Source organism: Lipophrys pholis, assembly GCF_963383615.2.
Source record: "Lipophrys pholis genome assembly, chromosome: 11".
Lineage (NCBI taxonomy): Eukaryota > Metazoa > Chordata > Actinopteri > Blenniiformes > Blenniidae > Lipophrys > Lipophrys pholis.
In genome coordinates, this window is record NC_137631.1 from 21,993,237 (window position 1) to 22,044,078 (window position 50,842).

Genomic DNA, 50,842 nt, shown 5'->3' on the forward strand with positions numbered 1-50,842 from the left:
CTGTAGATCCTGGCGGTGGAGATCAGTGAGTGGACTTGTGACTCATTCTTGGTGTACAACTTGATGTCATCCACATAGAGGAGGTGGCTGACTGGAACGCCACTATAAGAAAGCCTGTATATTTTTACATATGAAAAGCAGAGCTAAGCACGTAGATACCTCCAAGAAAAAATGCCAAATATTCTCTGCCAAGCAAGATTTGTTTGCTGATAATTCTTGTTTTATGGATTAGATAATTAAACTTTGAGGGAACTCTAAACAGACATTGTAAATTTCACAACAATATACTTGAATGTCCTCTTCCTAAAAATGCATGTCTCAGGAATGTGACATGATTTAAAAGGCAAATATGAAGGCTTCATTATATCTATAATTTACTGCTGAGCTTTGTTATATTAAAACAGTCACTAGCAATTAATATCCTCATACTTCTTATCTTTTTCATCTTTTCATGCTGTCAGTCAAAGAAAACAAAGCCAAAAAGTGCATTTGAATGTGGTTTGTGTAAACTGAGGTGACGGCAGTCGGATGGGAAAAGTCTTCGTTGTGACAGTAATACAAACTGCTTGTTTCTTTACAGTCCACGATTGTTCATTAACATCTAAACTATGTGGAAACTAAAGCTCACTTGCAGCACATTTGTACTCAGAGTTGACCCAAGACTCTGCTCCATCTGAATGTTTCATGGCTCAGATGCAAGTGGGTATATGTGGAAGCTATACATTTGAGAGTGTGTGTTTGGGTCAGGGTGTACCTGCATGAACGTGAGTGAGGAGTCAGGTTGTAGAAGCAGGAAGCTGGAGCTCTGGTTTCTATACAAGCAGGAAGACGATACTTCAGACACACAACAACAACCGCAGCTCATGTTAGTGACCTGTAAAGAACAGTTATAACATAAACACCATGAATAACTCCACAAATACAATAACTATAATAATATGCTCAAATTAGAGGAAGATTTATTTATTATTTTTAACTTTCGAATATCATTTGTACTCAAAATACAGTGCAGTTAAATTTTGATCCAGATATTCCCTTAGTCATACAATATATTGGTAGATTGTATAAAAAGCCTATCTAACATGAATATATGATTGCTCATTCTCCAATAACTGCTTCAAAAATGAGTGTTTTTAAAGTTTCACAACTGATTTTTGATGTAAAAACATGCAGTTTTGCATCAGATATTAAAAAAAACAAGTTGATTGTTTAATCTGAGCAGTGCTGAACAACCAGTTTACTAGTTTTAAGCCACATTGGTAGATTTATAATCCATCTCAACCATCCAGGTTATAAGTTCAGTGAATATGAATTTGCAGGACTATTAAGTATGGAAAATTCATTTATAATTTTTGGGGTAATATTCTGTCAGTTGAGGAAATGTTATCAAATTAAAAAAGACATTGTGTATATTATTTTTGAAGTGAAATATCTAGAGTTCAACTCATTAAGCAGCCTCTCTGAAACTTATTTCAGATCAACGTATTCAAGTCTCGATCCAGAACTTTGCTTTGGCTTTACTGATCGTACCTCTTTGAATCACCTGTAAATCAGCTGTGGTATTACCCGAGGTGTCCAGTCAGACTCCAGAAGTCCACTCACACCAGTTCCCTCCCTCACATGTCCTCATTAGCCGATTGGTGTCCTCACAGAGGTATGGTTGTCATGGAAAAGGCTGTGCAAGCATACCCTTCTCACCATCACCTCCATGGCTGTGTCCACATCCTCTGAAACTGAACCCAATTACAGAAATGTTCCAAAGCGACCGTACCTCCAGGTCAGTGGAAAGTTTGAACTGTATTCATGTACAGACATTCACACGATGTGGTCAGAGGTCGGCAACTAATCGCCGGAGCGGCTGCAGGGGACTGTTCATGTCACCATTGCATGTCAGTAACTTGGAGTCGCTCTCCTGTAGTGACTCGTCAATTTTTTTCTGAGTCCTTTTCTCTTTTTACTGTCCACTAACTCAGCACAAAGCTGTCACGTCGCAGTTTGGATCTAGAGATGTTTTGCTATGTAGATAAAACTGAATCGAAAAAAACTAACTCGTGTATGGTTGAGGTACTCAGATTTTATGGAAAACCTTTGACTTCCACAATCGGCGGATGTAACCATTGAAGGCACAAGTGTCCGTGTCACATATGCAAAAAATACAATCCAGTTACTCCAGACATTTTTCTTTAACACTAATGGATGAGCTCTTTTATTGCACCCAATTAAATATTTGAATAGTATAAAATTCAAGACATACTTTCTTGTGCAACTTACAGACGTCTTGTTACTTGGTCAAACTGCTCCTTCATTGTCTATAACCATGGTTTCTTTGTTCGTTTGCACATAGAAAACCTTGATGAGGACGCCCTCCTGACCGACTGTTGAGAAAGCTTATTGTGTTTTGGTCCTATAGTGCGAGAGCTAAAGATTCTAAGATCTTGTTTTTCTATCGCAGTCTTCTTAGTTTTGCACCATCCATTCATTGCAGAGTAAACACATTGACACTGACCCTGCACCCACCACGAGGGGTTAAGATCAGCCGGTTGTGTCAGTGTGCAAAAGACCCCATGTTGTTTTCACTTTGGAAGGAAGAGATATCAAGTTTACCAAATATGGGCGTCTCAATCGTTTCATCCTTTAGTTCAAATGAATATGGATGAAAACACTTTGTTTCTGAATTAAAGAAAAAGGAGAGTGAAAACCTGAAACACAAGTTAAGGCATTATAAGAACTCAAAGATTGGTGGAATGAATTTACTCACAACCCAGGCAAGTTCATCTAAATAAAAATCATTTATTTTTTCATTAATATTATTATCATTCTATCTAGAGAGAGTCCACCATGCCACTTTCAGAGCTGGAGTAGTGCTAAGACACCTGTCTGTCTGTTGAAGTAGGGGACGGGGAGGAAAAGGAGGAGGAGGACAGACAGACGGATGGATGGACAGTCAGATCGGGGGTAGGGGGTTAGGAAGGGGGACTTGTACAGGATCACACTCCTGTTCATTCTCCATGCTGATGCAAACGAGGGAGGTATAAAGGAAGAAAGGAGGGGAGATTGAATTGTCTTTGATAGTACTTTGTTGGCCTACATGAGACTGAGCTGGGAGGGCAGAGACCGGGGACAGGGGGGACGAGGAGGGGGGTGGGGGGTGTAGCAGCTTCAAAGCTCATTGGTCAGGCTGCTGGACAGGGAACCAGGACAAGCCAATCACAGACTGATACAGAGGAGGAGGGTGTGTGTGTTTCCTGTGTGTGTTTGTGCTGTATGCAGCAATGTGCTTGACTTGATGTATGTGTGTGTGTCTGTATGCATGTGTCTGTGAGTGTGTAACTGGTTAGCGTTACTTTGATCCATTGTCACTGTACACTTGTCAAAGTTACTGTCACAACCGGGTACAAAGTTGAGGTAACAAACTTCCTTCATCTTCCATTTTCTGTGGAAAAAACAGAGAGAATCCAAAGTGTGAGGACGAGCGATTAAATCCATCACATGGAGTTACAGAATATCTACGTAATACTTAATACCATCATATATGACTAAAGTGATCTGAGCAGCTTGTTGCAGCACCAAAAAAAAAACCATCACAGCTTGAAAATTTTCTTTTTTTTTTTTCTTTAAAATTGGAAGAGATTTGTGTCACTTTAAAGATTTAAAAGCTGACTTTCTGCCAAAGAAGAAAATCAATATTTAACAAGGATTCTCATTCAACGGAGATCATTTCATTATAATAGGGAAAGATAGTTATTATCAGGAAAGTGTAAATATATGTTTAATAGTGGGATAGAAAATTCAAACAACTACGCGAGAGTTATTTTATCAGATTTGATTCAAATATTGGTGGAATATGTGACATGACTTCAACGAGAAGAATCCCACCCACAACTTTTTTATTTTTTTAATTTGAGCCCCACTGAGATTGCCCCAAAGAAAGGATGATCTGAATGAATGTTTCACAGACACATCCTGTGTCAAGAATCACATCAAACAGGAAATAAGCAGCACAACATTTGTTTTTTCTGTTGGATTACAGGTAAATTAAGAATATAGAGAAATTATCTCAGGGTCAGGGGGATGGCTTATTCCAGCATAATTGTTTTTATATGTATTACTTTTGATGACAAAATCATAATAGAAGCAAATAAATGGAAGGTAAAACTACATATTTTTCATTTTACAACACAGTCTTTTATGCAAGTGAAGTGTAAGAGAGAGGAGTTAAAATAAATCATATTCCTTAAAAAACAAGCTGGAAATTTCATGTTAAACATGTACAAGACAAACCGTCACGAGGCACTGACAACATGACAGGTAGGTGTGATTCGATTATGTTGAAGGGTTTATCCACGTGGCAAGTCATTTTCCCGAGGGCTCAACCAAAAAACTTGGATTACTGTGGAGGACTCGTTTCCGTTTAATCTCATTTCTTGAAAACAAATCTCTTGATAAAACAAAAGTGTGGCCCTATTTTGCAACAGTCAACCGATGGTATTCCTCTTTAATTTTTGAATGGAAATTGCTGATAAAATCCTTGAACAAATTTCATAAAATGCCGCACAGCTCACAAATGAATATAACAGAACTTCAAAGCAAATAATTGAAAGACAATCAAAAGAAAATAAAATTACAAATGCAGAACACACACACACAAACACACACACACACTTTTTGAAGCATCACCTGTGTTTCATCGTGCTGTAGTGTTGCCACTGGAAACCATGTTATTTTCAGAGTTTGACAGAGATTGTTCCTTTACTACTGGATCTGCAGGACGAACACACGATAGCCATTTTTTAGCTTGTTTAAACAAAAAAAAGCAGCCACTGATGCGCAGCTCTCCGTGCGAGTCAAAAGTTCTGTGGTACAGCTTGTACAGCTGCAAACGGACCAAACACAGAATATGACGACTTCAGAAGAGAAACATCCACACAGTTCATCACATAGCTGCTGTTTTGACTATTCCATACATTTCTTATGCTGCAGGTGAGTTCTTAACAGGGGAGAGAAAAAACAAACAAAAAAAAAACAGATTACATTTTTTTTTATAGTGCTGTGTGCTATAAATGGAGTTCTTGCATAATTCCAACTATTTCAGTCACTTTGTATTTTTCAGCTCTCAGGATTCATGCATTTTCTTTTCAGATAGTGAGGAGACACCGAAGCCGAGTAGCACCTCAGATTATACAATCTCGCAAACTGTGTTGCACACATGTTTCTTGAAACCCTTTTAGTATTTTAACAGAAGTCCTCACTTTCTGCAACACAATGTGTCTATAAAATATTTTGTGCTGCTGATAAAACGGCTTTGAAAAAGCACTGAGGCAGGCAGTACCACTGCCGCACTGCAGGGGGGCAGTACTGAGTGCACAGGTTTCACGTTTGTTTTGAATGTGTTTAAAATTATAGGTTCCCTGGGTTAATAAAAATATTGAAGTAATTAAGAATTTGACCTATGATGAAATTTTATTTAATCCCTTTTTTCAACACATGTCTTTAAAAAATAAAAAATCTGGGTGATGAAGAACTTTACTTTAAGCCAGAACTCAACAGCCAGTTGGACATCTATAGAAATCTTCAACGGATGAGTTAATGAACACATTGTGAATGGCCACAGTAGAATTGTGATAGCAAATAAATAATGCTCTCACAAATGTCATATTCTTGTTTCAAACAAATATACATATGCGTCTGTTTAAAGAATTCTAACATGAGATAGGTAATCAGCAGTCAGTGTGCGGGCTGGTAATTGTATTTTAGTTCTGCTGTTGGGTTAATGCAGTTGTAAAACCTTTACGTGTGTCTTACAGAAGTAGGGGTGCTCCATGGCCTCTGTGGCGGTCAGCCTCTGTTGATGGTCGTAGCGTAGCAGCTTGTCCAGCAGGTCCAGAGCTTCAGGACTCACCAGGTGCTGGTTCTCCGTCTGCACAAACTGTTCCCAGCGCTTCCTGCTCTGCCTGCAGAGACCAACAACAGCAGGGTGACTCCATCAGTGCTGCTCAGAGGGTCACACAAAAACACAGTGCCATCAGTTTCTGCTCCTCTGTGCTGTTTTATCACGTTATCATGCCACCACAGAATGAGAATTGTACGATTAGAACATGTTATAACCTCAGTATGAAGCTCATTAATCGAAACCCCAACTTCTCAACTGCTCTCCGACCAGACTCTGTAGGTGTGATGGAGTCTGTCAGTTTGCTTACTGTCCCAGCAGGTCTTTGAAGCGAGGGTCCAGTTCAATGTGGTATTTCCGCAGGTATCCGAACAGCTCATCTGTCCCCAGGACCTTGGCGATTCGCACCAGCTGGGAAACGCAACATACTGAGGATTAGTGGTGGACTGGACGTCACCAAGTTCCGCCAGTGCAGGAAAAACAGCGCCGTCTTTCTGCTGCTGCGGAAAACTAAAGGTCGACAACTCAAGTCCAGGTTATCTCAGTTACATGTTCAGGACACTGCTACCGGACCATTTTATCTACAGGCTGTTGATTACAAACGCAAAAAAACTAAAACTAAAAAACAGACTTTGCGATGTTTCTGTTTGTTCAACAAATATATAGAGTGTTTCAAAATGAACTTTCATCAAATGTTCTGAAGAGTAAATTGTGAAGGTACTCAATTATTTTACAATATTTGGTTCATTTTGTCGGTGCTTGTGCATAAAAAGTTAAAATAAAAACAAGAATGTGAAATATAAACCAAGTATACCACTGAAGGATGTATAACAAAAAAAAACTATGTTTTTATAACTTAAAAGATACAAGAGTTGATCTTTCTGCTACACTGAGAAAAATAATCTTCACACGCCGATCTGAGTGATGAGTGATATCTTCAAGAGTTCCTCAAGGATCACATTTCGGACAACTATTTTTATTTAATTCATTTTAATAAATGTTATTGTTGATATTAACATAACATTTTATTAGTACAGTTTTTGTCTATTTCTACTTTTTATAATTTGCCCATTTAATTAGATTTTTTTATTTGGATATGCAAGGATTTGGGGCAAGATGAGGAAAATGTATGTCATACAACATTATGCCATGACACAGGGAAATCCAGCTAATTACACACACGTTACTGTCGCCTTTACCTGGTCGTAGTTGTCTTGTCCGTGGAAGAAAGGCTCTTTCTGGAAGATCATACTGGCCAGCATACAGCCCAGGCTCCACATGTCTAGACTGTAGTCATACATCTGCAGCACAACGTCATCAAAACGTCAGAAACATCCACACATGACACCAGTGGTCACAGCGGCCTTACAGCGTTTACACATGTTACCTGGTAGTCCACGAGCAGCTCAGGACCTTTGAAGTATCGCGATGCGACCCTGACGTTGTACTCCTGGGACGGGTGGTAAAACTCTGCCAAACCCCAGTCTATAAGGCGTAGCTGAGAAAGGAAGAAAGAGTGAGTCGCAGCCTCGCTTCACCCCTGATCCACAACACATCCTGTGATGAAGTGCAGAGCTTTAAACTGTTGATCTGCTGCCCCCTGCTGTACGATCACAGCATTGCTTTTATTAAAATACACATTTCTTTCAGTTCTTTGGGCACCTTGAACTGAACGTTATTTTTTAATCTCTCTTTTCTGTCTTATTTTTTTTACCTGAATGCTGGTTTTCCATTTTATTCGACAAATTTTTGTTCGAACGCTGTGTGATTATCGAAGCCGTTTCACTGTAAATGGTTAAAATGAATAAGTAATGGCTATAAATCAAAGATCTTTGTGTCGAACTGAGATGGGTATCCAATTTTTATGTCTATATATTTTATTTTTCTTGATATAGTGAAAAAATACAAAGACATGTTTTTATTCCTTAATTAATGCTTCATGTTTCATTGTATTTTATAGAATTTTCCTTGCAGGAAAAAAACAGGCTATTAAAAAACTAAATTCCTTAAATACCAATTTACATCTGCAATTTTGATGTTTTTCTTGTTGAAATGAAAATGCAAAGAAATTTAACAAAAAGTTTTACAACCAACTGTTTGGGGAAGAAAAGTAGGTAGTAGTAATTGTTCAATCAAGCACAAACAAGCTGTGTAGAAAATCCAACTTTCATTGTTTCTCGAACTCTTTTCCATACTGAGCAAATTAAGCCACATAAAGAAACATTTTACATATTGTGTTTTGTGCCTGAATAATCAATTATAATTAGAATCTTATTTTTGTGAATAAATTAATTTAAGCCAGAAGAGCTGACTCCTTTTCATCATTATCTATTTTCAGTACCTGACTGTGCTTGTACTAAACCAGCAAACAGATTTTAATATGTGTGCATTTTATAACGTCATGTAATTAGAAATTATGGATGCAAATTCATTGTATGAGCATCAACAATGTTGCTGCCGATTCTTAACAACTTATAGGACACACTAAAATGTATAAAACTGAAGACTTTAACCCCAAATCTGTGATGGAAGGCTATTTTAATTCTATAGGGACAAAATGTGCCTTTATTTGCAAATTATACTATAATGTCTTGCAAAGTGTTGCAATAGTGGCAGAAATCTCACATATTTCAACATTTGTAGCTTAAAAAAAACAACAACTCTGAACGGGCTTCAGTCCTTTTTGAAATTTCCATACACATTTCTTTTATTTCTACTGTTGCATAATAAAACGTGTCATTTACAGAAAGTACATAAAATGTGACAAAACTTATTGGGTGAATATTCAAAAATACATTGTCATTGCAGTAATTTTCTGTGTAGTCTTGACGTTTAAGCATAGTTTTGATAGCCACTTAATATACATGCATTAATCAGCTGCTCAAACTTTGACCAGGGGATGCCTTGCTACAATAAAGGTGTTTTAATGTGTTCACTGGGAACAAATGAAAACCATTAACACTTCAAGGAACACTCAATTCAGTGATTTTGAGGATTATTCCAGACCTGCAGCAAATTCCCTCATTTTTAATAAGCTTGGTGAGGAATGGAAGTCGTCGTTATGTCAAACTGCACCAATAGAAAGCATCAAAATCACATGGGTTTAGATGGAAATTAAATCTGCTGTAATTTCAAGGGGCTTCTCTCTCCCAATGCAATCACACAGGGGTTGTGCGAGAGTATAAAAGCCCACGCTAATGCAACACGAACTGAGAACAGAGGGGGAGAAGATGGATAACAAAAGAATGGAGGGGGGGGGGGGGGGGGGGGGGGGACTGAAAGCCAGAGAGAAAATAAGCAGTGTGAGAGAGAGAGAACAGGAGAGCAGAAATAGCCCAGCGAGAGACAAGATTCAGAGTGTGAGCGTGGGCGTGTGAAGGGAGAAAAGAAATAAATAAGAGATTATTTAGGGCACCACCTACCTTTCTCAACTGGTGGTCGATCATCACATTGTGGGGTTTGACGTCACGATGCATGATTCCCATACTGTGACAGTAGTCCAGAGCCTGACACACACACACACACACACACACACACACACACACACACACACACACACACACACACACACACACACACACACACACACACACACACACACACACACACACACACACACACACACACACACACACACACACACACACACACACACACACACACACACACACACACACACACACACACACACACACACACACACACACACACACACACACACACACACGTCTGTTGGATTTCTGGGAACGTCTCCAAGAAGAGAGGCTGAGTGGGAGAACTTAGTGCAGCATTAATTAAGTGGTAATCAGCGATGGATGGCACAGACGCTGGCGTACAAAGAAAACCGTGTACAAACAATTCTCTCTAATTACTCACGTAAAAGCAGAAAGTGAGGGTAGTCCTATTTAAAAAAAAATGTGCTTAAATTAGCACAGGGACACTCTGAATCTGCGCCTCTTACTGGAATGCTTTTAAATTATATGATTTTAAATTGGGATCATTTGCAAGATTCTTGTGACGTACAAAATTCTAAAAGTTTCAAAATGAGTGTGAAAAGTGCTAGAAAATATAGAAAAGTGTAAAAAAAGAAAAGAAAAAATTATTGATGTTCATGTTAAGAATTGTGTGTGTGTGTGTGTGTGTGTGTGTGTGTGTGTGTGTGTGTGTGTGTGTGTGTGTGTGTGTGTGTGTGTGTGTGTGTGTGTGTGTGTGTGTGTGTGCGTGTGCGTGTGCGTGTGCGTGTGCGTGTGCGTGTGTGCTGACATTACCCATGTGAAAGTGGCCAGGCTCCTTTTGTAACTACAAGTGAGCAGATGCTGTCTTTTCGGGGGGAATGTGCTATTTGCATGACAGAATCTTAATATTTCGACAAAAAATAAATAAATGTTTCGCATAGATGGAACAAGTAGCTATAGTACAAAAAAGACATTTAATTTGCAGACACCTCAATTTGAACACGAAACTGCCGTTACTTAATGCTTTTATGTTATTTTAACTATGTAGACGCTTCACAAGGATTTTAATCGTTAGGCATCTTAAGTGTGTATGAAAAGTGCCCCATGAATAAAGATCAATAAGAAAACTAAACAATAATTCCACAGGTCATTTTTCAATTTATGTTCACCTGAGTGACTGTGTGTACATATATTGTTGATTTTGAGTAATATTTAGAAAGTGGAGAGTACAGTACATATATCTTGAATTTATGTGAAAGAGGTCCCTAAACAATCTATTTGAAAGCTTTCATTTTATGCTGACAATTTCGTAATTGTAAAATATTTGCAAATGCATGAAATACATTTTAAACAATCTCCCATTTCTTTGTGTGTTGCAGTCATTAATTTAGGCTGAAGGAGGAAGATGTTGTTGGAAGGAAACTTTAAGGAGTGAACAGGAAGAATTCGGTTGAAATATGAACAGAGAGTTTAAAATGCAGCTTCAGCACAGTAATTTGGTGTTGGTACAGCGGTAATAGTGATATATGGAGAAAAGAGGCCATGTGGTGGTGGGATACAAAAGAGACTCACCTTCAGTAGTTCATACATATAGAATCGGATATCGTAGTCTGTCAACTTCTGGTACAACTCCTAAAGGAACAAAAACAATTCAGGTTTCACTGCTCCATCACCAACAAGAGACGACATGAAAACACGAGGCTGAATGAGAGTTGATTACATCAAGTGGGGAGGAAAGAAGTGATGATTGTACCTTAAAATCTGTGTTATTGATGCATTCAAAGACGAGTGCTGGAGTTCTGGACTGTACAGCCACCGCAGAGAGAGAAAAGGAGAGCGAGTCAGAGGGGGGATCATCAGAAACTGTCAATAGTCAGAAATATACAGAGCGAGAAAGAAAGAACGGGACGCAGCCGATTACTGATTTGCCTCTTCAGTAAAAACATCACGTTTAATACAGAGACGAGCAGTCACCGCTGCTGCTCCACTTTAAACTGTCCGGGAAGCGTAAGGATCATTTTGGAAGAGACTCTGTAGTTTACAGGAACAAAACAAAGCAGAGAGGACGACGGCGGGGGCTCCCTGAAACACGTCCTGGCGGAGAGCAAAACTTCCAGGGCCTAAAAATACTCTTCCTTCCTGGTTTGTTGTCACTTTCCAAGCCAGACCGGGTGCCAGAAACTTTAGTTTTTGGTTTGAAGGGATACAGAGGCACAGGCGTCATCAGTTAAACAATGTGATCTCTTCAACTTCTGAGTTACGAATTTACGCAAATTACTGTGACAATACGTCTCGATTGAATCGTCCTCATGGATAGAGAAAAACATCCAGTCACACTGGAAGGACCAGAGCAGCCGATGGGAACTTCTATTTACAGTGAAACTGCAAAAGTGATGAATTTAACAGGAATCAATGGGAATTCATAAGGTTTTATATCAAGTCCAACCAGGTTATTTATTACTCGTTATTTAATTTACAAATTAATTAAGTTTCTGACTCAAAATTATGATCCAAGTTTAATAAACATCTGTGTTACTGCTAATGATTACAATAAAAGTATATGTATATATGACCCCAACAGCCCCAAAAGAAGGTTCAAGATTCCTTGAAAATACAAGAGTACATTAATTTTGTACTTTAATACATTTCAGAAGTTGTATTAATAACCTCAAGTATTTGTACATCTGCATAAAGATTATGAGTACCTCTACCACTTCTGCAGATGTAAAATCCTCATTTAAATAATCCTGTATGCACTTTCCCTTATTTGTGTTTTTATTCTCAATTGATCGCCTTGCAAAATGCACACAGAAACGTTTTGTGCTTTTAAATTGATCTCTTGGGTAAACAGAGATTAGGTACTTTCATGTAGCTGTAAATTACAGATCAGATCACACGTCAGTGTTTTTGCCACTGTGTTACCTTGATTGTTTATTTTAAATCACAAAGGGAAAACTTTGTGATCAAATAACACTTTTCATATTCTGCCTCACACAGCACAGGTGAAAGATACCGAGCAGCAAAAAGTTACTCTTTCAAAACTTCAGACTGCTGGAGAGTTTTCACAAGCGTGACCGTGGGCCTGTCACGACATTTTGGAGATGTAACAAATCCTTAAAATGCACAATTTACGTCTTACTTTCAATAGCTTATTGGGATTTACGAATTGTTTCATTCTGCTTTTTCTTTTCAAACTTTTTGGGAAACAGCGATACAGTATGAACAAACAAAAAACTATTTAATGTAGAAGGGTTGACTGGAAAATGCTCAAAGCAGATCCGAATAGAAACAGTCGGACTGGCAGAGTAACGCCATTAAAGTGAGCAATTAAAGCGAAAACCCAGAGCGATCAATTATTCAGAGTCATCTTGACTCGTGTCACTCCCTCGAGAGAATCTGGGCATCAAGCGTCTCGTTTAACGCCCCCTTCGCCTGATGCATGTCTGACTCTAAACTCCCTTCGCTTCGTAAACCACACTCATAAAAAAGTAGTGTAACTGAAGAGCCTACCACAGGGTCTTTCACTGTGTCCACCAGGCGGATGATATTGGTTCCTCCTCGCAGGTTTTCCAGGATCTTGATCTCTCGTTTGATCTTCTTCTTCTTCACCGGCTGATTTGAGCAAACAGAAAGAAAGCGATTTAGCAAGACACAAAATGCCAGCAGGGTTCCCCCCCCTCTCTTTTCCCATCCTGGTGTGAAAGCTGCTGAATCTGCTGCTGCGTGCTTCAGTCGTACCATCGGAGCTTTTATTTACCGCTCAGTAACTGACAGACGATTCCACTCTGTCAGTGCAAACACCTGGTTTCATGGTTTTTTTTGGGAGGTTATTATCTCAGCTGTCACACAGATGCTAATGCATGAAGTCAAGAGTGAGTACATCTGTGGTTGCAGGTCATTCCATTCAGCCAATTAACGTCTCCTTTGTTTTTGTTTTTAATAAGGTGTTTCGGTTGCTTTCCTCTCACTGACGATGTTAATCTGTGCAAAACTGGGTTTAGTAGAGATATGAATTCAATCGTATATGCCATATTGATTTAAAAAAAACAAAAAACCCTGTGAGGTTGTTTTAGAGTCAGAGCAACACAAGATTTATTTGCAAGAAATAAATTGGGAAAACGACACCTCATCACATGTCAGATGGCGCTCTGAGGAAGACTGCAGACGCAGTCAAAATCTGTCAGGCAAAATCCATCTTTCCCTACTAGTTTGTCGCTTAAAAAGAAACAATATCCTAAAGTAAGAGATGCCAAAATGAACATAATTCAGCTAACAAACTGGAAAGCCTATTTATTTCCCTTTAAATGGCAACATATATGCAAGGAAGGTGCATTTGTGTGCGAGTACGTGGGTTTCTCGCAGAGATAGAATCTTCTCTGCCAATGACAGCTTTCCTTGGCTGGTGCTCGTAGTCAAGCCTTGCAGCTCATCCTACAAATGCAGATTCCTCACATATGTGGCAGCACGTCAAAGGACATGATCAGGCTTTAAATTAGTACAAGATTTTGTGCCAAGAAGCACTTTTGCAACAAAAGAAACAGTGAATTAAACATGTTTCTCTACATTTTGTGCAGAGTCTACATTGAAGCAACAGGCTGAAGAGCCATAATCAGTTTTTATACTTGTATTTCTCGTTGTTCTTGTTTTTGCTGCTGGCTACAAAAAAAGAAAAAGGGCCTTTGTGGGGAATAATGATACATCCTTGAACTTTAAAACGTAGATATAGCAGTGTCCCTGGAGAAAAGAAAACGTCACCACCTGTTCATTAGGTAGAGCTGAAATCCATTAGATACACTCATTTACAACGCCGACCCAGAAGTTTACGTCACAGGGATCCAAGAAAGTGGTTCCAAATTTCGTTCAGCTCGGGGAAAACTCGGTTGTCTCCAACAAAAACTGTTGCATTCTTTTCACAATATGAACATATCACAAAAATAAAACGGAATGAAGTGCGATAAATTGTTTCCATGCACGGTGCATTCGTCGTCTGCACGACAACACGTTCAGCCAAACAGACGGAGGTTTTCATCAGCCAGTTTTAAAGGTATTCAAGTAAGCATAATTACTTTGTTCCAACGGATTCTGTCAGAGGATAATTACAACCCGTCTTCATCTCACTGCCACTGACTTTCTGTTCATATGCATAGATTTTGGGGGGATTTTCCTCTGGGATTTCCAAACAACAGGGGACGAGGGGAGGCAGCGATGCTTGTGGGGGTCCCTGGCGGTCTTAACAGCAGGAATGCAATTAGCACAAGTTCAGCATTTACATGCTGACCTCCAGTAGAGCTTCAACCAATTGTGCACTGATTGTTTCATCCCTCAAGAAGAAACACCATAATGAAAATGGTACGAGTTTCCTTCAGAACATTGTCTTCACATTTTCTGTTTTATAAACTGTTTACCGGCAATAACTGCCACGATGATGAAGCCCAATAATTCCAATGGTGCAATTAACAGATTCACAGAAATTGAGATTTAGAAAAAAAGAAGAAAAAAAAAAAAGCTTTGCATGATACAGAATTTGAAAGATGGGCAGAAATAAGGGCTTTTCTCTCCCGTTCGTCACAAAAATGCTGCGCTGAGAATCTCCACCACATTTATGTGTCAATCATTGTGTCCCGGTTCAGCAGAGCAGCCCTCAGAGCTCAATGCATGAACGTGGTTACAAAAACCAAAGAAAAACCTGCAGGACAGAAGCCAACAACACTGTGAAACCCACACAAACACAAACTGTAAATAAATTACTTCTCACACCATGTCACACACCTTAACCAACAATCCAGGATTACTGAACTACAGGCTGGTAAAAAACAAAAAAATCTTAGTTTAGAGGAGAACAACATTAAGGTTTCTACTCTGAAGCACAACTGTAATTCTAAAAATATAGTCCAAATATTCTTGCAGTTTCAATAAGCCCCCTAATAATCCGGTAATTCCAAGCATGCAACCAGAGACCAGAGACACTGGGATAGCAAAAAGTGTTGAAACTGTAAAGCAAAGAAGCCTGCAGATTAAAACACAAACATTAACTGTGGATAAAATGAATAAAACTGGGATCCGGACTCCGGGACCCCCTTAGGAAGGCGCCAGAATCCACAGTTGGGGCCGGAGTCCAAAACACACATATGACTGATCAATCACATCCATCTCACAATCAGATTGACACCTACAAGTAATTTAGAGTCAGCGATAAGCCTCAGCGTGCACGATTTCGGACTGTGAGAAGAAACTCACACACGCACCGGAAGAACATGCAAACTGCACACAAAGGCATCCATGTGAACTTGAATTGCTGCGAAAGCATGAAAAGGTACACGAGTATAGAGCTGCAGGAGAGCTGGAGGATGCCGGGGCTTCTCCACTCTCCATGTGGACTAAAGTGGGAAAGAAGATCGATGGATGGATCATTTGGCATTTTTACAAACCAAGATCAAATTCCCAGTTTAAGTGTGGAAGAAGCAACTAATTTGACATTTATATATGAAATACAACCTGCAAGAAAACGCGGCATCAGCTGCAGCGAGTGAGCAGGGATGTATACAAATACACATTGTAAATTCCAAGAAGCACAAGAAAGTCCTTTAATATGCAATTATAGTAAGATTATTTAGTTAGACTATTAACAATGACTTAATTATACAGCAGCTTCTTCTTTTTACTCACATGTAAACTTAATGCTCTCATTTAAATCCTTTCTGGGTGCTTGAACATTGAGTTTAATCCTGAATGTGAATTTTTCAACTTTTATAGAGTTTATGATCATGTAGTGCAGAAAAAAATCCATAATATCCCACAACTGCAGCTGGAATAAGGCAAGGCTTGATGTATTAACTGAAATTAGATGTTTCCAGAGAAAATTTCACAATCAGACTGGATCCGTTTTCTGAAGTGTCAAAAAAAGGGCAGACTGTTTAGGAGAAGCAGCTGCTCACCTTCAGGATTTTGACCACCACCTTCTCATTGTTGGTGATGTTGATAGCCTCAAACACTTCGCTGTACTTCCCTCTGCCCAGCTTTCGAACCAGCTGGTAGTCCTCCTGGTTGCTGCAAGGACAGAAATAAAAAAACAGCGTGACTGTGTGAGAAACAGAGGAAAAAAATGTTTCCAGCTCCAGTAATTAAGTCAGTGTATGAGCTGTTCCTAAGTGTTCTTGGTTTCAGAGATAAGCCCAAGCTCTGGGGTGGGAGATGAAGTGATTTCTGGCTCAAAATCTGCAGGCAAAATGTTATTTAAGTCGACCAACAGGGTTGAATGTGGGGACAGGGATGGAGGTAAGGGGGAGGAAAGTGTCAGACAGCACAGAAGAGCCAGCCTGGCAGACAGCACTACCATTGTGTCATCACAGCCTCACAGCTAGATGTATAATAATAGACACCCATCTGCCTCCCTCTGCTCTTCCACAGTGATCCATTATCTGCTGTGGTCATCACATGCATGCAATTAGAGCAAAATGCAGCAATCAGAAATGTCCTCACTTCCAGTTGGGTACGTGGGCCTCGTAGTCCCAGTATTCTCGAGTCTTCAGGGTGTTGACGTCTGCATACACACGGGACTTGCTACCGGCCACTGGACCCGGCATGGCGAGACCCGTGGCTCGGGGGGCGCCGTGGGGCGTGTGTGACGGATATCTGAGGACGAACCAGTTGGAGATAGGGTGGTGGTGGTGAAGGGGGAGGGGGGAGGAGTGGGGGTGATTTGCAGTGTGTGTGGGGGTGTGTGTGAAGTGGAACAGGCCAGCCAGCTAGTTTGCGGAGGAGAAGCAACCAATCCCGGGAGGGTTAAATTAAAAAAAGGGGGAAGAGATGTCCGCCGTGCGTTTGCTGCAGTCACTGCCCGCCGAGCAGCGCTCCTTGTCGGACCGGTAGCAGCAGCAGAGTCGGTGTCGGTGCAGGTCGGATGGGTCGGGGTGACAGTGCAGCTGAGATTACTCACAGGTAGAGGGAGGCATCGGGGTGTTGAGGTAGAGAGAGACGGCACCCTAAAAGGCCACAGAGGGGGCTAGAGGTGCGGGTCGGTGGTCGAGCTACCGCGGCTTTTAAAGTCCGAAACTGACGGTTCTCTCTGCGGGGCCCAGATCCAGGAGGGAAGCGGTGGGCTTCCAGCTTCCAACTCTCAGGCGGCGGACGGTCGGGGAGGAACGAGGGATGCCCTCGGCTCGGCTCAGCGGGTTCGGCGTTGGCTATCAATCAGCTGTTGATGTGACGGATCGGTGGCGGGGGTCGGGCCGGAGGGAGTCGGGGGGGAGGAGCGGCGGAAGGATCGATGTTGTTAGCTAGCGTTAGCCGGCGATGCTACCTCAGCGCGGAGATGTCGCACCGACGGGGAGCGCTCGGCGCCGTGCACCACTATCGGCGGAGCCCGCGTCATGTGCGGACCGGCGGCTGTGCGGTCGGGAGAGGGGCGGGTGACAGGGAGCGAGCTCCTCGGAGGTCCGGTACCAGAGGCCGAACGAAGGGGCCCGGGATTTCAAGGGGGAGGGAGGGGGGGTTCTTCTGCAGCCACGGACCTCCCCGATCGAGAGCGCAGGGGAAGGGGAGCGGATCGCGATTGAGGAGGCAGAGAGAGCCGCCCGGATGTGAAAGCCGCGGGCTGCCGGGGTGAAGATGAGGAGTGCGACCCTGCAGGCGGACGGCCGCTGCACAGCGCCCTCTGCTGGCGGAGCGGTCAAACACATCCTGAGGATCCCCAAAAACTCAATGGAGCCACACCAGGGCAATTTAACGTAATAGAATTATTAACTCCAAAACGATCTGCAATTTTAGTGCAAAGAAGCACAGGTGTGTTCTTATAATGTTCACATTGATTATGCTTTTTAACAAAACATTATGATGCAAAATGTTCCAACAATCCTGTTGATCTGAAAAAAACACCTTGAAGTGCTGATTGTGGGGTCTGTTGGCATCAACTCAATATCTTTCTATTAGTTTAAAACATTTTTTAATGTCTTTAGTTCACAGCTCTGCTACAGACTTCAAAAAAGATGCAATTTCGGACACAAAAATGGAATATCTATCTTTCGGGAATATTAACAGCAGACATGGGTCTGTCTGCAGATGAATTTCCAATCCATGAATTACTTTTTTACTGAAAACATTTCAAGGCGGAAAATGTCAAATCCCAGCATGCCAATGTGATTCAATGAATTTTAATACCTGTTTGTTTTTGTTTTTCATTAAATTGGTTGCCCTAATTTCCATTTGTCACAATTTGGTGCAGATAATGATGTGATTTCAAAATTCCTGTTCTACAGCAACTTTCTCAACAAAGTATAGCAGGTTTTTTGGCAAAATGACATCAAGACTCATCAAGGTTTATAAATGAAAAAAAGTTTTATTTGTTAGTGCTGTGTGTAATTGAATGCTACATACATACAGGTAATCTTAGAATGAATGTACACGAACTGTACGTCGCAACAACAGGTTTTTTTTTTTTCTTTTGTCTTCAACATCATTCACATAAACTACAGTACAATTTGAAAAAAAGCTATAGGAGGGAACAGTGCTGAGAGGAGGAGGAGCAGGAGGAGGGGGGCACGAGTTCCCAGGGACCGAAACACAGGAACTAACACAGCAAGCATGCAGAGAGCAAGAGACACCAGGGTCTGACGGGGTGATTTATAGGAGGAAACCAGAAGATGACGGGTGGGTTAACTGGTGCCTGAACTGACATTATTCCAATCAGTTACACTGCAGGAGAATGGATGTAATCATTTGTGCTTGTACAAGAGATCGCTCCTTGCTAATCAGAAATGGGATGGATTTTACTGTGACAGATGTGCAGCTCAGTCTGTTTAATTTTGCAGTGTTTTGCTTTACTGACCCAAGCAATCGTAAATGGAAGTTATTCTTTGGCTTTAAACATACTTATTACCATTATCATCATTATTACGTGTCGATGTGTTAATAGTACTCTTACAAAATTACTAAGCAGGATTGACTTTCATTTATAACCTGGCTGCTTTAAGCTAAAAGGCAGTTTTCACATTTAGTTGAGCTCCTTAAAGGTACAATGTGTAAGACTTTTTAGTTTAAAACAGAAAAATTACCGAAATGGGACAAAATAATATTTTTTCTTAAAAGTCTACAGATCTTTCTGCAAAGACTTAAACGTAAAGTTATTAATATGGTGATCAAGTCTTGTAATACCAATTTATACCATAAGGTGATGCAAATGAGTTACTCTAGGATAGTAAAGATAAATTAGACAAATTTCAGATTCAGGCTCACCACTGCCACTAAAGGGACAAAAATGGTATTATTTCAATTGCAAAGCCAATAAAACAAACTTAAAGATGTTTACATTTTTTAGTAACACAAGAAAATGGGAAATGCCGCCAAAAAAGTCTCGTAGAAAATGCCAATTTTCCTTGAGGATTTTGTCCCAAAGGGATAAATAGTATAGTTTTTATCTTAAAGACCTAATGTAATCGAAAACCCAATTTTCCTTGGGCTTAAAATCCTATGTTTTAGAAGGCAGCCAGTTTACTTTTACAGGGTTTATCTTGTTAGTTGGGCACAATTAAACTCAGTATTTCAAGTACACCCAGCTTTTCAGTTGAACTGATGTAGCAAAAATGAGTTGAGGTAGCTTAAAACCCCAAGTCCTTCTCTACAGTGCATAAGAGGTCCTTGCACTGCACCTGGAGCGTCTATTTTTGAAATCATTATGCACATCTGATGACGTGTAAGGACCAATTAACTTGAGAACTTGCAATTCTTGGCAAACAATATGAACCCACCCTCTTTTGTTCCTGATGCATTAACCACTTTTACACCACCAAACTTCAGTTTCATTGAAGTTGTGGGGGTTGTTGCTGGTTTGGCTTCAGAAACACTTTTACGTTTTGAACATTGAATATAATCCTTGTCGATTTCAACATAACCCCAAGCCCTGGTCTCTCCCTCCCGGAATACACATATTCATATCAATTTAAAGAATATTAATAAAAGAAATATAAACAAATGTGAAACCAGAAAACATAGTACTTTCCTTTTACTTTTTAAAGAAAAACACGTTTTTTATAATGCCAGATTCAAGAAATTAAAATAAAATACATGGTGGCTGAAAGGAGCAACTATGATGATGGAAAAGAGACAAAGCAGAAGAAAAGACGAGGCGAAGAGGCAGCGTGGCCTCATTTTAAGGCTAAACAAAAAGTATATTCAAAATAAGAACCATGTTATCTCTGTGTCCTTGTGTTGTATTAAATACTTTTCAATACTGCACTGAAACTGTGAGCCGACAGAGGAGAGAATAGCTAAATTAAAGAGTGATGGCATCCCACATGAAAACCAACTGGTGGTCAAGGCTTCGTAAGCACAACTAGAATCTCATGGCATTCAAAAAAAGGCATCATTCACTCTGATGTGATAATAATAATAAAACCCACACAGACACAGAGGATGTGTAACTGGAAATGACTGAATGAAAAGGTATTATAAAAAAACATGTAAACTATTAAACACAGGGTACCGGTATGGGGCAGCTGCAACAGTAAGAGAACCCAGGGAGAGTTGTGTATCTTGACAAGTGCAAGCTTATTGATATTGGTAGGTGTGTAATATCATTTGTGAGTGCAAACTATAACACTTGTACATGCGTAAAAGCATGTGCGTATACCGATACTTACAGTATGCACGCATCAGGCGCTTGCAAGAAATGTGGCTATGTGCACTGAGATTTACAGAACAGACATTTCCAGGTCTAACAAAGATCTACCAAGTGTGCGTACTGAGATTTAAAGTACATACAGTTACAGGTCTCAGACTGCACATATTCAGGTCCGACAGGGACCTGTAAGTGACTCCGTCTTCACCAGCTTCACAAGTAGATTTGCCATTTTCTTTGCCCTCAATGTTGACTAGCAGGCGTATTCTCTTTGGGCTGAGTCTTCTTAGCTGGCAGCCTTCGTAAGCATTGTAGTAATGCCCGGCGATTTCAAACAAAGCACAGGAACCTGGATAGGACCTAACTTGACAAGAGTGCGCTTGCAAGTCTAAACCGAGGGCAAATTCAAACAAACTGCAAATGTTTGTCATGGCAGAAGAACCAAATCCGTTTGTAAAATAACTGAACGGCCCAACTATGGTGGAGGCTAAAACAGAGACATTTGCAGGTTCCAATAGGGACTCTCAAGAGGATATTAGACATGAGTGTTGTATGATATGCTTACAAATTATAATAAGCACTCACAAATTTTGCTGTGCTCACACAAAGAGTCGCAAGCACAAATCTCAATATCATCAAGTACGAACATCAATACACACAACTCCTCCTCCTATGACAGCCCCCACATACAGGTGAATCCAGCAAAGACAGCTCGACACAGACCAGCAAGGTTAGACATTACTAATATTTTTAAAAGAACGGATAAAATGCCACAGATATGCTGACACAGCTCTACTATATTTCTCTTCAGTCTGAATTCCCCTGTTCATCAGAAAACCGCTATACATTCACACACTTGCACTGGGGCGTCTCTTTGAGGTCAGACCCGCGACATACTGGCTCAATCACTGACAAAACAAAAGAAAGACAGCTTTTGTCAAACATTTCACATGATAAAATGTAGCAATAATACAAAAAACAGATCCTCAATGTTTTTTTTGTCCTTTTGTGTTTTTTTAGAAAGACAAGTTGGACAGTTCATTACCTGGCTAAGTACACTCACACATCCATAATATGTACAGGCTGAGAGAGGAGGAGGTGTAACGTTCAAACCGGTGAGTCTAACAGCGCTGACCTCTGTGGGAAGATGAAATGTATGTGACTGTACTGAAGGGTTAGAATAAAGGGTCACTGTGGCTAGATGCTTAGAATCGGGGCACAGCATCATAGGGATTATTTCATTATAGGATAATAGCATCCCAAATAACACCAATTATGTTTCACTCCATTTAAACTGACAGAACTTATGGGCCATTATTTGATAAAAAGAGGTGTCAAATGCTGATGTGGGACCAAAAGAGTAAAATAAACTGCTGAGAAATTAAGGACTGAAGATCAATGAATCGAATCAAACCTTGTGAACTTTTAAACACTGAACAACCAGTCCCAGACTAAGAATAGAATTAGGAGGATAATGTTGAAATCTTTTGGTCTGACGTTAACCAGCATGAACACCAGGGATTTTTATCTTGCTGTGACCTGAAATCGAGATCTTTCCAGTAAGAGGTGGATTCAAAATTATTTTGAACCGTTTGTCAGAATGATAAAGGAACATTTTTGTTTTGTTCTCTTTGAGGGGAAGCCCTACTTATTTGTTATGCAACAATCCCACGCGACTGGAAGTGAGTGTGAATGACAGGAGTGAAGCAACAGTGGCCTCAGCACTGCTCCCAATGTCCAAGTGTGAGGCTGAGGTGAGAAGACAAATCTTTCTTTTTTTCCATGGAATTAAGAAGTTCGGATTCACGTTAACTTGTTGAGTAAGCAGAGGAATAAAACCCTGACGGTGGGAATGAGAGAAATAACAGCCCATGGTAATCCTAAATATACGTGTGTAAAACGAGCTGGTAAACAGCTTGTAGGGGGCAGACAAGAGGACACGGTGCCTACGGTTCTGTCCATTCAGAGCAAAAAACAAGAAAATAAAAAAGGTTTATAAGCACTGGGGCACAGGATAACCACCTCCATCTGCTGTGTGCTGCACCGTGTGATCCTGCAAAGAGCCCAAGTCACTGAACCGCTCGCCACACCACACACACTTGAACTGCCCCTCTCGGGAGTGCGTGCTCTGGTGTTTGGTCAAGTGCTCACGCTGCTTGAAGCCCTTGTTGCAGTGGCCACATTTGTACGGCTTCTCGCCCGTGTGAACACGCCGGTGTCGGTTCAGGTCTGACGAATACTTGAAACGTTTTTCGCACTCCGGGCACTTCAGTGGCTTTTCCCGCGATGGGTCGCAGCGGTGCTGGACAAACTCCGAGGAGGACAGGAAGCGGCGGTCACAGAGTGAACACTTGAGGGGCTTATCTTGGCAGTGCGAGTTTTGGTGACGCTGCAACGTGGAGCTCTTTTTGTAACCTTTGCCACAGACGTCGCACTTGTACGGCTTATCGGGCGAGGAGTTGGTCGACTCACCGCACTTGTGTCTGAGCAGCTCTCCTGACTGACTGAACTCCTTCTGGCAGGAGGCGCACTTGAACAGGTTGTCCATGCCGTGGACGTGCTGGTGGTAAAGGAGGTGAGAGGGCTGCATGAAGCCCTTGTCGCAGAGGTTGCATTTGAAGGGCCGGTCGGTGGGGTCTTTGTGCGTACGTCTGTGGCGCACCAGTGCATACTGCTGCCTGAAGCTCATCTGACACTCGTCACAGTGAAAGGGACGCTCCTCCGAGTGCGTACGCTCGTGCTGGCGGAGGTCCGACGGCCGCTTGAAGCCTTTCCCGCAGGTGGCGCAGCGAAAAGGGCGGGAGCCCTGCGGGTGGCAGGGGTGGTGCAGGAGCTCGGACGACTCTTTGAAGTGCAACTCACACAAATTGCACTTGAACAGGTGCTCGCCGGAGTGCACGTACATATGGCGCACGAGGTGGGAGCGGTGCTTGAAGCTCTTTTCACACACAGCGCACTTGAAGGGACGATCATTGCTGTGCGTCCGCTGGTGGTGCTGGAGGTGTGATGACTGGCTGAAGGCCTTGTCACACGTGTCACATTTGAAGGGCTTCTCCCCCGTGTGCACCCTCTCGTGTCGCGTAAGTTCTGAAAGATGTTTGAAACCTTTCTGACATATGGAGCATTTGTACGGCCTGTCCCGGGCCGACGGGAAGGGGAGGATGGATGAGCTGCTGCTGGCCGAAGCCCCATCACCGCCGGGCTGCTGGGAGTTGCTGGAGGAGTTGGGCGTGGCGTTGCCGGAAGAGCCGGGTCGGTAGGTCTTCTCGCAGATCGAACACTTCATCGGATTGGAGCTGTTGTGTGAGCTGTGGTGCTGGGCTAAAGAGGTGAGCAGGGAGAAGCCCATCTTGCACACTCCGCACACAAAGGGCTTCTGCTCTACCTGAACGCACTGATGCTCCAGCAGGTCCGTGGCCTGGTGGAAAATCTTCAAGCACTGGGTGCACTGGAACGACCTGTCCTGACTCACCATGCACTGATGTTCATGTGGGTTGGACAGATGGGAGATATCGTGACCACAAGCCCCACACTTGTGTCCCCCCTCTGTCCCAACCTGTAAAGAGGTCTGCTGGGTCTGGTGCTGCTGCTGCTGCTGACTGTGCTGGCCGCCTCCATGCTGCTGCTGTGGCTGACTGTGCTGGCCATGCTGGGTCTGCTGCTGCTGCTGTAGAGATGCAGCGTCCTGCTGCAGAACAATACCATACACGGCACAGCCCAGCGCGTTCTCCGCTCCTGGAGGGATGGTGTGGACAACTGGAGGCGGCGCATGCTGCTGCCACGCCTCGCTCATGCGGGCTCGGGAGTAGGGGTTGAGTTTAGCAGCAGGTGTGGCCCAACTACAAGAAAGAGACATCATGAGATATTCAGAGGACTGGGAGCAAAGCTTCTGAGTATGAGGGCATATCAAGGGAAAAATAACTCACTCCATGGCTGTAAGTGTTACCAAAACACTGGAAAGGGCTCTCACTGCCCAGAGGCTCTGATGACAGAAGGAGTGACGTGCACTGCACCGGACAGGAGCTGTGTAGGGTCCAGACGTGTGTGCAGAAGTGGAGGACTTTTACTGTATCCTCACCTTTCAAGTGCAATCTGTATGGAAAACAGGTTCAAGAAGAATCAGAATAGAAACATCACAAAGGGATTAGTCTACTTAATATTTCTAGATTATTTATTTAGTCAATGCAAAGACCAGAAAAACCAACAGTGTTCGGGTGATTACGAGAAGTGTAAAGCAAAAGTTTTCATACATTTGTTTCATAGATTCTTCAAAATTCTACGCAAGATTCACCGATCTCAATGTATAGGACAATACAGATATTAGTTTATTGTATCATGCATTCAGCAGCTGTTACGAGAGTTCAAAACAAATTTGAGAAAGAAGGAAGTTACCCAATATGGACTCTTACTACAGAAAGATCAACATCTACTTCAAGGCAAGTTGTCATAGCTGGCTCTATGTTCTAGTTTTATCAGGGTAACCTGCTACATGCATACCAACTGTCTTAATTTCACTGTATTGTATATAATTGTGGTTCACACGATAAAAACCCAAAATAGCAGCTTTGGCTTGAGACACAAAGGATTTAATCACTCGCTTCATGTCACAATTTCAGTCCTCACGCAGTAAGAATAATAATTTTAAAGGTGAGATGATGTACTCCTGTTAGCGCTGCTGTTAATTCGACTTTTAAAAGTACAACTTTTGATTGTCAAAGTGGTTTTAACTCAATGTCCAGTATAATTGAGCTCGATTGCACTGCATGTAAGCGGTTGCTCTCATCTATAGAATCAGGGTGGCCAATTTATTAGGAACACCTAATAAAGTGTTTGTTGCACCTGCTCCAGGAGTGTGGAAATCAGTACAGTTTTAGAGTATTAAAATGGTTTACTAATAATTAAATGCTGACCTTTTTAGATGTGTATTGTTGTTCCACGTTGAAAAAAATAAGCCAATTTATTTTCATTTACATAACAATGAGGAGGGTATTGTTGTATCGTCTCGAAATGTGAGAAAAGGATCGCGTTTCTTCACTTTTCGTGTTTCGGAGATCATTTTTTTTGCTTGATGTTGGCACGATTTTAACCTCTTTGGTTGTAAACAATGGGGCTGCTCCGATGATGTGCAACATCCGCTAAAGCGCAAAGAGAGCTCATTAACACACACGCTTTCCCCACAAACTCTTACTACCAAGCCGGGTGTGTAGCTCTGCAGTTCCACATCTATCCATGCAGAAATTCAAAACACTCAGCAATTCGCGGCTAAAAAGTGGAAGGCAGCGTCTGCGCATCATAGCGTCTCCGGACGAACCATAGCTTAGCTTAGCCTCGCCTAGCCTAGCTGAGCCACAGACGTGCAAAGTGAACGTGACGTTAGCACTGTTAGCTTCGTTAGCTTCGTAAAAAATTAGCCAGGTAGATATTCGAGGGCTGCGCGTAAACAACGATAAGAGACTCCCGCGGGTGCTGACCTGCGGCGTCCGGTCACTCCAACCAGGTAGCGCCGATATGCCGCCGGGTTAGCCGCTCCGCCTTAAGACAGCGTTAGGTTCCTTCTTCACATCTGCAAAAGGCGATCCGACACTCCGTTGTTAGAGCTGCCAAGGCTCCGGCGGCCGAAAGGTTCCGATCGGCGGGGTCATTAAAAAAAGGCGCAAATTCTCCCGCATCTTCCTCTATCGCCTCAAAAACGGCACCTTTTCACGCTGACATGCACTGGAATCGCAGGGCATCCTCCTCGGCGGCGGAATTGCGAGCATTTTGGAATAAATTGAAAGCTAGCTGTCGGATAGCTCCGGAGCCCCTGCCCGCGCACGGGAACATGAATAAAGCAAGAGTTAATTGGCATGCTCACACTACATTACACTCTACACACACACACGCACGCACACACACACCCACTCACACCCACACACACACACTGCCCAGTGTGTGATGGATTTCACGCAACAATCTGCTATATACATATATATATATATATATATATATATATATATATATATATATATATATATATATATATATATATATATATATAAGCATTTAATAATAAGGTCTAAATTGAGATTTTAGAATATGCGTTAAAATCAATTTTTTTTCATTGTGCATGTATTTATCAATTGTATTATTGCAGCGTACACAATGCATGTTAGACAATATTTTTCACTGCAAAAGGTGTACCCATTGTTTTTATTTTTATTAGATTTTTATTATGTCTAGCAGATATTTTGTATGTTTTATTATATGCATATGATATGATATTTACTTATACATAAATATATATAATATGCTTTATAATCGTTACGTTTATGTAGTTATTAGATTTTTTTACACGTGAGGGTTAGTATAATTAATATAATTTACAATTATATAATTGATATTATCTACATTAAACAACACAAATGTTTTTCACTGATCTTGTACCACAACCTTCAAAACGAAGACAACCATCAACCAAGCTTTCATGGTTTGGCTATTTTAAGCAGTTACTGTGAACAAATTGAATACCTCAGAAAAATGTAGATTTCATGAATGAGTGAAACCTTCTTTTATGAAAGATTAGGAAAGTGACTTTATTTATCTTAACCGGTTAAATATTAAGACGCGCTTTTATTCAATTTATACATGTTTTTTTGTTTGTTTAAAGCTCCACAGTGCAGGTTGAAGGCAAATGCGGAACAAAGTAACCAGTGGCGCTGTGTTGCACTGGGACCGTTAACACGGTTACAACAGGTTGTTTACACCGGACATGGCGGAGTCCCGCGCTGTTTGTGTACTTAAAATAAATTAAAATAACTTTTGACACGTTTAAACGACGCCGTTTCCAGCCGGGACATGAGTTTATACAATGTGATTTGAAGATGTTGGTCGGTTACAGCAGCAGCAGCTCGGAGGAGGACGCGGAGGCCGGAAGTGAAGCTGAGAGGAAGAAAAATTTGTCTCAGAAGAAGCAGGATGAGGAACATGATGATGATCATGGAGATAAAGATGATTTCCCTGCGAAGAAGAAACCCAGAACTGAGGTGTCTAGAAGCAGGTCTGTTTGAGTCGCTTTAATAGACTGTGTCCTGTGTGTAAATTATCCCTGAATGTGATGAGAAAAGAAAATGATTTAAACATGTTACTTGTGTTATTTGTTATCGCTGTCTGAGGACAGCAGCTAATGTTTAACGGTGTTTCTGTCACTGTGTTTCCTCCAGACTTCCTGTGCCCGGATGCCTGTTGGCCATGTTTCCAGATGAAGAGGAGCCACAGACTGCAGACAGCTCACTTCACGGTGGACGTATACGCTCCTTCAAGCACGAGAGAGGAAACTGGGCCACCTACGTGTATTTGCCATGTAAGTCCCAAACTGTGCAGACTGACTGATAATCGGGCCACTGCCAGTACAGCCACTGTTGCTGGATTTCTGAGGCAGTACAAACATCAGCGATGTCACTTTTCATGAACCATACTTTGTGAAGAAACCTCTATTCTTCCATCACCAGACCAGCCTGAGGAGGACTTTACGGAGCTGTTGGGGGAGCTGCTCCAGACAGCAGGGACTCTGGGTGTGGTTTTGACCCCACAGGAAGAGTTCCACCTCAGCCTGTCTCAGACGGTGGTGCTCAAACATCACTGGATCCAGCTCTTCACACAGAGCCTGAGGGCCAGCCTGGCACGCTGCAGACGGTGGGTTTGCAATTCAATCTGTTAGAAATATGGACAGATTCCTTGGTTTCTGTGATACACACTGCTTTGCACCAATGTTACGTTTTTACACTCCAAGACATATGCGGGTCATGTGTGTATTTTAGGAAATATTGCATTTAAATAAAAAAAAGTTGAATAAATTTGTAGAATGTTCAGTTTTGATGTGGAAGGTAGAACAGGTGTGTGTGTGTGGATACTGTCTCCACCTAGTTTTATTCATTTATTCACTTATTTGAGCTACATTGATTCTGATTATTCATTTCTTTTTGTTTTGCTCTATTCTGTTTAATGGAAAATTCCCTGCTACTACTTGAAACAGGACACTTTATGTAACATGTTTATGAAGTATTTGACTAACTTCTGAAAAGAAAAATCTGTTTCAAAAGAGAGAAAATGATGTCAGATTGTGCCGTTGTGTTTCTCGTTGCCAGGTTCCATTGCTCAGCGGGGAAGCTGAAGGTCTACTGTAACGCAGAGAGGACCAGGTACAGTCAAAACCTGACCGGACCAGTTTACAGGCTGCATGTTCAGGCGGCCCTGAGACCTCAGGGGGGGCAGTCGTCAGTTTGGAGGACTTTGATTTGTATTTGTAAAGAAAAGGCATCCCATGTGAAAACTAACTAACTCTAGGCTTGTGCTTGCTCCTGCAAGGTGCCATGATGGAGAGCCTTGGAAACAGGAAGCAGCAGAATAAAAGCTTCAATCCAATTAAAATGTGTGCATGTAGTACAACAGTTTGCACTCTCATCTCTACTGTGCTGAAATCTTTGTTTATCACATGCATGGATTTAACCGGCACAGTTGCTTATGGAGCTCTTGTCACATTGCTTATCTTAAAACAGATCTATTCATGTTGGCTCAGCCCAACAATCCAAGTTTTTTGTGTCCATCTGTGGTTTAAGAATGAATGTTCAAACGTTATTTGAATGTTTACTTTTCCAGTTTGATAGGTTAACTCAAACTATAGTGACACGCTTTCCTTTTCATCTGTGTGAGCCTTTTTTCAAATGGAAAGAAAATGTTAAAAAAAATATATTTTAAAGACCACAGTGAGACATGTTTTAATTCTATTTATTAATCTTTTACTCACATACTTTACTTTAATGTCTCTGTATATTTTACCGTCATGAATAATCTTTTTATCTTGGTTTCAGTCTTTCTTTATTTTATAATTTCCTCTAAATCTTTAGTGTTTTTCATTATTTCATCTTTGTTTTATTCTTCATTTTTTGTCCTCTCTGGCGCTACTGTTTTTTTTAATTTTTATTAATTGAATAAAGCCCCCTTAAGTTACGTTTCTTGTGAAAAATGTGCTATAGAAGTAAAGATCGACTGATTGTACTTAAAGTGGAGTCTGTCTGTGTTTGTGAGGGTCAGTCTGAGCTCACTGTGGACTGTGACGTCTGTCCCCTGCAGGACATTCCTGGGGATGGAGGTGTGGACTCCACATGCTCCGCTGTTGGAGCTGGTTCGGGTTGTGGACCAAACGATGACAGAGTTTCGCCTGGAGACTTTCTATCAGGTCAGTAGTCATCAAACATGAACACACACAAACTGTTTAACCTGTGAAACATGCAGGTTGGTTGCTGGTGTTTCAATAAGTATATTAATACCAATCTAACATGTAAATATGTTGAAGTTAAGGCATTCAGCCATTATCCATCCTAGTGGATTGCTGTCAAATTCATCAACTTGTGCAGCTTCACTGTGGATGAATGTTACCTAAGTTTAACTCTAAATTGCCCTCATAGAGGATAAAACAGAAATGGGAGCGTTTGGAGAATTATTGGAGGAAAAAGAATAGACACGTCCTTAAATGTAAAAAATCATAAGAAAAAAAACTTAAAAGTCAGTTAAAGCACAGTGGCAAAGTACAAATACCCAGTTACTTGCAGCTTTTGTTGATTAAATAACACAGCTGGAGATTTTATCATGGATTACTTGATTCACGGTTCATGAATCAGCAGCCTGATTCCCTTGCAGGAGCCGTCTTTCCACGTGAGTCTGGCCTGGTGTGTCGGTGACTCATCGGTGCAGATGAAGGAAGGTTTGCAGCAGCTGCAGGTACAATGATCATCTCGCCTGTGTACCTTAAATCTCCACACTGACACCACAAGGTTTTCGGTTTTACAATCATTCACAGTGGCTGGGGGATATCAAAGAGTAAAACCTAGACAGGACCAACACAGAGAGATAGTCAAAGGAGAGTTGTGCTTTTGGAAATGACTCGCACTCAGAGTGTAACTCTTGTAAAACATATATTTTTCTTAATTTACTTTAATACAATGAATTTTATAAAAATGCATGAAAATGATGTTTCTTTTTTTTTCAAAAGAGAAGTCGATAATCTTTGTCCAGCTTCTCCTTCCACTCATTCTCCTCAATCATCGTAGTTTTCCTTCCACATTTATCGCCACCCAAGTTCATTTCTGAAAATGATTGTAGAGCCTGGTGGATGAGCATGAAGACGGGCCTTTTCATTTGAAGTTGGAGTGCTCGGAGCTGCGCTGCAGGACGGGAAACAAGACTTTTCGCTTCCCTTTGCAGTCCACATGAGTGAAACTGAGACGAACTGCAGCAGAGAGCGACTAACCGTCACCTCTCACCTGTCTTCACTGCTTTAAAGAAATCCTTTGATAACTGCTGCTGTTACAACAAAGATAATCACATAAAAATAATTGAACTATTTTCTTATTTTTACATTGAACAGACTGTATAAATAAAGATTTTTTTATACTTTAAGATTTGTGATAGCTTCACGGTTCACATTTCAACATTTACGCACACAAAGGAAGCAGTTTGCCATCGCTTTAGACCCTTACAATGAAGGTTTCACTCACCTAATGAAGACAAAGGTAAACTTTTTGCTTTAGTTTTCAGCTTTGAATTAATTAGATGTGTTTTTAATGTGTGCAGCACTGTTTGATTCTAGTTCAATGCTTTCATTTCAAAATATCTGGCAAGTATATACAGCATGTAGCTACTGTAACTGTTACACCCATGATGTTTCTTTTTCACAATGAATTTTATTGTATAATTTAGGGGGTGGGGCTTTAGTAAAAGTAGAATGTCTTACAGTCCTCATATTTCCATGATTTTTCTCAAAAATAAAAAAAGGAGTCCTTCTGATGACCAGATACCTTTTCTGTTTAAGATTGCCAAAACATTAAGTTGTTTTTAGATGTTCGAATGCTTTCATCTACGACCAAAGAGCTTCACTCCAAATTTAAGAGGGAGGTTTTGATCATGCAGAATTAAAAGCCAATTCTGACTCCTCAAGACATTTCAAACACTACAGAGGTCACATTATTGAACTTTTTCTTAGTGCTTTCTGTCACACACAAAGAAAGTTTTAAGAGGTTTGCAGTGAAATGATGCGTCTGCAACAATATGATGAAACGCCACAGTCATCAAAGTGAGCTTGAGTTGATATTTTAAAAGTTTTACAAAAAAGACAAACAGTATTTTTTGTTTATTTTTAATTAAAAACAATATTAAATTTACCTACTTACTATTTTTTTTGGCATTTGTTTCATCTTGTTAGTGTTTTCAGGAACTTTAAACTCTGTCTCATAGCATCCAGTAATACAATAGATAATACATTTGACCTTCACGACATGAAATCCCAGGTGTGTTTTCAGTACTCCAACACATTGATGGCACAATTAAAAATATTAAATAAAATCATTGACTTGTGTGCATGCAGAAAAAGGAAGAATACAATCAAAACAACAAAATGGTCTCAGAGAAACACACCAATACCGTGTCATGTGAAAGATAATAAACAATGTGAGTTATCAAAGTGGCACATACAGGAAGTCCCTGGTTTTTGACCTATATAACTCCTTTATTATAGATAGAGTGGGTAAAATATTGGCTTCTTTGAAGGCTAACGAAAATAAATGGGGACTTGGTCAACATAAAACATTATGGTTTAAAAATCAACTAATTTCATGTAAGAGTCTGCAGTGACTTCATAAAATATCAATAGTTTTTCTCAGGTGAAGTGGCATGAGCAGAGAAATGTTTGGCAGTTATAGATTGGAGGGACAGTCAGCTCGTCTCCGAGTGTCAGAGTGGGTGTGAGACGTCACGGGGGGAACAGCACGGTCTTGATGTACGCCACTGTGGTAAAGTTGGTCAGCATGTCCACGTGTTCGTTGTCCTGCAGCTCCTTCAGCGTCACTGGCTCTTTCTGCCTGCCCACCCATCGCTTGCACTGCAGGGAGCTCTGCAGGTTTACCGTGCCGTCCCCATCGCCAGTCACCACCGTGGGCTCCACGTCTGGGAACTTGTCGCCGTACTGGAAGGACGACGGCGTGGGGACGCCAGTGCCATACAGGCAGTGCATGGCCACGCCGGGGGGCGTCAGCTCGGCCACCAGCGACTCAGTGTCCTGGCGCATGTGCCAGCCGTCCTCAAAATCCAAGTCTTTGTAGAGGCGCTGGTAGTCCTGCAAGGTGTAGTTAAAGTGGGACGTTTGGACCAAAACCTAGAGGACGGATTCGGGGGGGGGGGGGGAGAGAGAAAAGTGAGTTTCTCATCACTTGTTGGACTTTTTGCCAAAGGTGCCTTGAATGGCACATTATTGTTGTTAAGGTGTACAAATGTCCCTTTAGAATCTCCAACAAAATTGATTTTGAGTGTCATTTTTTCATTATTTTCTTTGCTAAATTGTGCAGAAAAAGATCAAAACTGCAAGCCAGGGAAAAGAATTAATGAGCATACAGCACCACCAAAAACTTTAAAAGGTTTTAGTTCTGTTTGTTTTATCTGTCATAAATCATTACAATTTATTTAGCAAATTATTGTTATTGTTTGTAAAACATATATACACATAGTATCTGCTCACAAAAACAGAAAGTGCATATTCCTTTAAATACAAATGTTTGCAAAACATAACTAAATAAAAATAAAATAAAGTACATCTTCATTCAAATAAAGAAGATTAGGGAAGCAGACCTTTGTTCTTTGTGATTGTTAGCTGTTGCTTTACTGCTGAGGACATTTTTTTAATTTAGCAGTGGAGAGGTGGCTTGTAATCCACAATAAAATATCTGGAAACTATGAATCCTGGTAACTACCTGCTGCTAAATTGCTGTACATTGCTGCTTATACTGTACATTCAGTATATTGTCTGATTTTACTGTTATTCATAAGTGTATTTGTATATTTAATCTGAACCATGTACTCTCTTTTAGCATCTCCCTCCTTACTTTAAAACAGTCTTGCCTTTTGCCACCTTGTCATTGTAAATTAGAATCTGTTCTTATGGACTTACCTTGCTAAATAAAATAAAATAAAATAGATGAAATGTGCTATTTAGGTGAATTCCATTCCAGGTCTGGTACAAACTGTATGAAAAGTTCTCATGTTTCCCCTCAATTATCCCATCCTGGTCTTCACATAGATAATCCATCCACAAACACTTCAAACTCCACAGCTTAATAAAAACTGCTTTGAATGCTGGTAGTGAGACTTGTTTTGATGATGTACTACAGGCTGATGCGGGGACAGACCTGATCTTGGGGCCAGGTGTTGGCGTAGGGCAGCAGCCAGTTGGTGGAGACAGCGGTACGCTGCTGGGAGCGGATCTTTAACGGGCTTATCACTGGGATGCGGTTATTATCACCTGAAGGTACACAGAGGAACAAAAGTAAAAGGATTAAAGTTTTACGGTGGGGTTTCTTTTGTGTGTCTGTGGAGTTATTGTCCCCCTTGTAGGGTCACACATGTTGGACCAGTCGAAGGATGGGGATCAGGTGAGGAGTCGGGATTATGATAGAGATTAATAACCTGCACTCATGAACACCAATTCGCTCAACTGTGAGGTGACGGGACAACACGGTGAACTACATTTACCATCAGGAATGAATGTGAAGAAGTTCTTTAAAAAGATATTGGTCTGTGTGGAGAAACAAATCTGAAACACAGGTGGGAAACTCGGTTATCTTACCAGCTCCTAGCTCTCTTTTTATATTCTTTCACACACAAAGAACCTGCACAACTTCGTCATAATGCAACATAACACCAGCAGCTAATACCGGCTGCACACGCATTCGCCTTTTCACTGGTTCATTTTGGGCGCCTTTTCTGATGGCTGCAGCATCATGAGTGTGGACGATGAAAAGTTTGGATTTGGAAAAGATGTGGAATTAAACAATATTGTCCAAAACTCCAAATAACATTAAAATTTTGCCAAATTTTCTAGGATTTATTTGCTTGGTTCCTTTTTTCATTGTCAAGTTTTTCAGCTTATTTCTCTTCAACAGCAGTTTGTGTCTCACCAGAAATAATGACTCGGAGAGTCTTGGCCACGCCGCCCCACGGCGCTCCCAGGGAGACAAAAGCTTTGATGTATTTGTCCTTCCAGGCCTGCGGCTGCTGGTTGAGGAAGTACAGGGTGTACATGTTGCCCATGCTGTGAGCAATGAGCACCACGGGCCCACCGGCCTTCTGCGCCATCTCCTCGATCATCTGCTGTAGCTTCACGAAATATTCCTTATTCTCATCTGGACGGAACAAGAACAACAAATATCCATGACAATACTTTATGGAATCTGTCCTTACTTTTTTCTTTGTCCATCGGTATGGATCCCTCACACTCAGAAATAAAAACAGACTAGAGAGTGTAGTAAAAAGCTACACAAATCAACATGGAGGCCCAACAGACACTAGAACTCTTTTGGTCTGCTTCATGGTTATAAAACAGTGTGTTAGTGGGTGTATTGTATGAATGCTGTTTTCTCTTGCATGTGTATGTGCGGAGCACAAATTGCCCGTCAGATATAATAAAGTTCACCTTAAACCTTGAAAAAGTTGCTAAATCACGTCATCACACAATTTGCATAATTGATTGTTTGCATGTTTTCTGAAAGAGAGAGGAATGACGTTGTGAGGGCGATCAAAAAGTGAGTGAAAACAACAACACTGTCCAGTTGGAGTAAAATTTGAGCTGCAGGACAAAGTGTGAAGGAGTAGGGTTTGGGTTAGGTGCGTGCGTTTACTTGGGGCTTTCCTCCAATCATACGGGGCGCCTCTGACATCATCGTCTCTGGTGTAGCCCCACTCTTCCATTGCTTGGACTATGCTGAAGAAATACATGCCTGCAACACACAAACGCATCATTTACAGCTGCTTTTCAGCTTATTTCTTCTGGACCCCCCCCTGCTCGCTGACTTGCCAGACACACTGGTGGACACATGTTCTCTACAACCTACAAAAGGGGGAGCTTTTCCTTTAAGTAATTTTAACAAATTGTGAGGAGGAAAGGTCTCTGGTGCCACTCCCATGGGGTAACGAGGTTGAAAACCACAGATACACATCATGTGGGCTGAAGAGTGAGTACTGACTAAAGCTTCTTCACGAAGACTCATTTTTACATTCACTGAGGCTCCTCGGGGGTCTTCCACTCACCCACGCTGCGTTTGCTGGGGTCCAAGAACTCGAGTGGGTATGTCTGTCCAAACCCCGGGATGCGGATTTCCACGCCGGGAGGAGACGAAGTGGAATGTGTGGTTCTGTTGTATATTAACCTGTGGACACACAGTTCATAGGGAGACTAAAAGATGTGGTGACACACACAGACACACCCTTGCTGTTTTCACGGTTTGATGTTGTGTGCGTGTGTGAAAACAGTGAAGTAACCCATGCAGGTGTGAGAAATCTTTGAGGTTTGCCAAGGAGAAGTGAGCATGTGACCAAAATAAACAGGTTGTAAGATGAAAACTGAAACTTTACTTCTGCAATCACTTTCTATAGAAAAGAGCAAATGGTTGGGGCACTTCTCAATCAACTTGACTTGAAGTCTTTAAACTCCATTTGGATTTCTTTTTAGATCTGCACTCGTTAATAGGCTTAATTCTGTACATAAAAGAAAAGCTACAGTCTTGGAGATGCTCTGACCAAGATATTGTCAAAACCACTCAAATCTTTATATTTGACTGTTTCAATGTTCATTTTACTACTTTACTCCATCTAAAAAAAAAAAAACTGTCTGCGATGAGTCAGGTCGGACAGAAGCGCCCACCTGATGTTGTCTATCCAGCAGTCGATGGCCACGGGGACCAGCAGCTCCAGGTTGAGCCACAGTGTGAAGAAGGTGTTGGTCTTCTTGTAACAGATGTAATGGACCACGCTGGGTTTATCCAGCCTGGCCTCCAGCTGGTTTCCGAGATCCCCCGGGACTGTGGAAGAAAAAAAAAAAAAAAGCAACAGGAGGTCACCACCGTCAGGAACAGTTTGAGTGAAAACAACACAAAGTTCAAATCAAAATTTTCTCCAGAATCTTTGGGGGGAATAACTCTTTGATTATCAACTTCTACTGGAGAATGAAGAAATTATGATGAATATCAACTTCTGCAACAAAGGAAAAATATGCAATTTTCAAAACTTTAAACTCATTTTACATCAGTTTTCTATATGAACCCTCTCTATACATAGTTGAAGAGGCACTTTTGTTGTTTACTTACAAGTGCAGCTGATTCTACGAGTTAATCCGAAAATTAAAGGTCACAGAAATGACCTTTAGTCAGAGAGGAAGACGATATGGAAAGAAATCAACAGACAGTCAATATTATCTGGCTTAACTGATACTCTGGGAAAGTGCTGCATGTATTTGACTGTTGTAACACAATCTCTTGCAGTGTTACTCAGCCTGTATTAACTTGCTTTGTAACAGAGGTAGCATTAAATTGTAACCTCTAGAAAACCAAAAGTACACAGACATTTTGTGTTCTTACCAAGGAAATCACCTAGAAATCAGCCAGAGATTCAGTTCATCATGTTTTGTGATAAACTAGCAAATAGATTTGAACACACAAAAAGTGTTTTCCAGACAACCAAACATTATACGTCCATCTTCCATTCAATTTCATCCACATGGAGGGTATATTTTATGGAGCAGGAAACAGGAGAATTTTCTTCTGAGAATAAAGCCCCAACACAATTTGAATAGAATAAAAGCGGTATTGAAGATGGACACAGTCTACTGCCACTCACATCCCATTCAGGCCCCACCAGAGTTGGACTGCAGTCATTCTTAGACCACAACTTTTGAAGCGGATGCTTTCATGTAGCTCCGAGTTTAGTTTTACTTTCATACTGGCACAGCCGTGCCACACAACCAGTAAACAGAGAACTTTGGTTTAGAGCGCAGACCCTTCCTCACAACAACAGCCTGACTCCAACTCGAGATCACTGGAGGTCAAACATTGCACAACGTTATCACAAACTTGTGGAGACAGACGGAGGCCGCAACCACAAACACAGATAAGACTCCTGTAAACTCAAAACATGGTTTCCAACCGTAGACTAAACAAAAGGGAAAACTTTACTATACTTTATTCTGAAGAGAAATGTTTTAACGAGCTTCATAGTCAGGAAATGTACAATTGTGCCTAGCGTATTTGAATCATGAAGTTACAGATGCAAGCAGCCACAATGGGATTTCTATAGAAGGTGGGGAACCTCACTTTTAATGAGGTTGAAATCAGGGACAGACTCAAAGTCGGGCTAAGACACCCAGATGAGATGGCTTGGTCATTGGGATGCTCCCTGGATGTCGTCTATTGAAAGTCTACCAAGGTCCCAAAATTACAGTATATCTCTCGGTTGGTCATTTGAGGCTTCACGTCCCCCCACTAAAGGAGCTGGGGGGACCAGTTCTTGGACACTTGGTATGTCTGCTCTACACAACACCTCAGTGATCACGTGAGGACCATGCAGAAAAGAAGATGGATGAACGATCGAGTTCATAGAAAAAAAAAGATGCATTTCCATGTTGCTGCTGGGACTTTCATGTGGGTCCCTCTTCTGTATCTCATGGAAATCAATGATTCACACCTTAAGCTCTATAATCTGGAGGTTGATTGGTGGTGCATTGCACACACTTATTTTCCGTCAGTTTGTGGTGACATGTCATTATTAAAGGTGAGTATTTTCAACTGCTCCACTGAGTGGATGCCATTTTCAGCAGTCATGCAGAACTTAGTGTAACACCTGTTCTTGAAATAAAAGAATCTATAAAACAGCAACATTCAGAATTATCAGCAAAAAGCAGCTGAAATGAACCAACATGCAGACAGCAGCAGACAGAAGGAAGCTAGGAATATGTCAGAGGTGCTGTGAATACAGTGATGGGTCACTATCGCGATAGTACCAAAAGTAGTGGCATTTACAGTAACACATTAATTTAGAGCATATATTGCCTGAAATGGCTCAAACTGAAACTGAATCAAATTGTGATCAATGCCTTCTCACCAATAGTGACACGCAACATAAATGAGTAACACTGGGGCGTCGGCCAAAAGGATTGCATGCTAAAACCTGCCTGCTCCTGCCCGTTGGATGGCCATGTACAGAGTACAGAAGAGATAAAACTCTATCCTTTCAATGAAAGTAAGATCTAAATAAAGCTGAAAGATATTAATCGATCATGTGATTTTTTTTGTCGTGCAGTGAAATAGCGATTTGATTCGCAGTGACTACAAGCACTTGGGTTTTTGAAGTTAATGTTTTTCCAAAAACAGTTATCTTTCTATTGTTCCAAATTTCCCCACAGCTGTGACTAAACCTTGTTTTTTCTTGTTCCGTCACATCATTTTTCACTGTGAAGAGAAACACAATGGTAATTAAGAAATTGCAAAGATTTTAGCCAGTTCACAATAGCCTGAACTAGAATGTGTGGTTGTCATTTTAGGTTATCAGTGTATGTTATCGTTTCAGATGTATTAGGATGAAACTGGGTTGTAAGTGGTGACTGTGCCCCAGTATGACAAATGTAGAAAAGGACTTCAGTGCTTTGGTCAATTGATTTTGGCTGTGAGACAATGCTACCTCATGGATCAAATGAAAATGAGTAAGATTTCATCAAAATCATGTAATAAACTACTTCATATTCAATATCAATTTTTAATGGAAAAAAAACTGAAGTTATGGCTCAGCTCTCTGTAGAAATCCTGTTTTTTCATGTGGTGCCTTGGAAAATGTCCAACATGTAGAGTAATTCATATAACAGTTAAATGCAATGACAAGCATTTTGCTTGAATTTATAACAAGTTTCATAAAGTATGTAATAATTCTACAATTAGGGGACGTTTTCATAGTCTGTTGGTCTGACTTTGAATGACCCTTCAGTCTAGAACAGTCTGAGGACAAACTCCCTTTTATACTGAGAACTTAATTGGTTGCTGAGTCAAATCGTGCTGCTCAGTCATATGATCAGGAGGCTGTAGGACTGTAAACAATCTCCCTTCATGCACCAAGATCTTACGTCAACACAACTAAGAGTACGTCTGCACACATGAGGCTTATAATCGATACTTAATCTGTTCAATTACGTCGACATTACTAGGATTATGTTCATTTATTTGCCCAGTTCACTGGAGTCCTCCGAGTCGAACTGAACTACATTCAAAAATACGTCAATTTAAGGAATTTTGCATTAATGGGTTTGATTTGACAGAAACTGCGTTGAATCTTTTACACAGCACATATAAAAAAATCGAATGTGAAAATATTTAAGTTAGATTTCATATACAATACAGTATAGGTAAATATCTAGAGAGAACTTGTTTGTTTTCACAGAGGAACACTATGAACCAGCAGGCCAAACATGTAGTAAAAGTTACAATAAAAAATTTAATCAGAATAAAGTGAACAAACATATTACAGCCGTATTAAAGTCAGGTCGCTTTCATGTTTTTAAATGTTCGCGTTTTGCGTTTAGCTTCACGTTGTTGCAGTTACAAGGTAAAATAGTGTAAATGGGATAGATATTAAATGGAGTTTGGCCCGCGGTGATTGCCTCAAACAGGATGAGAGTGAGACTAAGCTGTGACAAACAGTGAAAATGGAGTGGGACACTTACTGAGGACGACGGGAGGTCTCGGGGACTGACAGGACTTGTCTCCGGCACATTTCTCCAGAGGTTTTGCGCTGCTCCGAGCCGACAGCAGCAACAACAGCAACAACAACAACAAACCCACAGAGAAGGCGGTCAACCGGTGCCAACCCGCCATGACGCCCGATGTCTCATAGCCAGCTGATCATCGTCCGCGTGCGCACATGTGAAGCTCGAGTGAGTCCAACGGCTTCTTAACCGCTTGCGATTATTTCCTCCGAAAAAAACAACACCCAAACAACGTGCATCACGCGGTCCCAAGCACAGAGCAACCAATCCGGCAAGGCAAGTTCTCACATGCACACGCCTCAATAATGGATTGCAGAACTCATCGATTGCTTCATAAGCACACACACACACACACACACACACACACACACACACACACACACACACACACACACACACACACACACACACACACACACACACACACACACACACACACACACACACTATATATATATATATGTATTCTGTATTCTGTATTCTGTAAGTAGACTTATATAAGTAGACCTTTATAGACAAAAAGACACAATATAAGTAGGTACATGGACCCTGAAGTAGTCACCCCACTGAAAACTGGAGCTGACGATGGATGGGTCCCCACTTCTTCTCCAGGGCATTTACCTCTGTTTAGGAAGTAGATGATTAAGAAACTAAAATAATCTTAACTCACTAGAATTTTTGCTCTATTTTAAGTTTTGTTTGGTTCATATGTCAATTTTAATTCCCCCGCGATTAATACAGTATTTCTCTTCTCTTCTCTTCTCTTCTCTTCTCTTCTCTTCTCTACTATTCTCAAAATTCGGCAAAATCTATTTCATCATGTCTTCACATGTGTTGACTAAACGTATGAAGTATATACCAAATATGGTTAAAAAAAACACAGGAAAACACAATGCTGCATTGTTTTTGTAAAATCGGTGGTGGATTACATTTAACAGCACATCTTGGATCGCATCCCTGTTGCACTGCTTCAAACTAAAATGTGGAGTTACCAATGTCACATATTAACTTGACCAAGATCGTCATTATTTATCATGCCCAGCTATCTATGACTGTTTTCTGATGACACCGGTGACTTTCATGCTCAAGTCACCTAAGAAAGCAAAAATATGCAAAAGACATAGTGCTGCAGTTTGGCTTCTTTGAGGCAAGGGACCAGCTCATTAATGCAACGCTGCGGATCCCAACAGTTCAAGATCAAACGTGACATTAGATGCTTTATTTTAAGTGGAAACATTCCAAAATATATTTCTCACATTTAAAAAAACTGCATTGTACATACATCATTATCATTTAACATGATTAACAGGAATGTTAAAACTAAAACATGATTTCATGGAAATTGTTCCAAAATATTTTCTGCACATTTTTAAAAATACATAAGGCACAAAAAGATATTATTACACATGATTAGAATAAAACACATGTGGTATGCACAAATAACTAACATGTACTTTTATAATATTAATCATGGGATTAGTTATTCATTGTCTACCAAAGACTAAGAGATAATGTGACACAATAATATAGACTGATGCATTAAATAAATGCTGCCTGCTATGTTTGTATCTATTGAAAGTATTATGCTTTTGTAAATATTAGCAAAAAAAACACCAAATAAAGGTAGAAACATCTAAAAAGACAGCCTTGTACACAATAGAAATAAACAAATTAGGGTCAAAACCACAGTGTCAAGTCATCAGCCTTGAGTTTAGATAAGAGGGTCAGGGTTAGAGTCCCCCTCCAGTCCATGTCGATCTAGAGCTATTGCACATAAGGCTCTTTCTTGATCCAAGACGAGGTGACACGTTTTATCCTTGCGAACAGACTCAAGACTAAACTCTCTAAAAATCCAGCACTTTGTGATTTATTTAACTAAACCCTTGTTTAAAAAAAATAACCAAAAACCTGCAATCCAGTTTAAAATCTAACTTCTACTTCTTCGGGTGTGTCAGAGTTGCCCTCCAAGATCTTCTGGATTTGTTCGAGCACCTTTTCATGAAACACAATATCCAAGTGGGCCAGACCTCGGTACTCTGTCACGTGGACAGCCTGCTTCTGCTGCCCAGACCATTGTTTGCAAAGGCCCATGCTGTAGCTGTCCACTGTGTCGTCCCCGTCGGCGTAGATAAAGTCCACGGGGTCCCCGTTGGGGAACTCCTCATCGTAAATGTACCTCACGACAGTTGGAAGTCCCACACCGTACATGCACCACACCTCCACACCGGGCGGGTGGAGGTCACTGGTGAGGTTCTTAGTGTCCTCCCACATGTACCTGTTACCATCAAGAGAACAAAGAGCTTTAGAGTGTGCATTATTGTTTACATTATTTTAAAAAAAAAATACATTAGAGAGTCATTTCTACCCTACATGTTGCCAGCATCCACAGATTCAGTTCCAAAACTCTTTAGTCTCTAATTTATTGTGACTTTATTTGTTGTAGTCAAAGTTTCACTGATTTTCAGAGTCATGCCTCAGCAAAATGGGAGTGGAGTTTGCATGATGTATGGATTTTAAAGGAGCGTTAACAAGCGACTCTGAATTGATCTTAGATATTAACCTCTCTGTCTCTCAGTATTTGTCCTGTTTCAGCCCCCTGTGACTCAAAGATAAACAAATAAATAAAATCAATTCAAATAATATAAAACAATGATAAAAGTGAAATGAATGATGAAAAAAAACCAATAGAATAAAAAATAGAATTTTAAAAAATGTGGTCTATAACACAAGTGGGATGCAATAGAACAAAAGGGGGAAATTGCACACACAAAGTAGCAACTTTACAAAGATTTAACAAAAAACACAGATAGATATGTCACTAGAAAACAGAAAAAAATATTAAAACTGTATGACTATGTATACACACCCAAATGTATTCTTGTATAAATATGTATGTATATGCACATAACAATACATTCAAAAACGTTAAGTACAATTTAAGTTGCAAAAGGACTGGCAATAAAATTATATTAGTAAAATTAAGAAGATAACATCAACACTAAATAAAAGCCAAATTAAAACGTGGGTCTTGAGTTTGTTTTTATAAACGTGGGGAATAATTTTGGAAAGCTGCCCCTCCTTGAGGTTTTTGTCTTAACTTTTGGAAGAACTAAGAGGCTGGAGCCAGTGCAGCTCAGGGTTGATAGGGTTCATAAGAGAAAAGCAAGTCTGATTGATAAGAAAGTAAAGATAAGAATACCATGGAAATTGATGAAAGGAGCTTAAAATTGATCCTGAAACACACAGGGAGCCAACGCAGTGATTTTCAAACCAGTGTAATGTGAACCCTTTGTCTGGTCCTCGTCAACATATGTGCAGGTGAATTCTGGAGTAAATGGACGTGTGACACTCTATTTTTGGAGAGAGCACAAAGCAAGGCATCACGGTTATCAGTACTACTCAATAAAGGCATACGCCAGCATCTCTGTGTTACCCAGAGACAAATGGTTGGACTCTGATTATATTCTTAAGATGATCAAAACACTTGATGTGCGGAATTGATTATCAAGCTGCATCTCATGTACCACCAGCAGTATGTGAGCTCCCTCTGGTGTTACATACCTGCTCTCTTTTTTAATGCTTTGATTTGCAAAAAATTACCAACATATAATAATCGGGGTCAAGAGGAAATCTAATTTGTGTCTCCTCTGTTACTGGAGGGCTCAACATTTTCTCAAGTGGCACACACTGTCAAAACTTTAAGAACCACTGGTATAGTGAATTTTGCTCATAATTGTTGAAATAGAGCAAAATGACTTGGGAAAAACTCAAGACATTTAAGTAAAACAGAAAAAAGCTAAATAGTATTTTTTTGTTTCTCTCTTTATTGCAAACCCCTGGGCGCAGTTAATTGGTAGTATGGGTGGGCTGTGAGGGAGTAGACAGGGAATTATTTTAATACTCTTTTCTGCTTAATTATTTTTCACTGGACATGGGGATAACATTTATCTCGTCAATCTACTTCAAAACAAGAGCCGTCAACTCTTGCATATTGAGAATTCAACCTGAACTGATGAAGCAGCCTTTTTTTATACTGTATTTGCTGCTCTTTAATTTTTATTTCTACACTGGGATTGGAAGTTTTTTTGCAAGAAGTGCTTTCTTTAATTATTACTTTTGAAATAAATGAATGAATGAATGAATGAATGAATGAATGAATACAGACTGAGATCTTCTGAGCACAGCTGAATGCTTTGTTAACATTAAAAAGTTTTTAGTTACCAGCCGTCCTCAAAGTTGATGTCGGTGAAGAAGCGCTGGTAGTCCCTGTTGGTGTAGTTGAAGGTGGGTGTGGAGATGAAGATGTGATCTTTGGGCCAGGCGCTCTGAGACGGCAGCATCCAGGGGTTGGTTGTCACCATCCTCTGCTCCTCGCGGATTTTAATGTTGGAGATCATCGGTATGCCATCATTTTCACCTTAAGTGGTCAAAAAGCATCAGAGGGTTGTGTCAAAGTTGTTTCATATGCTTGAATGACTGTACATGGTAATGTTACAGTTTTGTTTACAGAGTTTACCTGAAGCCAGGACTCTCAGTGCTTTAACGGCGCCCCCCCATGGTGCTCCCAGAGAAATGAAGCCCTTGATGTACTTGTCTTTCCAGGCCTGGGGCTGGTGGTTGAGGAAATAGAGGACGTATTGGCATCCCATGCTGTGTCCCAGGAGATAAACGGGCTTCTGGTATTGCTCGTACATTTCCTCGACCAGGTCCTGCAGCTTCTTTAAATACTCTGTGTTTTCATCTGAGGCGTACACGGAGACAAAGGGAGTGCTTTCACGAGGCAGGGGTTTTTAAACTTTGATTTTGTCAGACAAATATGGGACAATATAGGGGGAAAAAAGCTTTACTTATTAACAGTAAGTCATTTAGATATACAAAAGCAACAGAAAACAAAGATACAAATATAAATCTAACAAAAAATTAATTTTTAAAGAACTCAAGGGAGTGACAAAAAATACTTCTTACATATAACTCTCTCTGACATTATATTTACATTTAGAACATAAATGTCATTATGTATTTTACAAGGAGATCCTGCAGGTAACAATGTGGTAGAAGACATGAAGAAATGAGCACACTCACAGTTAGACATGTCTCCTTGTTGTCTCTGACATGAAGCTTCAAATATGTTTTCATTGAAAAATGTGATGATTTAACCTAAATGGACTTGATTTTGATTCCCATATTCCCATAAGTCCTCATAATGTGTATGTGGTTACAGATTAAGGTCCCCACAACTGCTGTCACACACGCACGACCACATGCATGCAAAAAACATACTGTCTTCTAGATATTTGTCTTATTTAAATATTGTCTTTAACAAATTCTATTTCTTCTAATAACTAATTTACCTTTATATATTCTTATATTTTTTAAGTGTAACTATGTTTCATTATTTGAATCATAATTCAAGATAAAAATGTGGCTGTTGCTGTATAAGTGGATGTACTGGGGTGCATCCTGCTACTTACTCGGAGTTAATCTCCAATCGTACGGTGCCCCGCGGACCGTCTCATTTCGAGTGTACCCCGCGTGAACCAGATGTTGCACCATTGTGTGAAAATAACCTGCAAAGCAGTAGACTGAATCAATACAAATGTCTGTTGGACATTTTAATTGCAGACGTCTGAGTAATTCCATAATAAAAACGCATGAAAAGTTGAAAAACCTGGCTGTAGAAAGCGGCATGTTTCTCACCAGTCAGCTTGTTTTGGTCAAGAAACTCTACGGGATAGGTTTGCCCAAATCCTGGCACCCGAACCTCGACTCCCGGGGAGTTGGAAGACCGCCGAGTCGTCCGGTTATAAACAAGTCTGGAAGCACAGGAGTGTTCGTATCATTAAGTTTTGGGGAAAAACATTCATTAATACCTGGAAGTAGAAGAAAAATATTTTGGCCTGCCAGGAGAAGCTGTTCCATGTGGTGATGATGGCTCTGCCAATCACGCTATTAACCTTAAAAAGCCCTTTCAGCATGCCTGGTAGCACCAAAGCCAAGTCTAGTGTACCCTATATTCTTTAAAACCCTCAGTCTGGGGCAGGGGTGTGCAACTTTGATCATTTTCATCCTCAATGCTAAATCGTAACAACAATGGTTCTCAAACTGGCCAAACTTTGGGGGGCTGCAACAGAAATACAGGATAAAGAGGCCTTTTTCCCCAGGCCAATTTATTTTTTCTTTTGATTTTGTGAATTCACAATATGAAAGAACTAAGTGAGGGGTGATGTTATTAATTGTGTTGCTCGATGAAAAACTACTGAATTTAAGGAGAAAACGAAATAAAATCAAACTGTGAAATTAAGATGTCAATTCTGTACAATCAACAGGGCAAACTGGTTTTAAATCAGGGCTGCACAATATCAGATGAACAAGTAATAATGTTGAGTACTGCAATAACTATATGATTTGCAGTAAATACAAACTTTCAAGTAGATGACAAATATCTGTGCTTTGAGTCCTACTCTTTCAAATAACAGTGATTTTTCTCTTGCTCTTCAACAGCGCTTTTATCACACTATTTATGTGAATCAATCATGATCACGTGTAAAACCTGATGTTATCGATCCAGCAGTCCACCCCGATAGGCATGAACATGTTGAGGTCGATCCACAGGGGGAACCAGTCCTCTGTTTTCTTGTAGCACATCCAGTGGACCAGCGTCGGCTTGTTCAACTTGGCCTCCAGACGGTTCCCGAGGTTCCCCGGCACTGAACACACAAGAACACGAATACACATCCCGTCAGATCACTTCAATCAAAACAAAAGCAAATACCCCAAAATTTTAACATTCAAAAACTAAACAAAAGTTTTAAGAATGTTTGGGGGGGGGGGGTGAAAAGAAATTGCAGCAACTTCAGAAATTTAAAAAAGTCTGAAGACCTGGTGCTCTTGGATTTAACTGCTTTATTTGACACAGTGGACCTTGACATGCTGAGCTCTCATTTGGAGTGGTGGGTGGAGATCAGGGGTCCTAGAATGGTTACGTGGAAGATCAAACTTTCTGTGTCGGCAAGTCAAGCCCACCATAAAAACCCTTGGTGTCACGTGATCCAAACATTAGGCTTGGCGGTCGTATCAAGAAGGCTGTTAAATCGATTTTTTCTTCTTTCGGGGCCGCTGGCTAAAATAAAAGCGGGTCTTGATAGGCAGCACTTTGAGGCAATAATCCATGTTTTCATGAACACTCGGCTGAAGTCTTTTAACTGGAAAACGTAAGCAAGAGCACATTTCACCTGTTTGAGCCTCACTCCACGGGCTGCCTGTCCATTTTAGATTCCATTTTAACATCCTTTTATTTGATTTTAAATTGTTCTGTGGTGCTGCCCCACCATACCTCTCTGAACCGCCCCACCTTTACTAACCTGCCCGTCCCCTCAGGTCAGACGCTTCAAAAATATAGATATATTGGATTGAGTTGGAATCTGTGTGTTATTCTGCTGTAAACTTCTAGATAGTTTCACATCAGCTATGCAACTTTAGCACAGTTATACCCAGTAATCATCCCCTTTTCATTGCAGATTGTATAGTCATAGAGAGGACCAGGTTACATAGAATGTGGCATGAAGTGTTCCAGCAGATGTTTACAAACGATTACTCAACCGTCACTTTTTACCGAATTGGCACGTGATGTTTGGTCAAAATCTCCCTCGGCTGGTACGTTCCTCTGGTGATTCTCCTGTGCAGTACACTGTATCACTGTTTGGACAATGAACTTTTCACTGTAAACACTGATTCAGACCTGGTAGGAGGAGAAAATGTCCTGCTGAGTTCCTCGTAATAAAAGCAAATTAGCAAGAGTATGTCCCACAGAAAATGTTGGACTAGTTTAACGGATGTTTTTGGCCAAATGTTTTATGAACACTTTAAGCTCCAGCAAATGTGTCTTTTTAGTGCAGATTAGTGCTACACGTATATTGTCCCACACTCTCACGCTGTAAACTCACATTTTACAAGACATCTCAAAAAATGCAAACACAATGGAAGATTTCATAAATTCTGATTAAAGTGTAAAACTTCCAAATATTCATGTTTTATTACACATAAACTGCAATATTACAGTTTGTGTTTTATTTTTTATGCTAGAGTTTATGTGTATGCACCTTAAAAATGGAAAATATAGTATCTCAAAAATATTGGAACATTTCACGAGAAGAGATGTTTTATTCATTTTCATTATGAACTTAATGAAAGAAACGTAGACTACAGTGAGCCGCCACAGCCTCCTGCTGAGTGAGTAATCTTGTTTCTTCTTCCATAATTACACTTGTGTGACGTATCTGCTGTGTTGTTTTCCAGCTACAAAGCTATGTTACTTTACAAGGACCTCTTTCTCTTTTCATGTACAAAAGCTGTGAACGGTTGAGTATGTTGTGTTAATTTCATTCAGTGAAAGAAACAACAGCAATAACTTGAGAACCAGGTGTTGTTTAGTTCAGTTTGTACAAAACTGCTAAACCAGACACATCACACAAGCTAAGTTACTTCACCAACACCTCTGTTCTGATTCTTATTTCTCTAAAAAAAAACAACAACAACCGGTAACTATTGAATATGTGGTTATTCTGTTTCATTTGTACAAAGTGACTAAAACAACTAACATGCAGTTGCACTTCTCATATCTGTAGAAAAACTGGTAGAAAGAAGGAATATAATAGATTCGAAAAAGACAGGCACAATGTATGACCCCTGTGACACAATAAATGAAGTCCCAGTTGAATTGTGTGGACTCGCCTCATCTTGTTTTAATGAAATCAGATGAAGTTTTTTATAGTGAACCATGAATTATTCAGACAACATGAAGAGGGGATGATGAGTTTCTGGGGTAAAACTGTGGGACGCCTTCACCAAAGGCTGGCTGACGTCCAAATTCATGACCTTTAAGAAAAACCCTCCTCTGCTCCTGCAAAGCACCATCACTGACTCACGTTTTGTGCCTAAAAAGTGGTGGTGTGACCCAGATAAGCAGGAGAAAAACAGTGAAGCAGAGGGTCAAATGTGCAGAGTCCTACTGTGTTTGACCTCAACTGATAGCCTGAAGACACACAGAGACCGTTACTGGACTGAGCTCCAGTGCGGCATTGCATGTTATCAGAGCCATTTTATAATTGAATCAACAAAATATAGGCAACATATATCAGTGCCCTGGGGCTGCACGGTGGCACCGTGGTTAACGCTCTCACAAGAAGAAGGCCAAGATTCAAGTACCAGCCAGAGCCTTTCTGTGTGGCGTTTGCATGTTCTCCCTATGTGTGCATGATACTCTGGTTCCCTCCCACAATCCCAAAATATGTGTGGTTAATTGGTGACCCTGCCCTCAGATGTGAATGTGTGTAGTTGTTTGTCGCTCTGAGAATTTGTCCTGTGATAGACTGGCGACCTGTCCAGGATGTATCCTGCTCTTAAGCCCATAATAAGCTGGGATCGGCTCCAGCACCCTAGGCAAGAGGCCATAGTTGGTGATGTTTGCATCTCTTTGAAGGATTAAATAAAATTAATAAACAGGAGGTGCAAGTTTGACACCCATGTTCAAGACACAAGCAATATCAAAAAAAAAAAAAAAAAAAAAGGATTCAAGGGTTAAATTAAACTGATTCTGGAATGTTGAACTAAAATAAAACTGGATTACCTCTGCCAAATAGACACTACTTTCCCCTTAGTAGTCGTGTACAGTTACATTTTTCTGAAGACCCCAGGCCCACTCACCGATGATGAGAGGTGGAGTGCTGTTGCTCGGTGGTCTGGGTTTGACATTGGGGGGAAAAACCACGTTGATGATCCAGAAAGCGGCGGAGTGATGGAGTCCCAGCAGGAAGAGGGCCAGCAGCACGGAGCTCCAGAGGCCGGGGGGTCCCATCGTGTTTGTCCGTCCGCCAGCTGTGGAGCTCAGACCGGGCTTTGACTCGGTTTGTGAACCGCCGCCGCTGCAGCTCCCGGAGGAGGAGGGGGAGGAAGAGGAGGAGGAGGGGGAGGAGGAGGAGAGCAAACAACACAAGGTCATTCCAACTTTCTGCCTACCATCTCTGACTTACAGACTGAGCAGCGACTCCACGTGGTTTATATGACGAGTCAAACTGTCAGGCAGGAGCAAATAAAAGCTGGAGCTCCCGGATTACCCGTTGCACTATTGATCCTCCCCAATCGCGTGTTTATTTACGAGCAGGATTTTCAATGATTGACCAAAAAGCGCAACAGAAAAAAAAAAAAAGTCATATCCCACGTTAAAAAAAAATGTTAGAAGAAGATCCTACAGCCTTTATAGTTAAAATGCGTTGCAATGTAATAAATTA

General features: G+C 40.8%; 5 protein-coding genes across 6 annotated transcripts; 1 reads left to right on the forward strand and 4 right to left on the reverse strand.

Moving 5' to 3' along the window:
- Positions 1-2,840: 2,840 nt before the first annotated feature.
- csnk2a2b (casein kinase 2, alpha prime polypeptide b) lies at positions 2,841-17,645 on the reverse strand. Of its 2 annotated transcripts, XM_080474601.1 has the most exons (12): positions 16,822-17,645; positions 16,278-16,389; positions 12,853-12,954; positions 11,096-11,146; positions 10,915-10,974; positions 9,310-9,393; positions 7,275-7,385; positions 7,087-7,188; positions 6,198-6,298; positions 5,803-5,951; positions 4,678-4,761; positions 2,841-3,433 (listed from the first exon to the last, which is right to left on the reverse strand). In XM_080474601.1, exons 1-11 carry the CDS (start codon positions 16,923-16,925, stop codon positions 4,685-4,687), a joined length of 1,053 nt encoding a protein of 350 aa, XP_080330727.1. In that variant the 5' UTR covers positions 16,926-17,645; the 3' UTR covers positions 2,841-3,433; positions 4,678-4,684. The 2 variants fall into 2 exon arrangements, with proteins under 2 accessions (XP_080330727.1, XP_080330728.1); XM_080474602.1 differs by lacking the exon at positions 11,096-11,146 and having other exon boundaries at positions 16,822-17,019.
- Positions 17,646-18,657: 1,012 nt separating this feature from the next.
- znf319b (zinc finger protein 319b) lies at positions 18,658-25,992 on the reverse strand. The gene is made up of 3 exons (XM_080474814.1): positions 25,864-25,992; positions 24,880-25,045; positions 18,658-24,792 (listed from the first exon to the last, which is right to left on the reverse strand). Exons 2-3 carry the CDS (start codon positions 24,882-24,884, stop codon positions 22,947-22,949), a joined length of 1,851 nt encoding a protein of 616 aa, XP_080330940.1. The 5' UTR covers positions 24,885-25,045; positions 25,864-25,992; the 3' UTR covers positions 18,658-22,946.
- A 1,668-nt stretch (positions 25,993-27,660) lies between these two features.
- On the forward strand, positions 27,661-31,922 carry usb1 (U6 snRNA biogenesis 1). Its single transcript, XM_080475590.1, has 7 exons — positions 27,661-27,989; positions 28,153-28,292; positions 28,441-28,624; positions 29,077-29,130; positions 30,062-30,167; positions 30,629-30,709; positions 31,091-31,922. The coding sequence occupies exons 1-7, from the start codon at positions 27,814-27,816 to the stop codon at positions 31,199-31,201; spliced, it is 852 nt and encodes a 283-aa protein (XP_080331716.1). The 5' UTR covers positions 27,661-27,813; the 3' UTR covers positions 31,202-31,922.
- On the reverse strand, positions 31,661-40,810 carry pla2g15 (phospholipase A2, group XV). Its single transcript, XM_080475589.1, has 7 exons — positions 40,515-40,810; positions 36,675-36,831; positions 36,062-36,180; positions 35,653-35,751; positions 34,933-35,157; positions 34,165-34,277; positions 31,661-33,137 (listed from the first exon to the last, which is right to left on the reverse strand). Exons 1-7 carry the CDS (start codon positions 40,663-40,665, stop codon positions 32,736-32,738), a joined length of 1,266 nt encoding a protein of 421 aa, XP_080331715.1. The 5' UTR covers positions 40,666-40,810; the 3' UTR covers positions 31,661-32,735.
- A 938-nt stretch (positions 40,811-41,748) lies between these two features.
- Positions 41,749-50,618, reverse strand: lcat (lecithin-cholesterol acyltransferase). Its single transcript, XM_080475761.1, has 7 exons — positions 50,259-50,618; positions 47,107-47,263; positions 46,254-46,369; positions 46,028-46,123; positions 45,073-45,297; positions 44,778-44,973; positions 41,749-42,831 (listed from the first exon to the last, which is right to left on the reverse strand). Exons 1-7 carry the CDS (start codon positions 50,551-50,553, stop codon positions 42,477-42,479), a joined length of 1,440 nt encoding a protein of 479 aa, XP_080331887.1. The 5' UTR covers positions 50,554-50,618; the 3' UTR covers positions 41,749-42,476.
- Between the last annotated feature and the right edge of the window lie 224 nt (positions 50,619-50,842).

Coding starts and splice junctions, on each gene's coding strand:
- csnk2a2b (XM_080474601.1), bottom strand. CDS start 16,925: ATGCCGGGTCCAGTGGCCGGTAGCAAGTCCCGTGTGTATGCAGACGTC. Junction 9,394..10,914: donor ATATGTATGAACTACTGAAG/GTGAGTCTCTTT, acceptor TGTGTGTGTCAG/GCTCTGGACTACTGTCACAG. Junction 7,189..7,274: donor AGCTGCTCGTGGACTACCAG/GTAACATGTGTA, acceptor GTTGTGCTGCAG/ATGTATGACTACAGTCTAGA.
- usb1 (XM_080475590.1), top strand. CDS start 27,814: ATGTTGGTCGGTTACAGCAGCAGCAGCTCGGAGGAGGACGCGGAGGCC. Junction 30,168..30,628: donor GCCTGGAGACTTTCTATCAG/GTCAGTAGTCAT, acceptor ATTCCCTTGCAG/GAGCCGTCTTTCCACGTGAG. Junction 30,710..31,090: donor AAGGTTTGCAGCAGCTGCAG/GTACAATGATCA, acceptor AAATGATTGTAG/AGCCTGGTGGATGAGCATGA.
- pla2g15 (XM_080475589.1), bottom strand. CDS start 40,665: ATGGCGGGTTGGCACCGGTTGACCGCCTTCTCTGTGGGTTTGTTGTTG. Junction 36,832..40,514: donor GAGACCTCCCGTCGTCCTCA/GTAAGTGTCCCA, acceptor TTTCTTCCACAG/TCCCGGGGGATCTCGGAAAC. Junction 35,158..35,652: donor TGATTGGAGGAAAGCCCCAA/GTAAACGCACGC, acceptor TGTTCCGTCCAG/ATGAGAATAAGGAATATTTC.
- lcat (XM_080475761.1), bottom strand. CDS start 50,553: ATGACCTTGTGTTGTTTGCTCTCCTCCTCCTCCCCCTCCTCCTCCTCT. Junction 47,264..50,258: donor CACTCCACCTCTCATCATCG/GTGAGTGGGCCT, acceptor TTGTGTGTTCAG/TGCCGGGGAACCTCGGGAAC. Junction 46,124..46,253: donor TGACCAAAACAAGCTGACTG/GTGAGAAACATG, acceptor ACTGCTTTGCAG/GTTATTTTCACACAATGGTG.